Source organism: Phaethon lepturus, unplaced genomic scaffold (assembly GCF_000687285.1).
Source record: "Phaethon lepturus isolate BGI_N335 unplaced genomic scaffold, ASM68728v1 scaffold14504, whole genome shotgun sequence".
NCBI lineage: Eukaryota > Metazoa > Chordata > Aves > Phaethontiformes > Phaethontidae > Phaethon > Phaethon lepturus.
The window spans coordinates 1-50588 of NW_010534116.1; the positions used below are offsets into that span (position 1 = coordinate 1).

Sequence of the window (50588 nt, forward strand, 5' to 3'; positions counted from 1 at the left end):
GGCGGTGGTCACGGGTTAAGTAGTTAGTTCTGAGAGAAGGGCTGTAGGGGGCAAAGGTGGTACAGTTGCTCGTGTGTGCTCTGTGGCGAGCCTGCTGCTCAAAAGATACTTGTTTTTCCCGGTGCCCGTGTTTGAGCAGGGACTGTAGCGTTATTCTTACTACTGCAGGGGTTTTTTCACCCGAGTCACAGCTCCAAAGAATCCGTATGTTTTTTTTGTACTAAACCACAAATTGTATATTGCTGTGCTGGACGTAGGCCTTGCCTGTCCCCTGTAAACACCTGGTGAATGCACAAGGGACTTTCACTGTTCTTTGTGAGGGTGGTAGAATCGCTAAGTTTTTTTCCTTTCTCATAGAGAGCAGGAAGGGCAGAATGATACGTTTTAAAGAAGTTCTCTCTCCACAGGCAGCTTCTCAGGTCTTGTGTAGCTAAGCAAGTTCAGCATTATTTAGAAAATACATATAGGTCTGACAGCATTTATAAACCGTATAAGATGGTTCACTTGACATTTCTTAGGGGTGGTGGAGTTAGACAAGATGGTTTCTAGAGATCTCTTCTATGTTATTCCATCTTAAAAAAAAATAAGAGAGGAAGTATGTTCAATGCTGGTAAGAATAAAATACGGAGGAGGAGGAAATGGAGGAAAAAATCCTAGTGCAATATTGCTGCAACAAGTAGGCAAGAACTTCCAAGAGTGTTTGCGGATAATTCTGTTAAAGAAAAGATCAGTCATGGAGAAGGCAGACTGAGACTTTGTTTCTAACAACAAAATCTGTCATCACAACATGGGTTGGTTGATTGGTTGTGCCTTTAGTCTGCTAAGGCAGTAAGAGCTGTAGTTACTAGGATTCTCTTGATTCATCTCTTGCAGTCTAGCTACCTAATGAAGACTACCCAAAAGATTAGTCTTTCCGGTGAGGCAGCAGTGCCTGTTTTTATCTCTAAGGAATTGTCTTTATGCAGGACATCTTTTCCTACACGTTCTTTCAAAAGGGCTGCCACCTGAGACGCAAGTATTTAATGCTGTTCCTTTAGGAAGGCAATTCAAACTTGCTGGTGGAAGCAGTCACATGGGTTGATTTCAAGCACTTGTGCTTCCTTTCTGTTACAGAAAAGGACCAGCTGCTCTTTCAGGCCCTGTCACAGAAGATCAAAATCATTATGCCATCGCATGAGTTGATGGCGTCCTTGTATGCTTAACACCGTGTGCTCTTCTGGTTATCGGACATCAAACAGGGTATAATAGACCTAAGTATGGCAAAGGGCAGAGTGTCAGGATCGAGAGCTTGAACAGCCTTTAGTTGGGTATGGGATGGCTTCCATATGTATAAGAGTAACTAATGGACCTGAAAGAGGATACAGGGGGAGGGTAAAATACCGAAAAGTAGCTTCTGAAGTTAGGAACAGTGAGGCGAAGATATGAGGGGAGATGCATAGTATTATCTAATCAGAAAGCAAATTGAAAACAAAAGGAAGTAATTCTCCACAAATAATGAAACTCCTTGCCTCAGGATGTTATGGAGACAAAGTATAATTGGGTTCAAAAAGGATATATTCAAACATATGGAAAAGAGGTTCATTACTATTGCTTGGATTCTGCCTCTGGCTCCTCAGTGAATCCCAAAACAGCTGATTGGTTTCTAGAGGTTGCGGAATAAAAGATCATTCTGCAGAAGTACTTTCTTCTTACACTCCTTCCAAAACATTTAAGCTAGCTACTTCAGAATCATTTCACATTTCAAAAAGCCTTTTTTTCTTCAAAAGCAGAAACAAAAACCCCTAAGATTAGTGGTAAAACATAGTATTATATAGTGCAACTTAGTATTAAGCTAGTGTAAATACAAAAGTATCGAATTATGCTCAGTAGCGTTTGCAAATGTGGACATCCGACACAGATACTTAGGATGGAGGGAGACCTTGAGGCTAAATTACTTTAGAACGCTGCTTGCAAGGACAATATAATCACAACTACTGTGTTGGCTTTGAATAAACAGCTGAATGATACATTATGGCCTTTAGATATAGAAATCACGTTTTTAACTAACTGAATAGGAGTTATCATACCAGTAGTATTGAAATGCTAGATTACATGCACAATTTTTTTACTAGTTCAGAAATCATTAAGAATTTACTTGCATTTGTAGAAGTGGTGTCTGATTTAGTTCAGGTATTTATTTTTTGGTGAATAAAAAATTAATAAATCACTAATTCTATAATCCAATATTACAAAATGCTACAGACTAGTAAGGACCCTGATGTTGAGGAGAACAGTGGTTATTCTCTGCTATATTGGACCTGGAATTCACACTTTATTTGCAATTTGTGAACTATTTTTGAAGATGGGCAAGGTTTGCGCCATTTTTGGAGGATCCCGAGGAATAGGAAAAGCTGTTGCAGAATTACTGGCACAGAAAGGCTGCCGCCTGGCGATTATTGCTAGAAATCTGGAAGTAGCCCAAACCACTGCACGTAATCTTGGTGGTATGTATACTGCTTTGCAATACTTTCTTTATTGTCCGATGCTTAGGTAACTTGTAGAAGTCATTAAGTAAACCTCATTGTTTAACTGGATGAAAGTGGAAGTAATGACTGAGAAATTTGAAAGAAAAGCTGTATTGGTACAGTTTGCTTTTCACAATATTCTTTGGGGAAGTTAAGTATGTTACAATTCATATCTTGAGGATGGAATAGGTAAGATGAAAGGAATTGTTCAAGGTCACAACAGGGAAGTGGTATGAACTGAGTCATCCTTGGCTCCTGACCAAGCCAGAACTGAGACCAGTCTGCTCATGTTGAACTTCTGATTTCAAAAGACCAAAATATAAACCAAGAAATTGTCATATAACTAATCAATGCAATACTCAAAAATTGTCTTTATTTAACTCTCTAGAGATTAAATGGGTTCCTCAAGTTACAACTAGTTCAACATCTGTTTTAGCAATTGACTTGATAAATTCTGAAGAAGGTTTATGAATGGCATACCATCTTTTACTATTATTACCATGTGTCTTTATTTCAATACAGCAGGACATCTGGCACTTAGCTGTGATGTGTCCAGTGAACAAGAAGTCCAAAATACCTTTGAGGAGATGCAGAGGAGTTTAGGTCCTATTAACTACTTGGTTAATGCAGCCGGGATCAACAGGTTAGTTATTAATTACAAGATTATATGTTGTTCTAGATGACAGCATCTTCATGTAAAGTGCTAGGAGCCTTTGCATTTAGTAAGAATATCACTAATGAGTACATCTGAAAACAATATTAAGTGCTCACTACTTTGCTCCTGATGAAGGTAAAATTCTGACAGGTGATAAGGCTTTCGTGTAGTTTCTGCGTTCTGAGTTTATGAGTTACCCCTCTACTCCTCTTTCTTCCACTTCTTCCCCCAGAATGGTCCAAATCAATATTTGATACCTCTCTGCAAAGGATGCTTTGTTGCCAGAAGACTAGCTAACTTTTTTCTTGCTAGATGTCATCCTTGCAATGTCATAATTTTGAATGCTAGAACGTATAGAACCATATAAATCCCCATTAATATTCCATTCATCAGTCTCATTTTATTATGAGTAAATGTGATTATTGGGATTCTTCAGTGAGTTCTTTAGGGTTTTTTGGTCTGTTTGTCAGGGATGGCTTGTTACTGAGAACCAAGACTGAAGATATGGTATCCCAGATTCACACTAACCTTTTGGGGACAATGTTGACATGCAAAGCTGCTGTAAAAAGCATGATTCAACAACAGGGAGGTGCTATTGTCAATATCGGTAAGTTGCTTGCCTGATCCGGTGGAATTCGACTTAATAGTTTTCTAGAAAGGTTTAGTGGGTGTAACGTGTTGAAAAGTTGCTTGATGCAATTGACTATTTTCTTTGTATTTAGGCATTCTGTATTTAGCATTGCTTTATGAATGCTTATTCTTTTGTGTAATTTCAGCAACTTCTAAAGGTAAAACCAGCTTGTTTCAGTAATAAACACCTCAGAGTTTATATTCTATTGAATAATGAATTTTATCATTCTTTATCAGCTCTTTCAGTAGCTAAAGCTACCAGCTGCTAATTATTAACTAAGAATCAAATAGGTACAGTTGGTTTCTTTTTTATTTTTCTTTGTAAGGGTATTTTTTTAGAAAGCTCTTCATTTTACTCTCCTGGTGCCTTTTGGTCGACATAGCTACATGAATTCCACAAAAATCAAGGGTAATTGAAGGATTTGCTTATCCCAGCAGTAGGCTATAATTTCTTTTCTTGTAATCTCATTTTCCATTCCAAATTTAAAACTAAAATGATAAAGCTAGTACAAGGTTTCAAATTAGTTATTTAATCTTCTTCTCTTCGATGTTTCTTTATTTTAGGAAGTATTGTAGGACTTAAAGGCAACTCTGGTCAAAGTGTATACAGTGCTACCAAAGCAGGATTAGTTGGATTTTCACGCTCTCTTGCTAAAGAAGTAGCAAAAAAGCAAATTCGAGTCAACGTGGTTGCTCCAGGTTAGTTTTTGGGAAGTTCCTACATCCTTGACTGTTGCAATACACAATCATGTGGCCTGCTGGATATTTGCTGTACTCTGAAAGTAACTTAAGACAAATTACTGTTCTTTTCTTCAACTTTTGTAAGTAAATGTTTTTAATCTCTTTTTTCAGTTTAAAGTTACAAAACCCTCAGTCTTTTTAAGGGATCACTGAGAAATTTGGAAGAGTGTGTCTACCTGTTCCACTATCTATTGTTACATAATAAATGTATCCTTTTTTTTTTCCTTTGTTCCTCCTTCAAAACCTGCTGTCCTTGCAGATGGAGGGATTAAAATTACATACAGTCAGATACCCTCATCTCCTGCTAGAGAATGTTTATTTGTTATCAGAGAAACATGAAAGACCATGAGAAGCTGGCCTGAAAGCATCCTTGTCTATCCCTCTGGTAAAAGGAGAGAATCTGGAAAAAAAGTTCTGTGAGGACAAGGCTGTCATTTCACAAGACCAGCTAGTCCAAGCAAGCCACCGCCCTTAAGGAAAAATCCTTCTGCCTTTTCTGACTTTTCCACTTATAGCTGTGTACTCTGCTGCTCACCTTGTGCTAGCTCCAATGCCTTTCAGACCTTTATATGAACCAGTTCAGCTTGTGAACTAGGCAAGAAAAGTACTTTTTATTCTTTAGTGAGTTGAGCAGCTCACTGAATGGTTCAGAGCCATCATAAAGGGGCAGAGTTGTGCAGTGGAAATCAAAATGGCAACTCTCCCGTCTTGGTGGAAGCTAGAAAGTAAGATAAGGTCAGCTCTTGATGAAGCTGCAGCTTATGTGAAGTGCAGCGGTGGGAAAACTGAATCTCAGATAACCGAAAATTGTAAAGAGTTGTCCTTCAAAAATGTCAAGAAAGAGTCTTCAAATGAGTGCTATATTAGCAACTATGCAAGTGCTGTCATAAGTTCTAAAATACACGGAAACACTTGCAGGCTGTAGGGGCTTCTTGCCAGAGATTTCATACTCAAGTTTTTATTGAGAACGTTTTGGTGAAATGACTGCATTTTGTCTTTCAGAAAAGTGATACTAATATGGGTTTGAGAACCAATTTTAGTTACTTTTTTTTTTAATGGACTTCTATAGATCTCTGCATTCTGATTATTACATCAGTGCTTCCAAAACTGGAAGACATTTTATTGTCTAGATAAAAAATTTGTCTTGGCCATAAAATGATGCGGACTGAGTTCTGAGGCTTTGAAGAATGGTAGCTGGTGCTGAATCCTGGTAGTAGATTGTACTGTGGAGGATTCCAGGGAAAACCCGCTAGAGAAATTTAGTTGAAGTTTAGGTAACTCTTCAAATATCTCTCCTCTCGTAGGCTTTATTCACACAGAGATGACTGCTCATTTGGAAGAAGATCAGCTGAAGAAAGCAATTCTTCTTGGAAGATTTGGAGAGCCTCATGAAGTTGCACATGCTGTTGTCTTTCTTCTAGAGTCCCCTTACATTACAGGGAGTACTCTTGTTGTAGATGGAGGCTTGCAGCTTCTGACTTAAATACTACCTTGCATAAGTACCTACTTAAATGTCATGATGGCAATATATAAATATATACTAAAAAAAGGGAGGCGGATGGAAATTAGTTGAAGATTGATATATGTAATTGACTTGATATTATTTAGAGGAGAAAGTCAGCAGTGGTAAAGTCCAGCATGTATGTTTAGCTACCTGAAAGAGTCCATTCAGTATTATGAAGTCTGTGTATGTAACAATTTTTAAAAGATCTGGTTTTGGTATGGTGATAGTTTTAAATAATATGCTGATACATTTCCAAGGCACTATATTTTTATAAAGTCATGTTTTCCAATTTGGGATAGAGAATTATCATGTTACACAAAGGCTAATAAAGTGCAGAGGCATGTTTATTGGTTGACAGGTATGATTGCGTCAAGTTTCTCATGTAGGGTGGAGATTGCAAACTATGTAATTTTTAATTCTTATCGTTTAGTCCCTACAAAGGGGCAAGAAGTTTCCTTTGGTTTTTGTTTGTTTGTAGCTAACACTACAAAGCTAGGAGCTTCTAGATCTTCAGCATACCTGAATTGCCTTTAGGAGACTTAATTACGTGTAATGTGTTTTTACAAAGACAAAACCTGCTCAGTTCCATTCTTGAGTGTATGTACAGCACCCGTTTAATTCAGAAGCGCTTGTGTGGATATATTGAAGGGCTGTTGATTGGTTGTTTGAGTTGCTAGTTCTGTAATATTCCGAGTGTGAGCTGCACATAACACTGGTGAATAGCACAGTTGCAGAACTTGCCGCATAAAAGACTTTTCACTGACTCAGTAGCTGTTTAGAAAACACCTATCACTTCCAGAGTGTGAAGGCAAGGTGTTCTACTCTGTGTCTTCTTGAATGCTCAGTTCAACTATGTTATGTTGATGCTCTTCAATATGTATGTATAGTCAATAAAATAGCCATTTATTTTATTCAAAGAAGCTTTTGAAGCAGGGTAATTATGCGGCTGTAAATGATCCTGAGTGTTCCTCTCTTGCTGAAAAATTACCAAAAATTTGACCTCAGGCTTTTCCATTGAGATCAAGTAATTTTTGGTAATTGATGTTTTTATCACCTCTGAAGAAAACTATGAATGTGGTTTAGGACCTTCACTTCTTAGCTCCAGTGTTCATTGCATCATGATCCAGATGTTGATTCAGCTTTTGAAATTACTTCCCGTCTTGGCGCAGACCAAAGTATAGAAAGAAGAGATCTCACTGATGATAACTTAAAGTCTTCAAAGTCTGAGATTTTCTTCATTTGTGCAGCTGAGAAATTCTGTCTTTGTGCCAGAGAACAGTGCATGTTCAAGCTTCTCGCAGGTATGTATTGAGAAATAATACAAGGAATGGTTGTATATTCAAGGGGATTTACAGTTGGTTGTGTTCCTCACTTTGAAATATAAAATACTGCTAAAGGTAGTCCTTTCAGGAGTCCTTATCTTACTGTTACCTCTTTGTAGAGAGCTGGTGGTGTTTGCTGTGAAAAGTTACATGCCATATGTGTCTTTGCACCAAAAAATATAATTGCCAGTTTTGTTTCTCTTTGGTAGGAGGAACTGGCCAGAGAATAGATGAATTTTTTCCGAGGGCACTGAAGGTGAGGAGGGACAGCTGGTACTCCCATTTTTACTAGTCAAGAAGTAGTATGTCAGTAACTTGGCTGCTGCCTGTACCTGTCCTTAGTATTTTACAGGGAAAGCCTGTGTGACATATCTTGACCAGAAGCCAAAATTAAGAGACTAACAATTTCTCTTCATGAGTTCTGACCCTAATTTTTATTATCCCTTGTTTTTGGGGTAAGGGAACTGTTAAATAAATTATTAGCAATGGCATTTTTAGTTTATAGTTGTGATTAAAACTTGGAATAACACTCTCAGAAGGATCTCAGTATGTTGCTAAGTAATTTTTTTAAAATGTTGCAATACGGTTTTATTACTGCTGTTGCTATAGGACTAGACTGAAGTGTTGGTAGCCTTGAAGTAATATTTTTAAAAGGCCTTTTTCTCCCATTTCTTCAAACTGGTAAATTAGAACTGAAAACTAGTTAAAAACAGTAATCATTTTCAGCATTTACTGTGTACACCTACTCTAAGAAGTAATATCTGTTTGACAGACTAGGGTTCTACCTGGCCTGGTGTGATGTCTCAGGCAGTGGAAGCAGTGGATGCATAGGTTGGGGAACAGATCAAGTGTGTGGTGATGTCTCCTTAGAAGACTCTTGTACCTCCAGCAATTTGTGATTGGTATGTTTGAATCCGCCATTTGATGGCTCTGGTTAGGCCTCCGGGTTCTTACATTTAATGAGACATTATAACAACCCTCTTGTGCTCTCTCGGCATCACTCTTGAACTTGTAGACCTCTATTGTATCCTGCCTGCCCCAGTCGTTTCTGTTACAAACCAGAGAGTCATATTTATTTCAGTTGCATATTGCTGGAAAGCTCTTTTGTACCTTACATCATCTTTTGGGTGCTTTTTACTTTTCCAGTTTCTCAAGGAGGGAGGAGCAGGTGGAACTGCTCACAGTATTCACTGTGAATTTATCTTAAAAAAAATGGGATATTTTGTGTTTTGCTTTGTATTGCTTCCAAAATAATGCCTAATTGTTTTTCATTTTCCTAACCTTTACACTTATGTTTTCAGAAGCTGTAGAAGAACAATAACTCAGTCCTGAATAATTCATGGTCAACTTGGAGTCCATTTCATTATATATATTTTTAGGTCTGATTTTTTTGTATTTTCCCCACTGTGAATTGTTCTCATTTATCTACAGTGAATTTAGTCTGCTGATTTTAAAAACCTATTTCCTCTGTGAAATTGTTCTGCATTTTTCTGTTTTAATTCCTTTATCCTTTTATTACTTTGAGTAGCTTAGTGCTACTGGAATATACTGTGGGCTTCAGAAATTGCTGTCTCAGAACCCTTAGGAGTAGGTTGTACTTTGCTAGCCCCAACAGAGGTGCCTGTGGCGTTCTGTTGGTGATGCATGTCCTTAGGAAAGAACGACTGATGATTCACAGCCTTTCTCTTCTATCTTTAACCAATATACTGATATGACAACTTCTCTTGGCAGCACAGTATCTTTAATGGTTTTTGGCAAAGGAACGTGTCAGATGCCTTTTAGAATTTCAAGCATGCTGTATTAGATGTCCCTACTCTCATCTCTTTTTAGTCTTTGGGAGAACTCTAAAATGTTTATCAAACATGAATTTCCTTTGCAAAAGCAACTCTGACTTTCTTCAGTAGGTTTATCCAGTTTTTTTCATGGCTTCAGTACAATTTCTGGCAATTTGCTAGGGACAGAAAAATATAATTTGTCTGTAGTTCCCTGGATCCCCCTGGAATGTCTTCTTAAAAACCAAGTGATTCTTCTACCCACAAAACTCCCAAAAGCCTGCTGTTGCTTTTGCCAGCTTTTTATTTTGATCACGTGTTTGTCTTACTCAGGCACGGTTCCTGTTCCTAGGGTAGTGTTCAGTTTGTATGCACTTCTGTAAATTGTTCCTCTACATTCTGATCTGTCTGTAAATTTAACATTCAGTGACAGATTCTGTTTGCCTGCTAAAGGTAGACTGCTGGTTTTACAAAGGTTGACTTTTAAATTCTAGTAGCTTTTAATCCATGCCAGCTTCTCCCTCCCCACAAAAAAAGTTTTAATTTGGCCTATGTATTTAAAATCATCATACTGAAGTTCCATGTATACGACCTTAGTGGTGTCCTCAAGCATTGCATCTTAATTTTTTTTACTTGTCTTTTTTCTTTCATTTTAGCATATTTCCTTATTTTATGTTGCTCCTTTTTTATGGAACTCTGCAGTAGTGGACTGTTGTCTGTCAGTATTCTCACAGAAATAAAAGTTACCATCACAAAGCCAGTCTTTGAAAATAGCATTTTGACTCAGGTCTCGTGTGCTCCCAGGGACCGCAGCCAGAGTTGGGGGGCTCTGATTGGTTGCATGACAAAAAAAAAAAAAAATTTAAAAAAAAGTCGTCTTGACATCTTCAGTGTGACACTTACCCAGCCTGCTGATAATTGCCATCTTTCATTACAGTTACATTGCTGGCCTTGTAGTCCTTGCATGTCATAGCTACTCCCATCATCTTAATTGTGTTGGTAATAATATTGTCTAACAATAAAGTTTACCTTATTAGGCCTGGAAATTAAATCCATATTTGATTTGATGAGTTAATATATTGGTATCTAGTTTGGTGACTTTCCTATATATTTTCTATCAGTGTCTTGCTTATTTGTCTTGCTTCTATCATATTTCTGGTATGCCCGTTATGTCACTGTCCTTGATTAAAAACAGGCGTTCAGGTTTTACAGCCTGTGCTGATAACATTTATGCTGAGGTATAGATAGATAGATATAGATATGTTTTGCCTTTTTTTGCATGGGGGTGTTCCTGAGTAAGACCATGTGCTTTACTGACCATGATTTCTCAATTGAATTTTGAGAACCTAAGTCCACTCTTTTATTAGACGTATAAAGTTTCTGTGATTCCATTCCTAGTGGAAGTGAGAGCATGTGCTTTTTATTCATCTGAAGTTTCTTCATCTGCTATAGTGCTTAAAACTCTCCTATAATCTTTTGTTAAGTACCATTGGTGCCTTACCTCTGCTTATCTGTTAAGAAATGTGTTTGTAACTTAGAACTTGCTGGAGTGAACTCACTATATCTGTCTTTTCCTACTTTGGAGGCATATGTTGCAATTGATTATCATTAGTAGAAGTTTCTAGCAGGTCACACAAAATGTCAGTGAGGTTTTTTTTAATATTGCAGCTGTACGTAGTCACGAGGAACAGCTTTTGCAGACTTTCTTTTACGGTAACAGATGTGTGTAAAGCGTCCCCAGTTAGTGTGTGGTATCCCATGAAGAGATTTTAGTTTGGCCTCATGAGGGCAGTCTGTCCTAAGGCATTGTAATGATGTCAGTAGTATTTGGTTAGTGTATCTGTGTAGTTTTAGGAAAGTGGAGTTGCCCACATAGATAGTTGACAGCTGGAGTGGCTGTCACCAATTTTTTAAAAATCCAAATCCATGTATCCTGAGCTATTTGGGGACGTATGCATGATTTTTAAAGATGGAAAGGATTTCAATATTGAGTTCAGTGAAATTGGGATAGAAAGTGGATACTAAATCCCAGCCTTCGAAACCTCTTTGTTACATTATCATATACAGTTAAAACATACATTGTAATGATTATCTATTGCTGCTAGACAAATTTTCCTCCTTTGATGTGTGGCATAGTGTGAGAGGCTGTATTGCATGAAACTGAAATGTGGATTGCCTGTTGCAATTACATGACTTTTCTAATATTTTTTTTAAAAGCATAGTGTAGTTCGTTAAAGTAAAGCTAATGAAAACCAAACCAAAGACCAGGTACACCCACTTAATTCAGGTAATCAGGCAGTGTTTGAAAAGACAGGGCAAAGGTAGTAGTGGAGAGAAGTCTTTAAAGAGCATTGGCTCTTTAAGAACTCTGCTGAGGATTACATTTTATTTTCACCCACATGTTCTGTTCAGTTTCCGACCATGTGCTGAAGGCTCATTTTTGCTGTAGATGCCTCTACTGAGTTAGTAACAGGTGTTACCTGTACCTTGCCAGGCATCTTTAGATGGCCATGGCTGACCACAAGAGTTCCAGTACTTTATGCTTTTATTTTTTGTGTTCACAGCTCACATCTGTTAAGATGTGGGATTTTTTTTTTTGCTCATCTCATAGAACAAAATACAACATTGAAACCTACAATCAGGTTTTTTTCACTCTCTTTAAAATACATCAGATCCAATTCTACTGGGGTTTTTTTTCTCCTTTTTTCCCTTCATGTATTTCACCGTTACAGTCTTAAATTCTGAAATAAAAATGAATCTTTCTGTAGTAGTTGTTAAAACTAAAGTTGCTTATGCTACTTGGAGACCTGGTAACAAATTGCCAGTTTGGCTATGATGATGTCAAACGTGTTGAGACAACATACAAGTAAAACCCACCAAATCTTCCGTGGTATCATTATACCCACCTTGGGGTAATTGTCAGCAGGAGCGTGGGGGGTAGGTGCCATGGAGCTGACACCGTCTGAGCAAATAGAGCAGCGGGGATTTCGCTCACCCTTTCCCAGGCTGCTGGCTGGCATTGCTGCGGTGGCATTGCATTCGTAGCGTGTTGATGGGTTTGAATTGCTGCCTTATTCTGAACAGTTCGTTTAGGCATAAGTGCAGCCTGGTTGTATGGTATTGCTGGAGCATGTTAGTGAAGCAGTTTGATGTTTTGTGAATTCTAATTTGCGGATCTCCCAGCTCTGTACTTCTAATGCTAAGTGCACTAACAGTACATGTTGTAGCTGTGTGTTGGAGGCTGTAGTGTAAACAGATCTCCACCCGTATGCTGAAGACCTGTTAAAAGCTATAAGTTACAATTTTACTTCCTGCTGCTGTCAGTCAGACTTTTTCTCCTATTTTTTCAGGTAGTTGGTAGATTTTTACTGAAAACTTCCTGTAACCCTAGGGAAAAGAAACAGGATAGTCATTGCATGTGTTTTGTGTAGATGCTATTGAGCGTGCATATATGATTTTTGATGGTGAGACAGCTCTGCCAGCAGTAGACTGGAATTGCATCCGTTCTCTGCAGGTTCTGGTAGCTCTGTTGTTGGAAGGCATATAGAATGGAGAGCACCTGTAGTTTTATAGTTCACCATAATTTTCAGGGCACCAGAGTGGAGGTCGTGCTAATTATGCTTTCTGCTGTGCAGTGAAGCCGTATTCAGTTGATCTGTAAACATTACATTAGCGAGGTTAATTGACTACCCAGTTTTGCAAAGCTGTTTACTAGGTTTTCTGCAAAATCTTTGTTTCTCTCAGCACCATGATGCCTGTCTTCCTCATGCTGTATTATCTAGCTGCCAGTAATGCTTATCATGTGCCTGTATCTCTCATTGATTAATTGAAGTGATGTCTTTTCATTTGGGGGAGAACCAAATATGCTAGATTATTGATGTGTGAGGTGAGTTTTGTTCATAAGAAATTATTTATTCAGACGTATTCAGCTGAAGCTGTCCATGAAGAGCTACTTGCACTGCCAAGGTAATAAACTTAGTTTTGCCTCTAAAAAGGACAACTCATTTCAGCTCCCGTTGCTGCATTATCCTTTGTAATTAGGAACTGTATTTCTTCTCTACTAACGGCTGGTTCATGCTGTGCTATGTCAGCTTCCTCTGACTTCCATGCTAAGCTCAGCCACACTTGCTGGGAGTGCAGTCCTGAATTCTGACGCAACCTCTGCCAAAAGCAGCCAGGACAAATCTGAACTCTGAAGCGAGGGCAGTGGCCACGTGCTGATTGTCAACATTTTTCCTCCCCTGCTTAAGGTGCTGTGGTCTTTTTGTGTCACCTTAGACTTGGATGCTACTTGCCCAGACAGATCACGCATGTCCGAGTCCTTGGAATTAGTGCTTGGAAACACTGTGACACTCTGTCGCTGCTTTTAGGATGTATAGGCTGACTCAAAATTCATTTTTTTAGAATGACAATTACTAGCCGAAGCTTTGCCTTTTCTTGCACCCATTTTTATATGTTGCAAGAAAGTACTAATAATCACAAATGAAAATTTGGTTCTGCTTTTATGAAGATAGTCGTTTAGTGGGTTTGCTGCTCAGAAAAAGCTTAATAATAATTTAAAATTACTTCATTCTTCTCTTAAGGTTTTTAATTGTGTTCTACTTTTCTTATACAGGACTTTGAGGGAAACAACTAACAGCCTATTTTAGATTTGGAAATCTACATTATGTAATGACACTTTTTTCCCCTAGTGGAAAGTGGATCTGGAACTTACAAACTGAAATTCTTGAAAGCTGCTGCTGTTCCACACCTGAAATGACATCATTCATGTACAGTTCCAGACCTTTGGACTTACTAGCAGTTGTGCTGATAGAAGAATTACGTTTTATTTTAGTTTTTTGTTTATTATACATGAATTAAACATGAATTAGTAAATGATCAGAGACTGTACAGCTGAAGTTAATAGAGACTTTAAGAAAGATAAAACTCCTATTGTAGATTAACAGTATATTACAAAGATGTTCAGTGAATCTGATTCTGAAATATTGAAGGAGGATGCGAGTTAGTATGTTAATAAGCAGCAGAAATGTGCAGCATACTGTAGAATAACGTAGCAAAACAGGTTTTCTTTTAGACGGGCCCTGTCCTACAAATGACTCCAGCAGTTGCTCAGACAAACGCTGCAGGCAGAAGCCATCTCCAAAATCCACTAGTCCTTAATCTGCAGTAGAGTAGAGGTGTGTTGCCTGTTGTATGGGGAGCCTTATCTTACGAGGTGTTTTCAACACCTTTTGCAGTAGCTTGGAAAGGTCCTGTCCTTGGCAGTGTGGTTTTGTACCCTCAGTTCTGCCTAGAAATGCTCTGTGATGTCTGGGCCAAGAGTCGGCCAAAAAACGCTTGACAATATGTTTGGTTGTGTGTTTAACAGGACAGTTTCAGGCAAAAAGCCCCACCCCTAATCCAGTCAGTGAGATGAGATCTGTAGAGCTCCTGCCGTGAATGATGTAATCGTTCTGAGTAGTGGCTGTGTGCTGTTATTTTTTTTCTCCTTTCTTGTTTTGCAGCTGTTTCTGGAGTGTTTGTGCTGCTATAGAACTAGGAAGTGACAGCAAGTTGCAAGACTTGGCCCTTCCCCAAGGTTTACCTGTTGCACTGCAGTTGTTTTATAAAAGCAAAAAATTTCTCCTTCCTGGCGGTGTTGGAGTGAAATTCATTCATCTTTCCGTGTATCGCTGCGGAGGTCATTGCTGCACAGGTAACGTTGCCTGTGATCTGCCTTTTTTGCTCTGGGCATGATAGGAAGTGACAGCAAGTTGCAAGACTTGGCCCTTCCCCAGGGTTTACCTGTTGCACTGCAGTTGTTTCATAAAGCAAAAAATTTCTCCTTCCTGGCGGTGTTGGAGTGAAATTCATTCATCTTTCCGTGTATCGCTGCGGAGGTCATTGCTGCACAGGTAACGTTGCCTGTGATCTGCCTTTTTTGCTCTAGGCATGAGTTGAGCGTTGTGTTCCAAGCATTGACATTTTTATTGGAGATTTAGTGCAGTATGAGATTATTTTAGTTATTAATCACTTTTGTAAAAGGATGCAAATTGTGGCTTAATTCTGAATTACAGCCACAAACTTTAAGATGCATTAAAGAATACCATGTGCTGTCTGGAACACACTGTCAGTTTCTTGGGGCAGGAGCTGTGTTTTCATCTGCCTGATGAAACTTATGTCCTCCTGGTTTTGTTCAGACAGAAGAACTGTGCAGGGGCAGGGCTTTTTCTTCTAGGCAGTTCAGGAGAAGGAGCTAAATGTCAGTAAATTCTACCCGTTATACATATAGCTGAATCGTGAGGCAGCGACACAGGTCCATTGTCAACATGCATCATCTGAACAGGCGTTGCCAGTCCATGCATTACTCCATCTGTACTACATGGTATGGGTCTGTCAGCTGGGCTGTACAGCCAGAGCATGCGGCTGATCCCCTCAACAGCATGACACGATGGATAGTATGATCTCATGAAGTATGTACTTACATCTTAAATCCGTTGGGCTGCTTGCAGAGATAAGGATGGAATTGTCCATATGTGGGGAACGAAGGCACTTATTTATTAGCATACAAACTACGTGAATTAAAATGGTCTTTGAAAGCGGTCATGCACAAAGAAACAATGAGCTAGGGTTTCAAACTGGACTATAGTTGGATTTTGAATCCCACTTGGCTGGGATGGGAAAAAATTGTATGTGTTGGCTAGTTGTTGCTGCGGTGAAGCTGCAGGATAAAGGCATTGTGTGTGCAGGTATGCCACTAGCTGGAAAAGCGCCATGCGTGTGGAATATTGCACCTCGCTGCCGGTGCTCCTCGCAGAAGCTTCGGTCCTCCTCCTGAATGCAGTTGCATTGAGTCTCCGGTTGCTTTGAATAAACTCGGACTGATCAGCTTCCTCAGTAATTGGAGGAATTCCCATAGCTAAACCTGATGTCTTGCAAAAAGTTAGGACTTCTTTTTTCAGTCCTATGAAATGATACAAGTATGTTTTCAGGTCATACTATCTATCTTTGGAGTTTGGGGGATGAGGGGAGATTAAAATTCTGAAAGTTACTTCGAGGCTTCCAGCAATTTCAGATTTTTGGCTTGGAACCTTTGTGTTTTATTGTGCCACATTATGCAAACACTCCCAGTATCTAAGTAACAGCACAGCTGAATGTTTTCATGAAAACAACTTCGCTGCTTAGAGATGTGATTTACTACTTGTGTGTCTGTACGTACATACAGAGGCAAAAAGCGATGATGACCTCATTGTAAACCAGCTTACAAGAGCAGTCCCAGTCTCAAAGCCAAAGACAAATTTACTGTAGGCAGACAGAACTCCATTGACTTCGGTTGCAGTATCACCATTAATGCCAGTACCTGCTTAATTGTTGAGATAATTCTGTTTGTAATGACCAATGCTTGAAATGTAAACCTAAAAGAAAAAAAATTACCATCTTGCATCTGCTATCTTTGCACAGAAAGGAAAGAAGGAGAAGCTAGTTAACATTCAGGGTTTTCCACGTAAGTCGTTAACATTTTATTTTCTTAATTTTGATATTGCCTCCTGTTCCTAAACGAATTTAACATCGCTTAGACCATGCCCTTTACTTAGAAACAGTTGTAAGTGATGTCATATTGCAATTACTAGACACACAAAATAGACCTACATATTTGCTAACCTGTTAAAAAAAGCCCCTTCAAGTACTTCTATTCAGCAAAAGTGCCTCAGAATGTATAGGTCCCATTCCTCTGTTCTGTTTAAACATGATTCCAGGCCACAAGCAGAACAGTCTGATAATTTCAAGTAAGTTTTAGATGCTGCATATAGCCTTCATGTCCTCTGTATTTGTAATATATAAAATTTCTAAATCTTACACTTGCATGCTTGTACTGAAGCAGTTAGTAGTCTTTACCAGATGAAAAACTTTCTATTTGTGTAATATTTATTGATGTTAAACCCACATTATATCAGCACAACAATCCAAAGTAATGATAATACATTTTTTTTATAAATACAAAGAAAAGGTGGCAAAGTAATGCTAGTGAAGCTAAACAAAAAAGTAAATTAGCATGTCACAGTCGAGAAAAATTTTGGCAAATGATATGACATACTTCTTCTAGAATAGAATCAGATTATTCCCAGATGACAGACTATGACGTTAATCTAGATTAACGATCCCCATGACCGGTCATATCCTGCACCAGAACAGTACTACCTTATGTGCTAACGTTTATTAGTCACTAAAAAACAAAACAAACTTTGTGTACTTAGAAAGCAATACATGTATAGCAGTAATGCAATATATGGTGTACACAATTACAAAATTTTAAAAAACCAACAAAACCCTAAGTACAGGACTTCTGAATAACTGAACTGAGATAAAAGATTTCAACACTTTTATTATAAATAATGAAAGATACCATATATGTGCTTCATATAAGGAATACAGTGTTTTCCTTTCATAGCAAAGTATGCTCGTACCATCAAATGCTCATTTTTCTTGTCAGGCCTGGTAATTGTTCCCTCCCTCCCCTTCATCCGAGATTCATTTGGTTCTAATTTAAAACCACCTAGTCAGGTCTGACTGAGGCGGGGCTCCAGTTTGATGTGGATTTGCCTTGCATTCTGGAAGTAGCCTTCAGGCTTTTCATCTACGGCACCCAGACCCTGCCCATTGAAAGAGCTGTCATTTGCTTACAACCAGGAGAAGGAAAAAAATTAAACCCACCAGAGACACGTGCTATGCTCAGAAAAAACAAGGGCGCAAGTTTGATGTTGGTTTTGTCCTCCTTCGTTTTGTACTTCCTCGGGTCTGCAGGCTTATCACCTGGGGTGTACTCTTGTCATTTAAATTCAGTTTGCAGTCTCGACCCCCTTTTCACTTACTGTACATTTCTAAAACCCTCATACACCTCTCACGCTTTAAACGGTCGAACGTCCTATACATGCACTCCCTAGTTTTCAGCTCACCGCAGAATTCCAGGTTCTGGAATGGGAGTGTTACAAGGTTACAGACTGCCTTCAGAAGAGCCATAGAGAGGTTCAACCTCTGGCCCTGTCCCCCTCCAGCCCCTTGCAGTAACCTACTGCCGTGGTTCATCCTGTCAGCATTTTTTTCCCCATCTAGTTACTAATATTTATAGTCTGGAGTAGACTTATTACATGTCCGCTCTTTTTCTTTGTTTCCTTGAAGAGATTAAATTACTTATGCTTAAACTGTCTTTGCTGTATGTTTGTGAGTAAGCCTCCTCCTAGATGGCAAAAAGGAAAAATCCAAAAGAATTTAAAATTACGGTGTTGATGTTGCTTTATAGAATTGTCCATACTAACAGCATTTAAGGCAAGATATTTTTTTCCTTGCAGAATAGGAAGCAGTTTGCAGCGATACAGCATTTGCTTACGTTTCTCTTCCTTGTCCCTTCCTGTTTTATTCTTACAATATTGCACTTGTTCATTGTAGCTACCAGAATGCATTGCCGTTTCAGAACTACGGATAACCACACATTCGAATTTTCTTTGTGATCTAATGGCCTCAAAGAAAACATCTTGCACCATTAAGATTGTGTAGCATCTGCATATTGCTTATGAAGGCATGTCGTGATAAACAGTGTTCTCTTCTGAAAAATCGGTCTCTCTGACGTATTTTGGCCTTTATGAGAAGGGCTACTCGTAAGAGCTGAAGCAACTTAGGTATAAGGAACTGGTGAATGTGATTTGTTGTGCAGTGTGTACGTTTCTACTAATAATCTATCTATTCTTCTAATTTGGTATAATGAGTAAGGAATATATGGTTACTGTGTTTGTCGTTTATCTTTTGTACTTGAAGGTGTCTGCCTTTGCATAAAGTGACATAGGAGTATCATTGGTCAAGGCAATGGCTTTCAGTGTTTCTGCTTTGAAAGAAAATGATGGAAGCGGCAGTTGGATCACCTACAGATCATCGCTCTCTACCAAGCCAGACTGCATTGCCAGGTGGACTGGGTTTGCTTCAGGCTGGAAAGCTGCTTTGATGTCTAGTCCTTGGTCACAAAGTGCAGCGTACCGGCTGGCTGAGGGCCGCACCTTCTTTGGCTTGGTTGTCTGAGGTGGTTGTTGCCACTGAGCTACAGATGAAAAAGGAAAGAAAAAACGTTAGCCACCTTGAGCTGTGCAACAATGTGTACCAGATGCACAGTCAGCCCTTTGTAAAGGGGATACTAATTTCTGAGCAGCAGAAAACCATTATAGCAAAGGTAGGTTTGTTTAATTTCTTGGGGTTTTGGGTTTTCTTTCCTCAGCATCTTGTTTCACCTTCCAATGTGGTAAGTAAAAACAATAGTTGTTTGTGTTTGTTACTTTGCCTTTTTGGCATTGCTTTCTACCTTTCCTTGTGTCATGGAGAAGGGCAACAGCAAGGGCTTTGTTTCCATGCACTAATATTACAGTGACAGGCCTCTTGGAAGGTTATTTGTCATATACAAAAGGAAATCATCTGGTTGCCATTGCCACGCCCTGTATGCTGAGGAGTGCTGAGCCACATCTCTAATTCCCAAGTCCCACTAGCCCCCCGGGAAACCATCCCTTAGCATTCCCCTCGTTCCGCCTCCCTGTCCCCCTCAGTTCTAGTTAGGAGAAGCCTGGTAAAAGATTTTGGTTTAAGCAAACATTCACTAGGTAAGGGACTGCTTTGGAACAACCTGAATAATTAAGCAGAAAGCCATGGTTACATCTACTACACTTCTGGTGGCTGTCACAGGTGTATTACAGACTAATGGACAAAAGAATACAAAAGGTTAGGGAAGTGCTAGCAGAGCGATAGTAATAATGATCCACAAAAATAATGTACTCATGCCGTTATCTGTTGTTAATTAGCTATATTTAATATACTAAGCAAAAACAGAAAGCATGCATGCTTGTTTTGCTTTAGGTATCTGAAAGATGGTGAAATGTACTTTGACAGAGCATTTGTTGTCTTGATGTGGATCGTTATTATTGAGGAGAAACTATAAACAAAAGAAAGAGAGACCAATGTAAACCATTCTGTGAACAAACTGAAACTTGTAGAACTGTTGCTTTTGGGAGGATTAATGCCATCACAAAAACTGAAGTCACTTACTATAAACATCCAACCTGGCAGTGCAAGACACAATCCCAGCCTCATTCTTAGCTGAAACGGTGTACCAGCCAGCATCCTCCTTTGTAGCTCCCTGAATAAGCAGGCAAATGTAGCCGTAGTTATCCTGGTGCATGCTGAACAAAAGAACAGTAGAAAATTACTATTTAAACTGCAAAACAGTGTAGACTATTTTAAAATGTCATTATAATCAGCCCCAATCCTGGTTATAGGTGAATTATAGTCCACTTGTAATTAATATGGAACTTCCTCTGAAGTTAGCAAGTGGAAAACCAAACCTTGAGTATGCTCGACAATTTGTCCCTTTAATATCCTGTACTGAAAACTAAGAAGGAAAAATGCAAAAGGAACTTCTCTTTCACAGTTACAGATTAAGACACCTGGAAAGCTGATTTTAGTAGTAGGGCTGCCAAAACTTACCCAGATTTTTTTGGAGAAAGGATGAAAAACTTAAGGAGCAAGGTACTCTTTAGTTATTTAGAAGGACAGCAATAACTTATTACAGCGTCATATCAGTTACAAGTTGCTTTTCTTGCTATATATCATGAGTTTGCTCTTAAACATTCCTAGTAAATGTTATCAAATATTGAAGTCAAGTTTATAGACTTAGAATATAAAAAGAACTCTGAATCTTAGTTGCTTAACTACACAGCAGAGTGATGAATCAAGGTTTCTGCTGAGAAGCAGGTAGCTTTACTCAGCAGCGCAGGTTTTCACCAGTAAATTTCTGTAAGTCTTAGTTCTATAAGAGAAAACCTACTTCTCTGTGCCCTTAAAGTGCAAAGATAGTTGTTGGAGTCCAGGGATGGAAAACAACATTTAATTTAACGTTTTAATTCTGGCTCAGCCACCAGGCTGGCTGCAGGTTTGAGGTAACGTCACGAGTTATTACACTAACCAGTTAACATTTCTGAGCTGCTGTTCTCACACAAAGCATTCTGATCACCTTCTAGGTTTTCACTGGTGTTACGAGATAAATCGTCATTAAAGTTACACATGGGGAGATTATTCTTAGTCAGTCTCACCTCACTCGGTCCGTGTTGTACATGAGTGACTCGTTCTCTTTCTTCCAAAAGATCTGAGGAGATGGCTCCCCCGAGATTCGACACTCCAGTCGCACTGGGAATCCCTCAGTCACCCCCGTGTTTTGTAGCTTCTCTATAAACACGGGTGCTTTGTGCACTTCCTTAGCTGTGAATGTAAAGAGTGCAGTCATGTAGATGCTAGTCTATGAAAATGCTGCCTTTCTTTCAGCAATATGCTAAAAACCAGTAATAAAAAAGAACCTAAGTGGCCGGAAACTTAAGTGTGGTCTTCGTTAATCAGAAAGTCCAATCCTGCTTCATCTGAAGAGAACAGTCACATCATCTTCCCCAAAAGAATTGAAATGTGGAGCATGAAGATTGGATAAACGAGCTGCACAATGCTTGTTAAACAGTGCTCCTTTGTATCCCCTGAAACGATGGGCTTTTAATTGTAGAAGGAGCTGCTCTACCAGAAGGTTGGAATGGCCTGAGACTAACACACTACGAAACACCTGAACCGTGTTGTGCTGGCTACCCATTGGTAGATACAGGTCTGCACAAACTGCCACTAAAAACCCCATTCAAGTAAATAGTCTGGTTCGTGGCCTCTCGTGGGGCAACAGTCCTGACTTTCCTTAGCTGTGTGCACAGAGGTTACTTGCCAGTCAACTTCTGCCACAACGTAACATCAACGTATCGCCTGTAAGGGTACCCAACTCTGTTACAGCTTGGTTTCCTTTTCTCACCCCCCTACCCCTCAACCATGCTGTTGGCACTGGCATTTTCCGTGTTCGTGTTACCTTTACAGTGCTTGGCGTGGACGCCTGGCATGAAGATGTTACCTGCGACAATGAGCTCCAGGCTGAATGTATTTTCACCAGCTCGATTGCTGGCAATGCAGGTGTAGATTCCAGCATCTCTGGCTGTGACTGGTTCTATGATCAAGGAGTGCACACCATTCTCACGCACCAGCATTTTGTGAGAACTGTCAGGGCGAACCGGTCTTCCATTAAGCTGCCAGCTTAAATCTGGAGTCGGTAATCCACTCACCTTAAGTGTAAACAGAATAATGGGAAATGGTGTTAGCCATATGAAACACTGGAGGAGTCCTGACTTGTTACTTCAGTTTGGTTTTGTTTGCTGCTGCAGGTGTACCACAAGATGTAAAGATCTAGTTCTGTCCTGAATTACACATTGACTCAGCTGTATTCATTTACTTACTTTCTGGCCAACTCCCTGAATTCCATAATGTCTTATGGGCGTGAATGAAAAAAGATTAGTGTCTAGATAGGCTAGAAGCTAAATAATAGTACACTGCAAAACAAAAGGTAGGGTGACACCTTCTGTCTTTTTTAATTGTTTGCCCTTCACAGGGCATGAGAAGATACTCCTTTCTAGATTAACTTCATGTGGAAAACTTGCAGACAAAAAGATGTTAGCTGACTAATCACTGGACTCCAAGTTCCATTCTACATAGGTGTCACCTAGTGACAGCACCACCTGCACTACTTAATGCTTGGTCTGTGTGAACAAGTCTTGAAATGGCACTTTTGAAAGCTGTGCCATTTGCTGTGGATACTGCTTGAAAACAAACAGCTTCTCCCAAATATATCAGCGTAAAGCAAACAGAAGTCATCCAAGCCATGATTAATTCTGTTAGGCAAAGTCATAAATCAAGATTATACCGTTTGAAACTGTAATGGGGGATTGAAACTCAAGTAGTGGAAGGCCTTTGAACGGAGAAGGGCACTGCCTGTATGGTGTGTGCTGCTGCCCTCCATGCCCCAACCTGGCTGAATTCTAAAAATCAGTTTACTCTGAGCTGTGAGATTTGCCTGACGCCCTTCCTTTGGAGGGGGAGGCAAACTTCTGCTGTCGACTTGCTCGTGGGCAGTGAGATTAATTAACCTATTGGCGGTTGCTGAAACGGCCCATAAGTAAAATAGCTTTAAAAAGAAACAAACTTGGATTTTGTTTCTTTCTTTAAAAAGAAACAAACAGCTAATGTTATAGAAAGACTGCTGCTATCCTTTGCGCGGTACTTGCCTTGCAGTCCATCCTGCAGAGTTTTCCTTCTTGAACAGTCAGGTCTCCGGGAGCCTGCAGAAAATGAGGCCGGAAGAATCGTTCCTGAATTGGTTCATTTTCATCACCACTGTCCCTTGATCGAGATCGTGGTCTTAAAATAACATGAAATAAAGGTAAATTATTTTCTTTCTCTGCTAAGTCAGAAGAACCAAAATCACTTATAAGGCTGCTTTGAATTTTAAATCACTACTTTGACCTATGTGGTAAGCAGTCTATATTTACACACATACACTGCTGGCATTTGGCTCAGACTGAGTTAATTATGACACTGTACTTATTAATTACTTTAATTTAATTCACATGTTGTGGGCAAAACATGATCTAGAAAACAATCTTGCTACAGAATAATTGCTTGTAATAATAATTTCTTTATAGATGATAGTATTTTTGTTTAGAGTTAGTCTTTAAATTACTGAAATACAAATAAAATAAGCCGGTAGGCCTTAGCATGTCGCCTCAGTTCCCTGTTTCGGGTGTCCTGTGTACTTAATCCCTTCACGGTTGCTGATTACACCAGAAAGTGCATGTACTGTTCGTTAATTATGTTCACCTTTCAGAAAGTAACAGCAGCTAAAAGCTAACTAACTCATCTCAGTTGGAAAGAGACTCTTCACATCAGACTTATTTTTCATATTCTCTTGTCCTGCGCTACTGAAGACCACACAGGAAATTCTGTGGATTGAAGTGCTGTGGATATTTATTCCTCATTTAACAGGTTTTTTGTCAGAGATATTTTTTAACATTTTCAAAGCCACCAAATTGTGGTGTCAAAACAGTGAGAATTTCATTTTTGAGCAGTCTTTTTCTAGGTGGTTCCTCATTCAACTGGATTTTTTTTTCCAATTGAAATTAGCATTATTCCATTTGTGTGATTTAGTAATCAAAGAAACTTGTAAGTGAAACAAAATTTTAGATCAGATTTTGTCCTTGCCTGAACAGCTCCAGTGGATTCCATTCTGGAGCCAGCTGCTGCCTTACAGTAACATCCTGTTGCAGAGGCGAGTAGAGGAGCTATTCAAATATCCTCCAAGATAACTTTTCTCAATGACCCTTCACAGTGAAATTCTCTTGTTCTGAATTCCATTTTCTGTTAACTTTTGCCAGTGTTTCTGTTTTGGGCAGAGTCTGCAGTGTACATGCTGCAGTATACACGGCTATACTGTGTCTTCTATTGCCTAGGGATGTTTCTGTAGGTTGAAATAATTCCTAACTAAAAAGCTGAAAACCCCCAACAGTTCCATTTGGAAAACAAGATGCTGTACTACTGTAATGGAAGGTGAACACTCCAGCTGCACACTCTGTTCCACTGAGGTTAAGTTTAATTAGAGCTGCTTGAATTTGGTTTATTTTGTCCTTCTCTGTTGTTGCCCTTCTCTCTATTACTGCTCTGTTTGCATTCTGGCCCGTCATCACTTTGGCTACAGTATTACCTAATATATCAATTTTGACTTTTTAATTATCATTACAGGCTTCCCACAGCTATAACTAAAGGCAAATCTAGCCCATACTGCTTATTAATTAGGACTGGATACTGAAACGGGGAACACTGACTGACATCTCTGCACACACTAAAACCTTCTATAATGCTTCAGGTGCCTAAATCCAGGTGGTTACGCACCTACTATTTTTTGCCACTTGAACGTGCCTAAAGCTACCTCAGTAGCTCCTGCGTTAGAGCTCGTAAGCAACTCTGTGCTCTAGTGGGCGAGTTCCTAACCAGTTTTGCCAGCAGACAGGCCTCATATGCGTGTGGCTGGGCTGGAAGATGGACGGTAATACAGAAAAACTGTGCTCCTGTCTTTTGGCAATTAGTTCTTCAAGAAAAACTGGTAATGATGGTATTGGATCAAATGAGCGCTGCGCAGTGCAAGCAACCCACGCAACATCTGCCGTCACAGTATTTCCATGCGTCCTGCTAACTAGCACCACAGATGTGTGAAAGTCCTTCTGAAAGCCACCATCTCACCACTGCATAAAAAGGCAGCACTGGGCAAGAAAGAAATTTGCACCAAGTGAAATGGAAATCAGAAAGGTTAGGAGTTTGTGACCAGAGGCTTTTTTTCTGCTAGTATGTTCTTGAATCGTGAGAACATAAGTTTTGAAATTACACATTCAAAAGGAAACCTAAATCAGCATGCTGTTTAGTCTAGAGTCAGAAATAAATAACGCATTTTTTTTTTACCTCTAAAATTGCAAACTGCTTTTTAAGCCTTTACCTTGAGAGGCAAAACTAGGGTTATTTAAATTCTAAAACATTTTGTGGTTTTAAAGAAATAATTTAATGAGTAGAGCCAAGTACTTCAGGTGTCTGGGAATGACAAATTGCAACAGAGTGGAATACCCTTGGATTAGTTGTGGGTTCTGTAGAGCTGTTGATGTGGGCATCAAATTGCAAAGATTAGTTTCAGCAATACTGACATCATGTACTAAATGTGGCCGGGGGCGACTCCGTGCGCTGGCATGGCACAACGCACTAGGAATTTCAGCGAGCAAGAAGCGGGGGAAGACTTTATGACTGACCATATGATAATGATCACTAATTTGGGATAAAGGAGATTAAGTTCAAATTAATCCTCTAATTGAGAGCAGGGACAATAGGAATAGGTCTTTTTTAAAATCATTTTCCTTAAATCTTGTGCATTTTAAGATGATTTATTTGGGGCTCTGGCTGCAGTGCACGGTGAGACAGCTTAGGTGCTACGATGTTGAGCACCGTGATGTCTACGGGATTGAGCCCAAGCTTTGCAGGCGTCGGACAATTGAGAAGTTCCGCCCCACAAAGTAATGCTGAGAAGGTAATGTTTGCAAGCTAAGCAAATTCCAGACAAATACGTTAAAATGAAATAATAACTACAAAGAGTGTTTAAAAATGTCTGTGACTTAGTAAAAGTGACAGAAAACGGAGTTCTGCCAGAACACATTCTGTAAGAGATCAAAAATACTTCAGGAAAAAGCCTGTCAACAGTGTAACAAGTCATAAAGGTCATTAAGCTAATCATTACACTTGTAACACAAACAAACAAACAAACAGGTTTTGTTGCTCTCAGGCAGAAAAGCTTATAGAAATGATAGCGTAACGCCATGGGAGCGTTACTTACCAAAAGCATATGGCAGCATATGTGACAAATAGGATGGTATATGGGGGAGCACAATATTGTGCTAGGTTACATTAGAAAAGCTGCCGGTGGGAATCTGTCTTGGGAAAGTTTGACGTGCTCACTAAAGTTTCATCAGTCTCGGGGAGAACTGGCTGATGGGAGCAGTGTGCTGGATGCTGCGCTGGAGCAGGTCTGCCCTAAATAACGGTATCGGGATGAGTCCTTCACGTATGGTAATTTTATGGGAAATAAGAATCCCCAAGAACTGCCCTGATTAAACTGCTGTATGGAAATCTCTCATTTATAATCCATTACTCGACTGGACACCCAACCGAAACAACAGCGGCTGCCTGGGAGCTTGTCTCAATTAGAAGATAAAATACCAGCCATACCAGTACCGGCCTCGGACTTCGACTGCACACGGAAAGACTGAAAGATGAGCCTCCCCCCTTACCACCCAAGGGCCTGCCCGTCACACAGAGAGACACCCACATTTTACCCTTCAGAAAGGTGCCGAGACGTCAGCCGCTGGCTGCTCTCTCACCCATACCTATCTTCCCTTCATCTTTAAAAACAATTTTTAAAGATGTTTCCTCTTTCTCACCCTGTGCATGCTGACTCTCACTCCCTTGGAAGCAGTTCTGTCTGGGTAACCAAAAATGAATTTTTGGTATCATCTACAGATGCCTAAGCCATGTTAAACAGCCTCATAAATGCTTTAGGTAATAAAAAAAAAGTCTTTGAAGGGAAAGTTCCCTTATATGGTCCAAAAACATAAACTAAAGCTTTGTATGTGAATAATTGTAAATTCACCAAAGATAAGTTTAATACTTTATTTCTGACTCATAATTCCTTATAAGAACCTGAACTGAAATCACGAAAATACTAAAATATTTCTAATGTAAATCTAATAAACTATTTTGGCATGCAGTTATTTCTGCTGTTTCCTTAGATGAATACTTATTAAAAGCAGCAGAAAGTATAGGTTCCTGCTAGAATCCTGGTCAGGTGAGATGTTTTTAAAAAAGCATCTCAGTGACAACATCCTTCCCCACAGTTGGTAGTGTAATTTGAGATCAGGAGTAATTAGCGAGCATCACAAAGAAAGGAGGAGGAGACAGGCAAAATTAAAGCTACTTAAAAGTCCTGTAATTTCAGAGGTTGCTCACACTTCTGAGTGTGCGAGCTTTGAAGAAATTTTTAGACAGCAGAGGTCACATTTCTTCCTGAATGCCGTACTTCTAACTTACATTCTGACTTCACTTTATCTTACCATAATAATTTTGCAAAATACTTACTATTAAAATAAAACAAACAAACAAAAGCATCAAGTACCTTCTCACATGAGGCTGACCAGAGGGTGACCAAGGACTGCGGCCTCTTTGATTTACAGCTTGCACCATCAGCCTGCCCGTGCAACTCGCTCTGCCCTGTGACGATGACAGAGAGGAGGAACATTAAAATACTTAAAGCATGTAATATTAATAAATGTTCAACCTGACCTCTTCTTTTTTGCCCACCTGTTACAGTGTCTGTAATACAATCTCTTCTTTCACTAAGTCAGTCATTGAAAAACATTTATCAAGATAGGTTCTGCTACTGGACTATTTTATCAGCTTCCAATCTAACACAGAACAGACTGGAGTAATTTTGACTATAGCAGTCACGGTTAAAATGTTCCACCTGGAAGTTTTTCTTTTAAAAAACCCTAAATGGCAAATAAATCCTTCAAACGGTATATTGGCAAAGGTACTGACGTGGGCGAGAGGGTTCTCTGCGTGCGGCAAGTGCCCAGAAAGACAAGGCAACGTGTTCGAGATCAGTCGCTCTTGAAAGTGGCACTTGGAAAGTGCTGGAAGTTAACCACAGAGCTGCTGCCCCCAAAGTGGCTTGATCCACTGGATCTGGCAGAGCCACAGCTCAAAAAAACAAAACAAAAAATCCATGAGTGTAAAAACCGGAAGAATTGTACAAGTACTTAAAGGGCCCTCTGTGGGGAGCAAGCCGGGTTTGGGGGTAGGAATCGCCCCGAAGCACACGGCTGCCATGGGGGACACTGCAGATAGCTCAGTCGTCTTGCGTTATTTTCAGTGCATGATAAAGCTCTAAACGAAACACAGGCTCTGCTGTATCTAATCTCCATTTTTTGTTTTGCTTTGTTTCTTATGCCAAAATAAACTGGTTTTTAAAAGACAGACTGTCCACTACAAGCCCTAGAGGTAACACATTTGGGATGGGGCTGCCCGCAGCCAGAACTGCTGCCATCCAGGGCTCTGGGGATTCACCATGAATTGCCACCAGGTAAAAGCATCTGGTGGTATTAATAAATATACATCATAGCTACAAATATGAAAGCTATCTATAAAAATAATACTCTAGTAAAAAAGTTTATATACTTTTATGTAACCATGCAATTTTAATAACTTTTCTAAACTGAGAGTTTTCGGTAGCCCCTCGATAAATGTGTGGAAGCTGTACAGCTGTCTCTGCCCCGGGACTGGTAGCAGCAAGGCAACAGCCGCAGCCGCTTTGCGGTGTATGTTGATTCTAAGCTGTGAGCTCCACACAAGCAAGTCCGTCAGCGTAGAAGTGACAAATATTTTTGTTGCAGTAATTCAGGGGTCACAAATAGCTGTTCATTAACAACTGGTCAAAGCCCATCGAAAAAACAATTCAAATGGCAATGAATGACCTTTGTGTTACTACTGGACTGTTAGAAATGAAAGCTCCGTGTCCTGCTTTTATTCCCATGACCCATTTAGTCCACAAGAAAAAGACTTGTGTTAAAATAAGCCATTGTGCATGACCTGCAGCAATTTCTCAACCAAAACCTTTTTTTTTTTTTTTTTTTGATGTTACAAGACCATTAAAAACATCTGGAACAACTACATTTCTATTTTAGGCACCACCGCCTATTAATCTTGTTTCTGGCAGGTGATGAATTCACACATTTTGGGATAATTTCTGCGTGTCTCAATACAGGAAGGCATCACAAACAGAAATGCAAAGGAATTTGGATAGGGAAGAACAAGCAGGACGCCAAAGGTTTGGAAAAGTCATGGGATGAATGAGAAGGAAGGGATGAGTGGGAAGTAATTCGTGAGAAGATGGCCTGGAAAAGAAGGGCAATCCAGAGCGAGGGCTGGGTGCATAGTGCGGAGAAGTGGAGGGAACAGGATAGAAGGAGAGAAGGTGGAAGTAAGGACTGGGCTTGAGCACATACAGCTCATGGAGAGAGATCAGGTCAGGGATGTAACCTGCAACTAAAGGCCTAAAACAGGCGCGGGTTTGTGTTTTTCGAGGCGCGGAGTCAGTTTGCTTGGGGTTAAGTTTTACGGCAAATTTTACAGCAAACTCGAGAGGCGTGTCAGAACCTTAATTCCAGACCGCTGCACTTGGCACCGCAGGCAGTGGTGCCGGCCGTGCTAACTGCCACGGACGACTTCCAAGGCGGGTCAACAAGTCACTTTACATACACAAATCCTGTAGCATTAGTCCAGATCGTGAGCTGGCATAAACCAGCAGAGCTTTAATGAAGTGAATCCTTTGCTTTAACATAATCGATAACTAAGAATGTGTCTTTTTGCTTTGTAGTTTGGTGGCTCCAATAGCAATGACCAAAACTCAGCAACGGCCTAGCAAACATCTACCAGTCCACCAGAACCCTGAGGTAGGCTCCCTTATATTTACGTATTTCACTTTTCTTAAGGAAAGGTTGCCAAATTTGCCTGAGTTTGTGACAGCTTTGAGCTGTGGACAACTTTCCATTAGAACTGAGGAGGCTATGCCAAAATTGTTTCCACTCGGGATGACTTAAAAGAATTGGAATCCAGATCTTTAAGTGTGAAAGGCTAGTACATTAACTCATAGCCCTTCTTTGCCTCCATTGTACTGCGAAGCACATAGTGAAAGCAAGCAAAGGGTGGAAGAGCTCAGTATGTTTGCTCGGGAATTACACTGTGAAGAAGGAACAGCAGGGGCTTGGTGAAACAGACAGATGTTCTGTTTAGGGGAGCCAGAGGAGGATGCTTCTGGTTCTTCTCCAAAGAGGGGAAACAAGCACAGATGCAAAATTTCACCATTTAACAAAGCTGCTTTTTCAACCCCCAAACTAGGAACGATACAAAACCAGCTCATTTTAGTACATCTAAAAACCCACTAACAAACAAGTGTCATCACTGACCAGCACTGATAACCTAGGTCACTGTTGTGTCACTGAATGAGCATTACCCAGAACAACACATGCTAAAAAGTAGGCCCTAAATATTCAGGGACAGAGTAGAGCGCCCCAGACACAATGGCAGTTTATTCACCAAGTCCTCCAAGACTTCAAATCCCGCAGTAACACTATGTGGGAAAACTCTGTACATGCACTAACACAACACTTACAGGAAGAACAGGATTTGCTTCCTACCTTGAGCATGTATGTATGTATTTACCATTTTTAAACCTGCTGTGGATTTCCACAATTTAAATGGTACCAAGTGTGACAACACAATGGTAATCTGTGGTGTAAAAGATCCCAGCTTGAAGAATTCCCTTGGCCTTATGCTATTTCTTTATTTCTGTTATTTGTATATGTAGAAATAATGTTTAAATAACCTAGATTTAAGCACTGCAGTTTGTAGAATCTAGCCTAGAACTGCTATTTGTGTGTTGTCTGCGTGTACGATCCCGTAAGTCCCAAGGGCACTGCAGTATGAGCAGGATTGACAGTTGAAGAGCAAGGCAAAAATGGCGGAGTCACGCTAAGTAACCTAGCGACGTTCATAACAGAGCACAACACTCCTGTTTAGATTAAACTGTGTCTCAGCGGTACGGTTTGTTATTTTACAGTGCAAGTCTACTTGCAGGCCTCCTCTTGGCACGGTGTTTGGTGCTACAGAAGAAAATAATTTGTTACATCCCTAAAGTTATGTTCCTGCCTTGGTTTCTCATGCGCAAATCTTTCTCCTTGGTTCACTGTGCTAGACTGAAGGTTACTTCAATAGGATGGGGGAACTGCAACCTTAGCTACGTCCAGCGCACTACTGGGTTTCTGTTGTATACCTCAGCTCTGGGTCTGCGAAGAACAAATGCTACTACACACCCAGTAACACTCTGTGTTTCAGAAAAACATTGAAGCTTTGGGATCAATACAGGAGACCTTCCCTCCTACATAATAAGTGCTAGAATATTTTGCCTTGTAGAATTGCAATCACTGCCTAACGTAAACATGTTGAGGTGTGATATACTCCCACTCCTTTCAAAAAGTTGGCCTCAGTCAGTGAAGACTGAGAAGAAAAATGAAATTGCCGGATTGGGTTACTTCTGCTGGTAAGTAGTGTCAACAGAAGAAAAATAAAATTGCCGGATTGGGTTACTTCTGCTGGTAAACTGGGTGCCCCCCCGCCTTTACAGTGTGTGTGCTACCCGTGCTCAGTTAGCATTCTGAGATGTTATCAGCTGAAACAAATGGTGGAACACTGCTTAAAAAGCAACACTCCCCTCTGAAACCTCAAACCATAGGGAAAAAACTGCCATGGAGTTGCTCATCTCCTGGAGGTAGAAAGGTCCCACCCTACTGATGCAAGATGAAAACAGAAATGTAACTTACATACTTTATGGTGACTTCATCATTTAATTAGATCATGCACACGTAAGATGAGATAGTTTTCTTAAGTTTTATGTCCAGAAGCGTGTTTGCTCTGGAGCCAAACCTTCATTTACCTGTGGGTTAGCAGCCATAATAGTGTAATTCCCATCATCATCCAGGGTGGAGGCTGCAGTATGCAGTGAGCAAGTTCCATCAGGTTCTCTTTGAATTCGGTAGTGATCACTTCGTTTTGAAATTTGCTTCCCATCTTTAAACCAATAAATCTGCAGGAAAAAACAAGGCACGGCTGGTAAGAGGTGGGTGCTCATTGTCATCATTTCTCAATTAACAGCGCTATCACATCTTAACTGCTGAAAACCTCTCCAGTAAGCATTAAAAGAAAACTGGTTTGATCAACTAGATCAACTGCAGAACCACACTCCAGCAACAACTTTCACTAAAAGACAAGTTGCAGATTAGCAGTCGTTCAAAGAGAAAGACGGCAGCATCCACATTTGCTGACGAAATTTACAGGTGCATAAGGGCTGTACCCATCCCAAGGGCAGAACAGCAGCTGAACATCTCAAGAACTGAAAATAGATGTCGTTACAAAGAAAGTTCTATTTCAGAGAAGATTATGAATTTTAAATTTTTATTTCACTTAAATCTGAAGAAGCTGCAGAAAAAACTTGACAATGCTCTCACTTTCTTTTCAGAAAATAAACACATAACTCAAGGTAATTATAGGAATAATTAATTCAGTGATGAATCAAACAGAAGTAATGATCTCACTGTTGAAACACCAGTTTTGTCTCATGTCCATTACGCCGACTGGTCTGGATCAAAAAGCCAGAAGGGGATTCAGCCGATCACGCTGGCAACGAGCCGTTAGCCCACGGGCCAGCTCCATGTAGTCAGGTGACTGAAACCAGCAGTGTCACCCCAATGTGACAGACATCTACAGAAATGGACAGCCTTACAAAGTAATACGAAACACTTCAAAGCAAGTCAGCCCAGAGATAGCTTTTAGTAATTGTACACCAACAAGAGTGTGGTTCCAAGTTGTACGGAACAGTTAGAGTATCTATCAAACAGAGGTCTTTTCCATTACTTTTGATACATAATTTTATTCTCTGGCTGACCCAAGACCTACTGTCAGTGAGCCAAAAAAATGATGTATGCAGAATAATATCTTATAGTAACCCATAAATTACACAAAAAAACATGTATGTGGTTTTAATACTTCGAACTCAAAGCAAAAAAAGATTCAAATATTTTGACCTAGCTTTGGGGGTTTTTTGGCTATATTTTAAAAATAATATAAAACTCCAAACTGAAATCTACTAGAATCAAAAGAACAACGTGGTGTATGTATGAAAACACACAGAGGAATATGTGAAAGATTTTATACCACGAAGGCTGTAGTCAGCTCCTGAAACCAATATTTGAGTAGAACATTATTTACTTGTCATTTCTGAAGCGCGTATTACTCCGTAACATCAGTGGTGTTCGGCATTTCTGAAGTCACTTGTGCAGGTATCTACACAATTTTTACGAGGTTAACTCATACAAAGTAGAACAAATGTTATTCGTCCTGGTGGCAAGACTGATGGGACTATTTAGCAAGAGGAAAACACACACATTTTCCTCAGTCTAATTCTTGGAGTGGGAATTTTGGTCTTACAGTGAGGAAAGGTTGCTGGCTTTCCAGTAAAAACGAAGTGACAAAGCGAAGCACAATTCCTGCTAGAGTTGAATATGCCTGGTTCTTCATACGTGCCAACATTTCAAAGCTCTAAATTCATTCACTTGGGGAAAAAATTAAGAGTATACTTTTAAATTTCACAAAAAGACAATGGAGAATGTTTTGGAGGGAATAAGTGGCAATTTCCCTTAAAAATTAATTACCATGTATGGTTTTTATATTAACAAGCATTATGTGTAACTAGAAATGATTTCATTTCCTCAATAGCTGGTTATACTCGTTTCCCATTTTGTCTGTCAGCAGCCTTGCAGAGACTCTGTGGTGCTAACAAAAGATTTAGTCATGTCTTCTCATCTGCTGACAGAGCACTTACTGGAGATGCAAAAGATATTTGATCACTTCTATACACATGCTAATGGATGCTGGTAACAACATCACTGCAAAAAATGAGTTTTAACTTGTATGCTTTACATGTGTCATAATGTTGCTTGGAAATCCACTGCATTAAGTAGTAATTATTTAATAACAATGCACTTATCAGAAATATCAGGAGACATGCCAGGAATTATTACATGGAAATACATGCAAATATTAACTGAACCAGCTATCCAAACGTCATGCATATGTTGTCCACTAAGTCTAAAAGCATTGGCATTCACTGCGTTCTACTTATGAGTAGTAAAGTCTTAATATTACCTTTATCTGACATGGAATTAATAAGTAAGTGAACCACTACCACTGCTGGAGATAATGGTCCTTGCAGTGAAGTATTTTCTTTCTAGGGTACCCTTTAATAAATGTGCCATTAAACTACATAAGCACCAAACACAGCATCTGGATTGCTTTTATTTGCACCAGATTTTCAGAAACCAATGTGTAATGACTAGAAATACAATGGAATACACAGTACAAAAGAGGTTTTGATCTTGGGCTGCACAGGCATTTTTAATCACTAAGAATTATATTCAGCCATGTGAAGAGCAAGCAGCATGAGCTTTATGCAACACTCATGTTTCAATTAACCTTTTGTATGGCGTTGTCCTAATTCTGAGGAGAAATATCCCTTAAAAAGAAGTATTCCACAATCCCTCCTGTATCTTATTTTAATGAGAAAATAGTTTTAGATTACACTGAAAGTTATAAGAAAAGTAGACTCAGATTTAAAAAGCCGTATTTATGAAGACAGAATTTGCACATCAGTATTCAATTTACATGGCAGTTCAGGGGAAAAAAAAAAATCAAGCCAATAACCCCGCTTAGAAAAATCCCTTGTAATTAATGCCAGATTTTAGAAACACTGCAGTCCTTCCCAAAGCCATTCCTTGGCACAGCTGACAGAATACTTAGAAGGGAGGAGCTTCAAGTTAGCAAATTATTTCCAGCTTTTCATTTGCCAAAGTAAAGAATTTATTCAGGGGCAACACTTCCAGCTTCAACAAATCACAGCAGAAGGGCAGCCCTCAGCCATCGAGCATTTCAAAATTGCCATCTTGGCATGCTCTGGCAAAGGAGGGGAAGGTACAGCCTTTGATATTTGCAAAGCCCAGCTAACAAGTAGCCATCCAACAGGACTGAAATTGGTTCCATCCCAAGCAACTTAATGAATTGCACAAAGCATCTGCAAGTGAATGGAATAAAGGGTCACAGTCCCAGGTGCAAGAGCAAATCACTTCTTAATGTGCATGCTTTGACACTGCAGAAAAACAGAACATCGCGTCTGCATCAGAGTGCATTCACATCAGATGCTCCTTTATAATGCCGTGCTTTAGGGGAAGTACTAACAATGTGGTTTCTTGGCTGTGCGATCCCTAACACCAAAACAAGGAGAGTGAGGGAAAGGAGACATCCTCTTTCATCTGTCTTAAATCAGATTAAGATGACTGTGAAACTACACCTTAATTGAAAACTGTGAAAATTAGGGAATGGCTAAGTTGACGAAGGCTGACTCATAATAGGTCATCCCGCAGCTTAGTCATAAGCCTCAGGCAAAAAGAGTACCTCTCCAGCACACTGCACCTCTAACACCAACAAACCATTGGTCTTCCCACCCTTATTCAGCATGACAAACTCTTCTGTATGGTCATCTCGAAAGTAATGCTGCATATCAAACATTTGGTTTTAGTCAGACTGGGCTAATCTCCTCAGTGAGGGTCTTCAGTTTGAAGCAGGAGTGCTTTTTTCATTCTGCTCAGCCCCACTTACTTTGCAGTGGTTCACATCGTGTTGTGGTCTTGGAGCACAGAATTGGATTCCTTTCAGATGAAACTAAGCCAGAAAATGTGCTCCAAGAACACATCTAATGTGCTGCATCTGCTTCAGTCTGTGGGATGAGATTAGAGCTAGCCTGAAGTAAAACCTCCTGAAATGCATGCAGGGATGGATACCTCATTCTAAAGTTTTGCTGCTTCTGGTCTGCACTACTTGTTAATGTAGATGTAGCCCTAGTTCTGTGTTGTTCTTCCTCTGCTAGCTGACAAAGTCCATTTTACTTTTTACAGTTTGTGCAGCATCATACACCTGTATCATTAGACATGTAAAGTCATTTGCATTTACCACTGTTCAAAATCCTAAATACCTGTAAAACCTACACTAGCTAAGAGATTTAGATGTGGCTGCTGCTGTGAAGACCTCCTCTAGAAGATACAGCATCTTTGATCTTGTCTAAGAAGAAAAGAGCCCCTATCCACAAGAGGTCACTGTAAGAGCTGCAAGGACCTCACAGGGAAGACATTGGCTTTGGCAAGGCAGCTGAAGAAGCTACTGCTGTTTGCCTGCTGCATAATGAGTCGGTTGATTGCCAAGCAATTTTTGAAATGGTTAAACACAACCTACCGAAGGCAGGCATTCTTCCAGACTACTGACATCACGCAGCTGGTACTTTTACATTTGCTAAAAGGAAACGCTTCCCAGCCCAACCCTCCCTTAGAAGCTCGTCATTAAAACCTCACCATCATGTCTCATCTTGCTGTTGGGATATATGGGAGTTTATGGTATTTTGTTATGCCTTCCTCTAACTTTCAATAAAATTTAGCGTTGTTAGGGTATGTAGATATAAACAACTCTGCAACGCTGAAGAATGCAGAGATACCACGCTGGCTCCTGAACCAGAAGTAGCTTATTTTTGCATTAGGATATTGCTGTGCCTAAGCTAGTTATCCATGTTAACCTGATGGGGTTGCTTTTGGGACTACCATGCCAGCTCACATGGGGTTTTCTAGCATTGCACTGCATTCTGTGGTACAGATGTACCCCGAAGGTAACTCTGAAAATGACAGAAGTATTACTTTTAGGTTAAATAATGGAGATGAAGTCTCAGGCAGGAGTAACAAAGAGCTGAAACCTCATAGTAGGGGTTTTGCCTGGTATAAATCTAAAGAATTCCAGTGATGTCAAAAGAGATTTGATAGTTTATAGCAGCTAGGAGTCCTTCTTGTCAAGAGAGAATGTCTGCTGTTCCTGTAGGATACAGCCCATAGGGTCCAGGGGCTGGCTGTAAGGTACCAATATAAGCTCTTCAGAGCCTTTCAAGAAACATTTACCCTTTTCTTACCTTTGGCTTTGGATTTCCTGCCACTTTGCATGTAAATGTGACTGGCATTCCCTCAAAGATTTTGTAATGCTTCAGCTTTATCTCAAAATATGGTGACATACTGTTATCAATGGGTTCATCTCCATGTTGCACCTCGTCATCTGATTCTTCAACAGGAGACCTCTCCAGCCTGTATTCAATTTCACTGATCAATCTTTGCTCAAAGCTGGAGACTTTGTACTCCTGTCAAACAAGAAAGGTACATATTAGCGTCCAGCTTCAACACGTTGCTCAGCAAGATGTGTTCCTAATGTTTTTTTTCCCTTAATTCTACCTATCTTTGACAATTCATTAAGGTTTTACATATAAAAGGAAACTGTATCTCGTTGCAGAAAAACACTATAATCCGTGCCTCCAATAACTTCCCTATGAAACAATGATGACATCTGGTACGAGGCAAAAATTGTATTTCATGTTATCTTAAGGTCTAATTTATACGGGGGAAGGAAAGTCATTGGTTGCTTTCTTTCCATTTTTTAAAAAAGCCTATAAGAATAAAAGTATTCTGAAGTAGTTCATAAAGACAAAAGAAACACGCTAATATTTCCTTGAGGGTACAGGCAGATTTAGGGTGGGTTTTGTTCCCAGATGGCCAGAGACCATATGGTTCACATCTGCTATTTGCATAAAACTGAATAGGAGGCTGCACCTTTTAGAAGGCTAAAATGATTTTGTTTACAGTTGCCTGTAAAAATGAGAAAAAAATGATAAAATGGCAACACTGGCAGTCCATGACAGTTGCCTCCCTTTACTCCTGTTGTCATGGTCCCCTTTGTCTGGCCAGAAGTATCACTTCTTCCTTAAAAACAAAATTTGTCATAAGAGTATTCAAGATACGGAAAAAAGAGTGGAAAATTGCATCCAGTGTAAAACACTACTGCTTGTTTAAATTTGCTATTCAGATACTGGGAGTATCAGTATTAGCATATAACACACAGAGTTATATGCTTCCTTGACCTGTTCACTCGATCTAATTTGCAGTACAAAATCCCTGCTTTGAATCTTAGTGATAACAAAGATAATGCCAGAATGTAAGAAAGCTCAGAAGCAGGGCGGGGGGGGGGAGAAAAATCTTTATTAGCCAATACTCTTCTCAGTCAGCAGAAATTCAGGCACTCTTTCAAATGACCTCTGGCCATTGTCTCTGACCCTTACTTTATTTAAGATAGAACACGTCTCATATGAAGCCTCCTTTCACATTCCCATCCTCTACCATTGACTCTGTTTTGGGAATGACATGTAACCTTTCTGCTGACTGGTTACAGAACTAATCATAACCCTTGATAACGGTAAAAAATGGAAGATGAGAGAAATACCTTTGTAAACTGCAGACATTTTTTAAAATTTCTTTGTTCCCTGAAAGTTTATCATAAAAGTAAATCATGAAGTACATGTGGTATGTATAAAGACCAGCTGATTTAGATGCAAGGCAGTTAGTATCAGCGCATGTTAACATTACAGCAGGGAGATATCAGAGCACACCATTACTGTGGTTAAGCTGCCTGCACTTAAGGCAATCAGGCTTACAGAACAACTTTAAGACCTTGAAGGGTATGCAGCCCAAATCTCCCCAGTTATTAATGCTAGGTGACTTCTTGTTATTAACCAAGAATAGTAGAAGGGAAAGGGCAAAGATGACAGGGGAAAAAAAAAAATCCATGGACAAAAACACAAGACTGAAGAAGGTGAAAACGTTAACCTTTTGAATATCCACAGGACTCACTACAGAAGCACCAACAGAGCGAGCTTCCTGCAAGGGTAGAAAAAAAGATCAAGAGGCAGAAAGAAGACCAAGAGGCATTCGTGACAGTTTCCCAGAGTTTTTTATCAGAAGAACATATGTTATGTGGCAACACAAGCAAAGGAGTGCTACACATTTCCGAATAGCAGCTCTGGCATCTGAACAATGGAGAATGTGTACCTGGCCTTTCAAGCAGACTTTCTGTTGTGTTTTTGGTCTGCATCCAAAAAGTGCAGATTACACAAATAAAAAGAAGATGGTTTCAACATAGAAGATATATTTTTGCCTTGAGAAAATTAAAGGTCAGGACAGAATAGGATAAACGGGAGAGTTTAAAGCAGAGAGCAGACATTTGAGAACTCTCAATCTTATGGAAAAACTGAGCAATAGGCATGTGATCCTCCAGTTTACTTCACTGATATATAACATATGACTTCTGTAATCAAAACCATCCTATCTTGTGTATATTTATTGTCTTATGTAGGAGGTTTTTTTAAGATGATCACAAACTGTAAAAAAGAAAAATTGAAAGGAATTTTTTTTTTCCTATGAAACTGTAGAGTTATGTGGCACCTGTATAGCAGGCTCTTCTTCTGGTTCCTGTATATTGAAGACAGTTGCAGCACTGTCTGCTCCCAGCAATCGACGAGCCATTTTTTCTTCGTACGTTAATCTCTGAACAAGAAATAGAAAGGGGATGAGGGGGAGGGAGAAGAAGAAAGAAAAGTTCTTATTTCTCATTAGGAACCACAAGGCAGCTAGACAGTAAGCAGTGCTTTAAGTAATGTTAATAAAAGAGAGCAACAATATGTTTCTAACAGAAATTTTCTACTGCAGTTTGTAATGCTTTTTTTTTTTGCGTTACAAGTGGCTCTTCTGGCTTAAGCAACCTTTACCCTGACTCTGCCATTTGCTTCCATCCTCTTGCCAGGAACTGGGGCAGGAATGAGCAATAGGAACTGCTTAAATCAGCATGGCCATCAAAAAAGTGCATGTCAAATCATCCCAAATCTTACTCCTAGTTGTTCTGTTCCATTTTTACATTAGAACCACACAGCAGAAAATTCTGCCAAAAATGCTAAGGAGATACTACTCTACTTGATTATTTTGTCAAAAATATGACAGCTAGCTTTATAGAAAAACACATTATTTAAGTTTTTTTATTTCCATTTCTTCTTACTCTCTTGGAAATTAAGGAGACCTCTTATAAAAAACAATTTACACTCATAAGGTAAAGCAAGTTAAAAGAAAATCTTAAATGTATAGTTCAATTATTTCATTATTTTTTTTCCTTCTACATTCAATAACACATTTCAGACACTTAGGCACTTTCTTACAAATCAACATCAGCAAAAAAATGCCAGTGAATGAAAGGCAGACTCATTACATGGTGAAACGCCTCATTTAAACAGAAAAATGAAAGAAGAATGGAAATTGTAAAACATTACATCTACTTAACGCTTCCGTTTTTAAAAAAGCTCATTTAGATTAATTTTTAAAAGATGTCATATTGTAGCTAAACCAGCAGGCTGAAACTCATGACAACTAGGTAGCAATGTTGGCTTGGTGACAAGTATCTAAGAAAGTCATGAACTTTTCTTCACTTTAATTTCTTCTGTGATCACTCCAAGTGCCCACAGCCATGATTGCACAAACAGAATCACCCAAGACAAGAATCTGCAAGGCAAAAGCCTCAAGGCAAGCGCAAAACCAGAGTTTTCTTGGTTCAAGCTCCTACATCATCTGATCACACGTTGTTTGGGTTTTTTTTCCCCTTGGGCCATGTGGGTTTTCTCAGGACATTCCATTCATTTGTCCAGGCCAAACATCTCTCTCACTTTCCAAAATAGGCATCGACAGTCATGCTCAGCCCACCTCCTTTGAAAAAAGAACTTATAGGCTATGAAAGTGATTCTGCTCTAACTGCGACAAAAAACTGCCAAACCCTGTGCAGTCAACGGAGAAAGGTTAAGCACAGAAACACTATTCTCTCTGAACATTTCCCTACTTCACTCCATTGACCTTACTAAGAACTACAATCCAGCAGCTGTGGACTAGATAGTCTGACTCAATAGGGCTGTCTTGAACTACACCACCATAATCCGCATCTCAGACGCGGTGGCAAACTTTGCAAACTTCTAAGCATGGTCCTGAGAAACCTAAAGCACCTTTCAGTGACACAAAGGCGTTCAGATGCTTTTGAAAAGATTTCATTGACAAAACAGGGGTGACAGTCTACATTTTTAAAATTACTTTCCTCTTAAAAGAGATTCCTACTTCAAAGACATTTAAATAAATGCCTTAATAACTGTAATCAAGCCTCAGGAGAGCTACTTCTCACCAACTCTGAGCAGGAAGAATTTGGTATTTTATCTTTTATGCAAATCTTAAAGTGCACAAAAATTAATAGAAACCTTTGCAGTTGTGTGTTTCAATTGTTTGATATGCCCATTTTACTTAATTTCTTGACTCCCCAAGCAGGTCTTTAACTCCTGTTAAAGTCTGTACTATAGGTTATTTTTCATTCTATTGCTCAAAAAAGTCCTACGACTGGAAGATCTAATGACGCCTGATTCCTAATGGACTGTTTCTCATGATGAACTGCCTCATCCCACTTTGATGTCTGCTTGCCACTTACTGTTTCTTTCCCCCCGTTGTCCAACAGCTGGGCAAAAGGTAGAACGAGCCTGGACTGATCAAGAGCTATGCATGTGCTTACTGACCAGCCACTCGGTGACAAACAGTCAAAACCAAATGGTCTCTGAGGCTGGAAAAGCCCTCGAGGTACAGACTGTGCAGGCTTCTTATGAGAATTCATCACCTTTGAGACCTCCATTGCTTTGTTAAGTCCAAGTAAGACTGTTAAACAAGAGAAGGAATGATAGGCCAAAAATGCACATTATCATTCCTTTGGAACGCAATTAAACATAATAAATGCATAACATATAGAAATAATCTACAACTATTTTATGCAACCATATATGCAGTATATGTGAGAAACTACCAGTGATGCCCACTCCCATTCCCCGAGGTATTTTATGTTTTTATACCGGTTGCCCGTTGTTCAAAAGGTCTTCCTTGAAGCGAAGTTTTCTTTCCAGATCCTGAATTACAGCATCTTTTGACCCTTGAATCTCTTCATCAGACGCTATCCTAGCAGTTCTGCCTGTTTTCTTGGGAAATCCCCTGCAAAACAGAACAGGAAAATTCATAAGCTTTCCTGAAATTATTGGTATTTAGGAATTTGTCCGGAATTGCTGCTAATAGCGAGGAAAACAACATTGTGTCTTTGAAATTAGAGGTCTGGCATCTTACTTACTGTGCTGTCCCTTCTAACTCACATCACTCATTATATGGTTAGTTTAAGGACAAAGTTAAAACTATGCTTTATTTACGCATTAGTTAAAATAGGGCTCAGGACTAGATAAGTGGAGACAGAAGATAAACTAGGGTCCTATGAAGTACCAGATGGATAAAGATCAGAAAGATGTAGGACAAGGCAGTTAATTATTAATTTCCTGTATTATTTATTAACTAATTCCTTGTTACAGCTTTGCAATACACAATGCATAACTTCATGTTTATTCTTCATATCTCTGTGAACACATACCCAGAAGGCAACATGTAAATGTTGCTTCTGAAAGAAGAGCCATTCATAGAGTCTAGGTTACACTGGCAAAAAGCAAAGTCATCCCTGTAAAGCAGTTTTCAGCAGCAGGGTTTCACAGTGGAATAGCAACCATTTAGCAGTTTGCATTCACAGGGCTAAGATATTCCTCATACCAGTCTACAAGTTACGATTGCACTTTTAGGATGTCTCGCTCCCATTTCCTGGAATGGGACAGGAAATTTTTTTTCCAGTCTGCACTAATATTTAACATTTTTCTATAATGCTAGGATGGCTTTATTGCTGGAAATGCCCAAAAATGGTGGTTTCTACTGGACATCAGCTGTTCTTACACAGTTGTGAAGAAATCAACATTGCTACCAGTAGCACACCCTGTTTCTCCAGTGAAATCACATGTTATCATTTAAAGCGCTGATACCGATTCAATATTAGTTTTGGGTTTGTTTGTTGTTTTTTAACTTCATTGACTAAATAGGGCTAAGCCCATTATATGGGGATGACTTATGCAAAATATGGAATCGAGTCAGGTAAATTGCGAAACTCATAGATGACATAGATGGAAAAAAAATCAGACCAGCATGTTAAGTGGTAAACTTCCTTCCAATACACAACTTAATAACTTAATTACCAGTACCAAAACGTTAAATAAGACTGATACAGAGATAACAAATTTTGTTGGACATTGTTTGGTACTATGTTTCTATAACATGGTTAGAGAAAATCAATTCTTCAGCAAGAGTTTTAAATGGTAATTTTGAGCATTAGTTAAAATGAAACAATACACATTTGCTGTCAAAAGCCAAAAAGGAATTAAGTGAATAGATGGAGAATACAATAATTGGAAACATTTCTGTCTAAATTCCTAAAACATTTCATATTCTGTTACTGACAGTAAATTTAAAATGGGAAAATGGTGAAGTTCTTGTAAAAGGAACTGCATTTTCACATTAAATCACAGCAGAAGAAGAGCAGACGTTTGCCTAATGTCGCAAAGAGACAGAGAACATCCCTCACCCTAGAAATATTCAGCTGTTAGCTGGAGATCTTCACAGTCACCAAGCAGAATAATTCCCTCAGCATTTGGCTGGGGACATTCTCAGTCACAAGTAACAAACAAAGACACCTCCACTCTGTTCTGAGAAAGACGTCAGGAAAACCATCCACCTGAGAATACTAAGAGGAAGGGGTAAGGTGTCTTCAAGAAAGAGATGCTTCAATAAATTAAGGAATTTGGGGACAGTAAATGTAGAGGAAGATATGGAAGGAAAATGGACAGAAGGTAAGAAGAGGCAATCAGAAGGTAATGCCCCTCAGGAGGGCTGGACCAGCTGCTGGAAGGTTAGTGGAAAGGTGGGATCTGTCTCTCTCCTCACAGTCTTTCCCTTTACCTTCCAGCCTCTTACCTCACCCAGCCCAGCACTGCCATGGAACACAGGTTTGTCACTTTTTGGGTAAGGACACAACACACACACCAAATTAAAAAAAAAAAAAAATCCAGCAAACTTCAAGGCAGCAAATTTCAAATTTGGCTTCACCTTGAAGAAGCCCTGTGCCAGCTCCTAATGGAGACATGCATCCTACCTTGAAAATTTCAAGCGATACATTAAGAAAAACAGTTTTTATTTCATGTTCTTACAAACTTCATACTTGAATCATAAAAAGAGTCTTAGCAGCAAAAGGCCTGTTTATGCTTGACACTTCCTTTGGCTGTGAAGGGAAAATGTACAGTTTACCCAAGAAAGTCACAACACTGGGTGAAAAGAGGGGAATGAGCTGAGTGCTCTGGAGTGGATTTCAAATAACAAGTGAAAGCATTTTCTGAAGCATTATCAGTTATCTCTGAAAGGGAACACCCCTAAGCAAACACACCCATTTTTAAAAGGGGACAGAGTACCAACAGAATTACAGGTCAGTAAGTGCAACATCCATACTAAACCTAAGGAAACAGTATTACAGTCCATTTCAAAACAATGTAGGATAATAAGGAAGTGAAAATTGAATCGTATCAAACCTCACATTTCTCTCTTTGTCAGGCAGATAGGCAAAAGAAGTAGCTTTGATACACTTCAGTTTATGGCTTCTGAGTAAGCCTTCAGGAGTTGCAGTAAGTTCCCTAGTGAATCAGGGAAACAATCTGGCTGAGATTTCTATTTTAAGGCTGCATAACTGTCTGAAAAATCTATTCAGAGAGTAGCAATGATTTTTTTTTTTCTATCAAACTGGAAGAATATAGACGAATGAGGTCTTTCAAAGGTCTGTGTATACTAAGTTCAGTACTTAGTATTTCAACCTTAACAACTGGAATAATGAAATAAAAAAGCATGTTTCTCAAATTGGCTGATGACACTGAACTTACAAGGGTTGCAACTCATTTGCAGGTAACAACTGCCATTTACGATAAACTGCATAATTAGTCTAGAGGTGGTCGAACAATGATGAAACTCAGAAAAAATGTTCAAAGCATGACAGCAATATAAATGGAAAATTAGCAATAACATATTAAACATCCCTCAAGAATCTGTGAGATTAAAACTTGGACAATAACACTATTATTTCAAAAGGAAAAGAAATACAATTCTGGGACACATTAGCATAAGACATGAAACTTCACTGTTTTCCTTTATTCCTTGCTGTTGGAATCTGAACCACTTTTACCACTGTACTTCAAGAAAAATACAGCAAATTGGAAAGTTTTAGAACAAGAAAACTGTCAGATGGTTTTAGAAGCACAGCTTTTGTGACAAGCTATGTCACACACAAAAAATATCTTGTTTATTTAGTCAGGAAATTAGCAGAATGAAGATAGAGAGGTGAATTAAACATAAAATATCAGAAAATAGCTGGCATTCACTGATTCTCCTTGTCCATTGAGGACGATAAGTAGACAGCAACTTGAAGAACAACAGGCCTATCTTAAAGAAAAACAACATGGAACTCTCTCCACCCTCCAACAGTGACAGTTAACACTGGAACAAGTCATGTAGGGAAGCTAAGGACTTTTATTTAAGAACAAGGTATGCAAATATTTCAGCAATGGCCTGGGGATCCCTGGTAGCTTTTAACAGGAGAGGCAGACTCCTAACAACCTTCCAGATCTCTGGCTATGTGCCAGAACATCCTGAGCTTTGCACAGTGGGTGTGGAAGTGTCATCCAAGACCTGGTCAAGGCAACTTGCCTGAAAAATGGATTCTCTTTATTTCCATTTACAAATAAGTACTTAAGCATGTAGGTAGTAAGTTTAAAAATATAACTATAAAAATTAGTATCAGTCAAAATTTCTTCAAATGCCGTTAGAAAACCTCTCTCTCTTTCAGGACTATTTTAAATTAGGACAAAAAAAAGAAGAGGTGCTTAAGGAAATGTAATTCTTCCTGCAGATACTCTATTTCCACCCCCTCTTTAGAATCTCTTTCTTTCTCTACATATATACATTTTAAGATACGCACATAAATATGTATATACACACGTACATACCCCAACACAAAGTTAGCTCTTAAGACATACATTCTTGAGACAAATTTCAAAATGGCTACGAGGCAATAGCAACAAATGCAAGGTCCTTGGTAAATCTATCCTCTGAAGCACCGATCCGTTCAGTTTGAGAGATGGTTTACATGTCAAGGCAGCCTGGCAGCAAACTTTCTTCAGCTGCTTTTGCAAATATTTTTCACCATCTACATGCCCTTATCTGGATGCATTACGTTCCTAAGATATGTGTCCTCCTTAGTGACTCACAGCTTTCTTTTCGTCTTTTCTCAGGGATAATATTGTTCTGGCTCAGGATAATAAAACGTTCTGCCAATTATTTTATGTATTTGTATGTTCATTCATTGCCTGATGTAATTTTCAGAGTACATTGTGAGTATTAAGGTAGCAGGAGATAGCTGGAGCAGGCATTACTCTCAAGCACACCACCACCACCACAAATGTGCAAAGAAACTACCAGCCTTTGAGAATCAGGCTGCAATTCACATGGATTTTAAGCATCTCTGAAACATACGTCACTTAAGTCACTGAGGGCCTGAATACAGATGCAGATAAAAGCACACAAGTCTGAATTATTTTGCTTAGAAAGGGCGCAACGAAATTGCCAAAACTCAGTCATGTTAATTCACACAGAGATTTTTGACAGCAAAGATTTTTGCAACCTCGTCTTGGCTCTCCTTAGTTTTGAGTATTTGCCCTAACATTTGTTTAGAAAGAAGGCCAAATCAGCAGTACGTTTCATGTTTTAATTACACAGAGCGCGCGCTGGATGCAATTCCCTCTTTTCCTATGTACCTCTCTCAGTGTAAACAAGGGCAACAGGCTGGCTGTTGTTACCCTTCCAAGAACAAATTCCTGTTTGCAGCCAATATGGCTCAGTTTCACAGAAATCCAAATCAATTCTCTGGTACTGAGGTAATAAACAGTAACTTGATTTTTCCTTTAAAACTAAAGCCTTCCAAAAACACAGCTAATTCCTGCCCACTTAACACATTTTTCACTTACTGTAAGAACAAAGTTACTACAAGCACTGTAAGAGGTCACAAACTTTGAAGCTGCAGCTGCGTATTAAAATTGGTTTAGTCTGATCTTGTCATACACACTGTGGAGACCAGGAGTCAGCTCTGTTCTGTAATGTGATGTTACGTGCATCTGAGTTAAGGGAATGCCTGAGGCAGAGACCGGAATAAGGATGACTTGCACTAAATGAAACAAAGGTAACAAAAGTTCAATTATTTTTACCACCCAAGAAAAGGTTATGAAACTGTAATTGAAAAAAAGAAATAAATTATGCCTCAGCATTGGATAGGATCAAGACTGACATGACTAGTATGTATTTCTGAGCAAGTTTGATCCTTCTTAATGATTAGATAACACAGACAACAACTCACCTACAAACTGCATGCCTACTACCAAAAATTTATTTTTAAGGCTTATCTTTAAAAATGCATTTTTACTCATTAAAAGAAGTATTACTATTTTTTCATTCTCCTGTTCAGTTCCTTTCCCACCTCAGCAAGTTACCCCTCTGCCTCATGCTACACTGGTTACCATAATACATAAGTGCCATTTGCTTTCAAAACGTGTCCACATATTTGGATATCAATTTAAAAAATGCTATGGATTTTGTAACTGGTAATCTTATCTGTGTTTCTGATCGGTACTTGCATTATGCTAGAACTGATGGTTAAGAAGGAACCACTAAAGCACTGACTGCTCCTGAATGCAGAAAAGGCTGGCACAGTCCTCACAGCCCTGAAGTCCTGAGAACAGGTAACTGCGAGAAGCATGCGAAGGAAAATCTACACTGGACTGAGAAAAGGTACTATATCCAAAACACTAAACTTTACTCCAGTTGATGAAATGCTACTGGCCAAGTTCTCCACAACTACCAAGCACTGTACCTGGCTTTTACATTCACAGACATTTCTGTGGCATTGAGATCTGTTTAAAATAAGGAAGCTACAAAATTAAGTCCTCTGAAGAAAAAAAACCTACAGACCAAAAAAAGCTGTGAAGCAATGCTGCAAACAGCCCCTCCCTCTTTTCAACAGAGAGGTATACGTACCAATTCACTTACTTAAGTTCATTTGTCATCTTACAAAATTTTTTAGCATCTGCAAATAGCATTTAGAAAAAGAACTGGATAAAAACCTCTTGAAAATAAAGACTTGCAGATGTAATGATTGTCAGAATGTAGTGGGTATGAATTGTCAGAATGTAAGATTTTGGCTACTGTTTGTGTGTCTCCATGTTAAATCCTTGATCTCTACTTTTTAGCAACTTTGATTAGGTCTGGGGCACAATCTGGATTCCAAAGTTCAAGTGGAACAAACGTGCACTCATCATATTTCAAAGAAGCTGATATGTATATGTATTTTATTATAATCTCGTACATGTACATAATAGAAAGGTGTTATGTAGTACAAAAACAAAGCCCAAATATGAGCTGTTTCTTGGCACAATCAACTAGAAGTGAACTGATACCACAGATACACTACTCGGGTGTTGGTCTAACAGCTACAAATAGTATACAAGCCATTGGAAAATGAGGTACCCAATAAATCAAGAAACTTTAAACAAAAACAGTCTAATGGACAGGAGCAATAGCTTAAGGAGATTGGGGGTTGGCAATGAATGCAAACCCTAATATTTGCTGGAGTATCTACAGCTACAGAAATACTTGTCTTCAGATATATTTTCCTGAGATCGAGGGATAACTCAGGAATGACTGAAGAGGTAGCATATAGAGATGAGGTGAACTCCCTCAGAAGCAAGAAAACACCTTGACCTTTCTCCTCAGTTTGATGGTGGAATTCTTAATCAAGGTACTTCCTCCTATGTATCACTATTTTCACATCAATCGTACTGCAGCTAACCTCCATTTTTCACAGTTGTGACAGACATAACTTACAGAAATGGGAAAAGCAAATGTCCAGTCTACATAGGACAGCAATATAGTTTAATATGAAAGCTGACATTTGTACTGGGAGACTGCTGAAAGCTGTAAGATAAAGATATGGAGAAGTGTAGCTTTTCCTCAGAGTGGTCACCATCATTGCTAACTGACTCAAGGAACATAAGGGCTACTAAAAATCTTGCTTCAGTGCTATTTGAGACAGAATTCAATGGACAAGTCACAGTACATAGCTGCAAGAAGACACCAGCAGCGCTGATTCAAAGGGGGGAAAAAAGTGCAGATGTCTCTCTGATGTTGCTATTCTCATGATTCCCACAGAATCTCCTTTAAGATTTGGATTTAAGTTTTTAGAGATCATTGAAACAGAAATTAAATTTATTATGTGCAGTGATAAAAGCAGCTTATTTAATTACATTTTACAAGATACTTTAGACAATCTTGTCTTTAAAAAAAATGTTTTCTTTTCCATTTTCCATTCTTTTCCAGAAAGTAGTAAATCTAGTCTTGTTCTTTCACTGATTCTCTACAGTCAGATTTTTTTCTGTTTGTGACTATGGTAATATTACTGAAGATATCTATTTTAAGAAAAAAATCTACTCAAGGAAAAGTATCTACTTTAAGAAAATACTGTAATTATTAAAGTTGCTTTCCAAAGGATACATATATAGCTGACAATACGTATTTTTTATACTTAGATACCGTTTCTCCAGGTTGGATGACTCCACACATTTTTGTAGTAGGAATTATATCCCTGTTATTTAAATATTCACTAAATAGTGACCGAGTCCTTCTCATGGAATTAATTTTGCTTACTAATGTATGTGCTTACCTAGGATTTGGAAGTATACTTATTTCTTTTCATACAGATATAATTTGTTTGTTCTATGAACAGTGATTCTAGCTTCTACAGATCTAACTGTGGACAAAACCCCCTCAATTCTAGGTTTCTGTCACATCAACTCTGCTCCTGCAAGTCTTTTGTAACTGAAAGTTAACCTGAGTCCAACACATCCACCCACCACGGAGTTTTCTTTAGGTAAAGAAAGAAAGAAAGAAGGAATGAACTGAGATTTTTAAGAACAGTATCCAACAACCTTACTCCAGCCAAGTTTTACCTCAGAAATAACTGATGAGTGTTCATAATTCCCTTAAGTACTTACTTAGCTATGCAGTTCAACCAGTGCTTCTCTTTTGTTTAATAACACTACGCTCTGGCAAGACATGAATTTATCAAATCTGCCCCATTAATAAAAAAAGGTTATTCCCAAAGCTTGTTCAGCTAACAGCACCACAGTCACAGCTTGATAATGCTGGTCACTACAAAGTGTCTAGAGCTTTCTGGAAAGATGAGATGTATTTTATTCAACTGAAATGTTTACCATACAGTTGTTGCAAACAAATGCTCGTCTAGAGCTTTCTGGAAAGATGAGATATATTTTATTCAGCTGAAGTGTTTACCATACAGTTGTTGCAAACAAATGCTTAAACTATTTAAAGATGAATTACAGAATCACAGAATCACAGAAAC

General features: G+C 39.2%; 2 protein-coding genes across 2 annotated transcripts; one reads left to right on the top strand and one right to left on the bottom strand.

Moving 5' to 3' along the window:
- Positions 1 to 2341: 2341 nt before the first annotated feature.
- On the top strand, positions 2342 to 6192 carry CBR4 (carbonyl reductase 4). Its single transcript, XM_010285440.1, has 5 exons — positions 2342 to 2483; positions 3027 to 3147; positions 3630 to 3766; positions 4354 to 4488; positions 5835 to 6192. The coding sequence occupies exons 1-5, from the start codon at positions 2342 to 2344 to the stop codon at positions 6011 to 6013; spliced, it is 714 nt and encodes a 237-aa protein (XP_010283742.1). The 3' UTR covers positions 6014 to 6192.
- A 12257-nt stretch (positions 6193 to 18449) lies between these two features.
- PALLD (palladin, cytoskeletal associated protein) lies at positions 18450 to 42211 on the bottom strand (the record flags this gene model as incomplete). The annotated part of the gene is made up of 11 exons (XM_010285441.1): positions 18450 to 19194; positions 20187 to 20320; positions 21230 to 21395; positions 22072 to 22279; positions 23276 to 23408; positions 27751 to 27845; positions 32125 to 32274; positions 37246 to 37467; positions 38984 to 39034; positions 39599 to 39700; positions 42076 to 42211. Coding segments are annotated over 11 exons (1570 nt in total), but the record flags the coding sequence as incomplete, so codon positions are not given.
- Positions 42212 to 50588: the final 8377 nt, after the last annotated feature.

Coding starts and splice junctions, on each gene's coding strand:
- CBR4 (XM_010285440.1), top strand. CDS start 2,342: ATGGGCAAGGTTTGCGCCATTTTTGGAGGATCCCGAGGAATAGGAAAA. Junction 3,767..4,353: donor AGGTGCTATTGTCAATATCG/GTAAGTTGCTTG, acceptor TCTTTATTTTAG/GAAGTATTGTAGGACTTAAA. Junction 4,489..5,834: donor AGTCAACGTGGTTGCTCCAG/GTTAGTTTTTGG, acceptor CTCCTCTCGTAG/GCTTTATTCACACAGAGATG.